This window comes from Camellia sinensis, chromosome 2, assembly GCF_055761805.1.
Source record: "Camellia sinensis isolate YWXY chromosome 2, ASM5576180v1, whole genome shotgun sequence".
NCBI lineage: Eukaryota > Viridiplantae > Streptophyta > Magnoliopsida > Ericales > Theaceae > Camellia > Camellia sinensis.
In genome coordinates, this window is record NC_138962.1 from 50,702,407 (window position 1) to 50,774,495 (window position 72,089).

At 36.3% G+C, this 72,089-nt stretch overlaps 3 protein-coding genes across 3 annotated transcripts; 2 read left to right on the forward strand and 1 right to left on the reverse strand.

Moving 5' to 3' along the window:
* Window positions 1-14,059: 14,059 nt before the first annotated feature.
* On the forward strand, window positions 14,060-55,982 carry LOC114305065 (phosphatidylserine decarboxylase proenzyme 3). Its single transcript, XM_028250190.2, is given in 22 exon segments — window positions 14,060-14,743; window positions 14,845-14,924; window positions 18,873-18,897; window positions 20,381-20,440; window positions 20,888-20,956; window positions 33,618-33,710; window positions 33,797-33,847; window positions 35,498-35,581; window positions 35,929-36,020; window positions 37,838-37,993; window positions 38,115-38,199; window positions 39,843-39,954; window positions 40,619-40,719; window positions 48,233-48,280; window positions 49,367-49,513; window positions 50,183-50,278; window positions 50,378-50,452; window positions 50,557-50,649; window positions 51,652-51,738; window positions 51,842-51,892; window positions 55,618-55,715; window positions 55,717-55,982. Coding segments are annotated over 22 exon segments (2,160 nt in total). The 5' UTR covers window positions 14,060-14,335; the 3' UTR covers window positions 55,766-55,982.
* A 218-nt stretch (window positions 55,983-56,200) lies between these two features.
* On the reverse strand, window positions 56,201-58,207 carry LOC114305087 (putative clathrin assembly protein At1g03050). The gene is made up of 2 exons (XM_082914391.1): window positions 57,400-58,207; window positions 56,201-57,318 (listed from the first exon to the last, which is right to left on the reverse strand). The coding sequence occupies exons 1-2, from the start codon at window positions 58,040-58,042 to the stop codon at window positions 56,201-56,203; spliced, it is 1,761 nt and encodes a 586-aa protein (XP_082770517.1). The 5' UTR covers window positions 58,043-58,207.
* A 4,046-nt stretch (window positions 58,208-62,253) lies between these two features.
* Window positions 62,254-68,257, forward strand: LOC114305112 (peroxidase superfamily protein). The gene is made up of 4 exons (XM_028250233.2): window positions 62,254-64,572; window positions 64,666-64,848; window positions 65,575-65,737; window positions 67,570-68,257. Exons 1-4 carry the CDS (start codon window positions 64,369-64,371, stop codon window positions 67,989-67,991), a joined length of 972 nt encoding a protein of 323 aa, XP_028106034.2. The 5' UTR covers window positions 62,254-64,368; the 3' UTR covers window positions 67,992-68,257.
* The last annotated feature ends 3,832 nt before the right edge of the window (window positions 68,258-72,089 follow it).

Sequence of the window (72,089 nt, forward strand, 5' to 3'; positions counted from 1 at the left end):
GGAGAACAACTTTATCATGCCCACAGTCAACTCCATGCCCTTCCCAGCAGTAGCTTTTACAGAGTGTGGACTTAGGTTCCTTCTCGACATCATTTTCCGAGAAGTCCTCCATTACTACAAGCTCAACCCAATGCAGTTAGCCATCAACTCCTATCGAGTTATCAATGGTATCATCGCCTTAGCACGCCGAGAAAAAGCTAAGGTAACCTTAGCCGACATTCAATACTGCTACACCATGTGTGGCCTCAAGTTAGAAAAAGACTATATCTACTACCTTAAACCGAGGTCCACTGAATACAAACTTGTTGCCGACCTCCCAAACTCCAACAAGGGAGCCGAGGATGATTACTTCATTGTCTCGAGCAACTGAGAGTTCACTCCAGATGAGGACCTTCACCTCTACCCTTTTAGCCGAACAGTTTTCATAGAGGGTAATGGTAAGAGCCAAGTGTTACATTTACTTGTCTTTCAAGTCTTCAATAATTTGTTCTTTCTTTATACTCTAACGTCTGTTTTTCTTGCAACTCTTCCACAGCCACCAAAAGACTTCCGTAAGTCCTTCTTCCCCAACAAGGACTTGAAGAAGCTATTGGATCTACCAGTTCAGAGGCGGAGAGCTGCCTTACTGCTCAACTTCATCCTGACTTACAAGTCGGTACTTCCCGACGTCACAAAGAAGTAGAAAAGCAAGTCCCCTTCTTTCGCAACAACTCCACCAATAACTTTATCATCTCGGCCAAATTAGGGGTCAACCTCTGACCCAATAGAGCAGCCATCTACCTCAGCTCCACAGCTGATCCCACCATCCCAACACCGACGCCAACGCCGAATTGCAATTGTAGCTGAGATGGGTCGCAAGAAAGCAGTTGCAGACGATCTTCTAGCCGACATCCCCGACACAGCCAACGCTCAACCTTCTCCTTCGCAATCTCAGCCGAAGTCAAAGCCAAAAAGCCTGAAGGGGGCTCAACCCAAGGCAACAGTGACTTAGATCGATTCTGAGGACATCTTGTCAATCTCAAAGTTGGCTGAGAGCGAGAAAACCTCTTCCGCTACTGAGAAGAGGCCTGTTGATGCTGAACCATCCCAATCAGCTCGGTTGAAAAGGTCGAGGTCAGAGTTCGCGAAAACCTCAGGCTCTCTGAAGTTTGATGCCCCCTAGGCTCCCACAATTACAATCAAAGACAAGCCCGTCAGAGCTAGCGACAACGCCGACGACATTGAAGTCGACATTGCCCTCTCTACCGCCTTGCTCTTACCCAATGATCTCAATCGTAACACCGAGATGAGCGAATCTAAAAATTTCGCTTTAATGGTGCAACATTCTGTACAAGTAAGCCCCTAAAGCTTGGTACTTTATTTTCTACATTTGCTTTAGAAAATTTTGCTAACTTCCGCTTTTGTCCATTTCTGCTAGGTGATCCAGCATGGCCACTCCTTCGCCATGCAAGCTTTCAACCTTAAGAAGGAGTTGGCAAATAAGGCCAAAGAGGCTGCTAGCTTGCAGAGGGCCCTGAACAAGGCTGAGGGCAAAATGAAAGCCTTGTCAGATCAGGCCGAGGCAGCCAATAAGGCTCAAGATGAGGTCGAGGAAAAGGCCGATGCTGCAGAGGCCATTGCTAAGGTCCTTACGGCCGAAAAGAAAGAGGCCGAGGAAAAGATGGTCGAGGCCCAAAAAGAGCTTCAAGATGCTCTGGCCATAAAAGAAGCCGAGATCAAAGCTGCCGATGAGAAGGCATTCGCTGAGGGGGCGGCCGACGTCAAAGAAGACTATAAAAAGCAAGTGAGGTAGGCATGCAACAAGAGTTTCACCCTTGGTTGGATGGTTACCCTCAAAAAGTTGGACGTCCCCGAGGACTCCCCCCTCAAGAATGCCGATGACCTCGTCTTGCCTTTCCCACCTATTCCAAGCCAATCCGAAGACGATTCTGAGTCCGAGGAGGAAGCTTTGGTTAGGAAGAAGAAGGACGCTGCTAGGGCCAAGTCCCTTACTCTGAATGAGCAAGTCGTAGACTTGTCTCAGGATGAGGAGGGTGAGGTCTCCAAAGATGCCACTTTTGAGAAGACAACATCGAACGTGCATGTCGCCTACAAGAGCATCGACCAAACTCTCAAAGAGATCAATGCCAAGCTCGCGGCTGAGAAAGCTGCCGGGAAGAGTTCCCAAATGTCTTCCGAGCCCCAAACCGATGCTGATGCCGAATAGTCTAGTCTTTTATGTTTTTCTTTTGTACTTTGCACTTTTTTTTATCTTTCTGAAATAATGTAAGCTTTTTATCTGGCCGATGTGCCTTCTTGTAATTTGAACAAGTAATCCTTTTATAGGCCGAAGTGCCCTTTCTTTGAATACAACTTCCTCTTTTGAATGCTTGTATGTTTGTCTTCTTTTTACTGCCTTGTATGATTCCATACTTAGAATAATTTGCATGTCTTTAATGTACACCTGAACTGTGCAATCTCCTCGGAGTGTAGCACCTCGGTTATATCTACTAATCGGTTTATCTCGGCCTTGACTTAACATTTTCACAAGTGCTATTCATAACTTGCCACTTTACTCAGGACCTCTGTCTTTTATTATTGCAACATAATCTTGGGTTAACTTCAACTTGTAAATTTTTTCAAAATTTCAACAAGTGTTAAACCATCCTCCATTTAAAATAACCTTGGATTAACTTCAACTTGTAAATTTTTCTAAAAAATTTCAACAAGTGTTAAACCATTCTTCCTTTAGTATGACCTCAGCTTATCTTCAACTTGTAAATTTTTCTTCAAAAATTTCAGCAAGTGTTAAGCATGACCTCGGCCTAACTTGAACTTGTAAATTTTTCTCAAAATTTCAACAAGTGTTAGTGTTAAAACCCATTTTCAAGTGTCATTCTCTAGCTCTCTGTCCCCTAATGTGAACCAAAGTTCCATTTGGGTTCTCATTAAGCATGTGGCTTTTGAATTTGTTGCCGAGATCAAATTCAAACAAAGACTGGCCGAGGTTACCGACCTAGGTCCCTTTGTTAATTTGACTGGCATGTATTGAGTTCCAATCTGTGTCTGATTCTGCTGATATGGCACGTTCGAGTTGATTCAATTTAGTTCAATTCTATTATATGCAAGTAGGAACTCTGCCATACAATAAGTATAAGTTATTCGTTATGTTTCAATCAGAAACATCGTCAACTTAGTTCAACTCTATTATATGCAAGTAGGAACTCTGCCATATAATAAGTCTAAGTTATTCGTCATGTTTAGAAACATCTTCAAGTATCTGGTTAGTCACAATTCAAAAGTTTAAAAATCAAGCTAAAACTTTATTGATACTTCGGCTAAGAACAAAAGAAAACTTTAACAAACAAGAAAGTCTAGTGATAGAAAAACTTCAGATTGCAAGTATTCCAAGGTCTTGACAACTCTTTGCCTTCAGTATCCTCAAGCCGATATGCCCTGTTGCCTAAGATCGAGATGATTCTATAGGGTCCCTTCCAATTTGGGCCAAGCTTGCCCTATTTAGGATTCTTCTTGTTGCTGACGACCTTTCTCAACACAAGGTCACCTACTTGACTCTTTTGGGTTGACCTTCTTATTATAGGCTCTAGCAAGCTGCTGCTGGTATGCCCCAACTGAATTGCTGCTTTCTCCCTTCTTTCTTCTATCAGATCCAAATCTCAGGCCAGGAATGCCTCATTGGTCTCATTCTCTACTCCCTAGGTTCTGATCCTTGGGATGTCGACCTCCAGTGGAATTACTGCCTTTGTGCCATAAGCCATGGCAAATGGAGATTTCCTAGTTGATCTTCTCGGCGTAGTCCGATATGCTCAGAGTACACTGGGCAACTCATCTACCCACTTTCCCTTCGCTGCTTCCAGCCTCTTGTTGATCCCATCCAATATAACTTCATTGGAGGCTTCTACCTGATCATTACTCTGGGAAAAGCTTGAGGTAGAGTAATAGTTTTTGATTTTGTACTTTGCACAGAAGCTCTTGATTAACTTACTGTCAAACGGTGTACCATTGTCAGCTATTATTGCTCTTGGGATCCCGAACTTGGTGATTATGTTCTTCCAGATGAAGTTCTTCACATCAACATCCTGAATCTTTGCAAGGGGTTCAGCTTCTACCCATTTGGTGAAGTAATCTGTTGCTACCAACAGATACTTCATTTGTCCAGTTGCTTGAGGCAGTTGCCCAACAAGGTCCATGCCCTATTGGGCAAATGGCCAAGGGCTGGACACTGGGTTTAAGTCTGCTGCTGGTTGATGTATCAAGGGTGCAAACTTCTGGCACTTCTTACACTTCTTGACATAGGCTTCAGCGTCCTTCTGCATGTAGGGCCACCAATATCCTTGAGTAATAGCCCTATGAGCAAGTGATCTGCCCCCAGCGTGGCTTCCACATACTCCTTCATGTATTTCATACAGAAAGTCTTCAACTTGTGCAGGGTGTACACACCTCAAAAGGGTTCTAGTAAACGATCTTCTGTAGAGATGTCCCTCTGCTGTTAGATTGAACCTTGCCGACTTCAGTCTGATCTTGTGCTCTTTGTGATTATCTGACAGTTTTTCATCTTTTAGGAATGCTATTATTGCATGCATCTAACTTGGTCTCATCTCCACACACATTGTTTCACACTCTGTGTTCAGTGGTTCGATGCTTGGACGTGACAAGTAGTCGACCATTATCGTCCTTGCCTCTCCGGGTTTCATTGCACTGGCCAGGTTGGCTAGAGCATCAGCATGACTGTTGTCATCTCGACTAACCTGCTGTAGTCGGCAATTCTAAAACAAGGCTACCAATCTGTCCACTTCCTTCACATAGGCCGACATTTTTTCATCTCGGGGTGCGTATTCATCTATTTCCTAGATGACTATGAGCTGGGAATCATAGAAAACTATTACCTCGTCAGCCTCTATTGCAACTACCAACTTTAACTCTGCGATCAATGCTTCATACTTTGCTTCATTATTTGAGGCCTTGAACCCCAAACGAATGGATTGCTCTAGTATTTGCCCATTTGGAGATACTAGCACTACTCCTACCCCCACTCCTTGTCGGTTTAAACTCCCATCAACAAACAGTCGAAAGAAGTCGCCGATGTAAATGCTGCAAGGCCTGAGTTTCTCTTCTTTCCTTTGCTTTGCTATCCCCAGCTGGGTTTCTACATGTTTATTTAGGCGTTGTATACCTCAGCTCAACGGAGCCTGATGTATGATGGTGCCTGGCGTGAACTCAGCCATGAAGTTGGCCAGAACTTGGCCTTTGATTGCGGTTCTGGGACTGAATTCCAGGTCGTATTGGCCCAAGGCCATTGCCCATCTGGCTATTCTGCCTGTCAGATCTTCCTGCTGCAACACAGACTTCAAAGGATGTTCAGTTCACACCACAATTTTGTGGTCTTGAAAGTAATGATTCAGCTTCCTAGAAGCCATTACTAAAGCCAGTGTTAACTTCTCCAAGGGTAGGTATCTGGTCTCTGCATCTGCTAGGGTTTTACTCACGTAGTAAACAGCCCTCTGTTCTCCCTTTTCTTCTCTGACTACTACTGCACTCATTGTATGTTCTGAAACTGCTAAGTATAAGTACAACTCCTCTCCAGGTACTGGATTTAAGAGGCCTGGAGCTGTGGTTAGATACTTCTTCAGGTCAGGTAAGGCGGCTTCGCACTCTTCTGTCCACAAGAAGTCTGTGGCTTTCTTTACTAAACTAAAGAAAGGTTTGCACTTGTCAGAGTTTCTGCTTATAAATCTATTTAGGGTTGTAGCCCTTCTAGTTAGCATCTGCACTTGTTTTGCCGACGTTGGGCTCTTTAACTCTAAGATGGCTTTAATCTGGTCCAGGCTAGCCTCAATGCCCCTTCTGGTAACCAAATATCCTAAGAACTTACCAGATCCAACTCCAAATGCACATTTCGATGCATTGAGTCGGAGCCAATATGTTCTATGGATGTCAAATACGGTCTTTAAGTCTTTGAGATGACTCTCAGGTTCCATAGTCTTCACGACCATGTCATCTATGTATACCTCCACAGTTTTGCCAATTAGATGTCTAAACATCTTTGTCACCAATCTCTGGTAAGTTGTTCCTGCATTTTTCAATCCAAAAGGCATCACCCTGTAACAGTATAGCCCTTTTGGGGTGATAAATGCAGTCTTTTCCTCGTCTGGAGGGTACATGGCTATCTGATGGTACCCCATATAAGTATCTAGGAAGCTCATCCTTCCATGCCCTGAAGTGGCATCCACTAATTGGTCAATTTTGGGTAATGGGAAACTGTTTTTGGAACAAGTCTTGTTCAGGCTGGTGAAGTCCACACAGACCTTCCACTTCCCATTTTTTCTCTTCACGACGACCGTGTTTGATAGCCATGTTGGGTAGTTTATCTCTCGAATGACTCTGGCCTCCAGAAGTCTGTTTACTTCTTCCTCTACTGCCTCAACATGCATTAACGTCGGCCTCCTTGCTCGCTGGATTACAAGTTTGGCCGACCTGTCTACATTTAGTCTGTGGCAAGTGACCTCGGGGTCAATGCCAAGCATCTCGTATGGTGTCCAGGCAAACACCTCAATGTTTGCTCTTAAGAATGCTTCTAGCTCTTTTTTTTCTTTTTCAGCCAAGCCCGAACCGAGAAGAAAGAAGCGCTCTTCGTCCCCTTCCTGGACAAGAATTTTCTTCAAGGCTTCCTCACTCTTCTCGACTGGCTCTTTGCCGACGTCTTCCAGGACTTCCATGTCCTTATCCTTAATCTCTGTTGATTCTATTTTTCGTATATTGTAGGTAGATTTCATTGCTGGCATGGGGCAATTTTTTGCCTACACTTGATCCCCTCTAACCTCCTCAATTCCATGCTCTGTAGGGAATCGCAACAGCTGGTGCAATGTTGAGGGAACAGCCCCCATTGTATGTAGCCATGGCCTTCCCAGGATGGCATTGTAAGGTAAGGGAATGTCAATTATAGTGAACTCAGTTTTAATCTTCTTGGTGCCAGCCTACACCTCCAAACTTACTGCTCCAAAAGGCCACGTCGGCGTTCCATTGAACCCGACCATAGGACCATTAGATTGCTCCAGATTGTCTTGGTGAAGGCCAAGCTCCTCGTAACATCTGACATACATGATATCACAAGAGCTGCCTTGGTCTATTAAGATGCACTTCACTTGGCATTCTCCAATCTGGAGAGATATTACCAAGGCATCGTTGTGTGGATGCTGTGCCATCTCTAGATCATCTTCAGTAAAGAATACCACTGGTCCCTGGTACTTGTCTGCCCTAGGTCTTTTCTGACGAACCTGGTATACATGCTGTAAGTGCTTTACCTTCTGAGTCTCCCCACGAATTTCGTTTTCATTGACCTTCGAGTGAATCACATTGATCACTTGAGGTCCGCCTGCCTGCAGTTGTGGTGCTGGGGGTGATGGTGCTACCGGTGCCTAAGGCAGTCTTGCTTGCTCTTCTCTTGTCCTGGTTTCGTCTACCAGGTCTCTTAGATGACTTTGTCTCACCAGGTCTTCTAGATGTGTCTTCAGGGCTTTGCACCCCTGAGTTAGATGCCCATTCTCATTGTAGTAGGCGCAGTGCTTGCCAAGGCTTCTTTCCATAAATTCGGCAGGAGCCCTTTCTGGTGCTCTGTAGTACGACTGGTTTCTGATCTTTTCCAGCACTTTGTAGATCGAAATCCGGAATACAGTAGTGACTGCCTGTGCAGCCCTTAGTTTTGTCTCTTGCTTATTGTATCCACCATCACCTCGGCCTTGCTTCGACGAGCCATTCTTCTTCTCTTGTTTTGACGCCTTTGTCCCCGGCGTGTCCTCCTCGGCCCTGGCATACTTTTCTATCCTGGCGATAAGTTCCTCCATGCTTTTTGGCAATGTCTTTGCCAATGACTTTCGAAGTAGGCAATCATCTTTCAGGCTGTTCTTAAAGGATACAACCGCCACCTCCTGGTTGCATCCTGGTATTCGGTTGAATACCTCATAATACCTTTTGGCATAGGTCCTAAGGCTTTCGTCCTCGCTAATTCTTAGAGCCATCAGGGTGTCCACCCTCAATGGTTGTAGTTTGTTTGTCACAAACCTGGCCATAAATATCTCGGCCAAGCCTTCCCAACTTTTCACAATTCTTTTCGGCAACTTGTGAAACCAATCTGATGCGATCTCCACAAAGGATGAAGGGAACGCCTTGCAGAGCAACGGTTCGTTTCCGGTGTACAATGCCATTGAGTTTAGGTACAAGCCGACGTAAAAGTTAGGGTCCGACTTACCGTCGTATATCTGTAACGTCGGCATATGGAACCTTTTCGGTGCCTTGAATTTTTTCAACTCCACCGAGAATGGCATTTTCGGCTTGACCGGAGAGGTTACCTCGGCATCTTGTTGCTTCCTCTGGAGGTAGTCCCTCAGATCCTCCTTGGTCCGTCCAAGAGTTCGGCTATCAATGGATTTCAGCCTCTTCGGTGTGCTACTCCCAGTACCATTATGAGTCCTTTTGGACCTTTCTCCATTAGTTGTATCGAAATACAGCTCCTTCCCATGAACATGCCGATGTTCTTTGGGGTCAGCTTTCTTAGTGCGATGTGTCCTCCTTGAATCTCCCCGTCTTGATTCTCCTCGTCCGACCTCCCTTGAAGGCCGGTGAGAGTGTTCCTTGATCCTATCGTGCTGAGGAGTCGTAGGAATTGTCTTCTGCCTCCCATGTCTGGGCATCTTTTTTGGTCGCTGGAATCGGCACGTTTTGCAACAGAAACTGTGGTTACATGACATTATTCTGCATCATGAAATTGACGATCGATTGTAGGTCTGCCAATTTGTTTGCCAGTTCCTTCATCTCGTCGTCCCTCCGCAGGCATCTATCTTTCCATACCTGGAGGTCGTCCTCGTTATAATACCCGCCTCGGTCTGATTTCTTTGTTACGTCGCCTTCCTTGCCGACGTCTTTTTCTCCATGATTTTCGGCACGAGTCTCTTTATTGCAGTTGTCTCCTTCAAGGTCAATAGGTTTCTCACTCCTAGTAGGAGTGTTGTTCCCAACCTTCTCTTTCTGTTCGTTGTTGGCCATCTATTCTCCTGTCTTTCCCACAGATGGCGCCAAATTGTGTGAGTTGATTTCTGACCACACTGCCAAAGTAGTACTCAGTTGGAGAACACTGGCAGAATAGATTGCACCCGAACGACCTGCAACAGAAAGAAGAGATTTCGGTGGTGGTTCGTCCACCCGGGGCACTCCGACGAGCAAGTCAGTTATCTCTCAAAGATAGCAAAAGTGCTTAACTCACTGTTCAGAATACAAAAAACGTACCTTAGACCCATGGGGGTGCCCCTCTTTTATAATCAACACAGACTTAATCCTAATAGAAGCCTAGCTTCAATGGACTTTGAATTACTGCTAATCTTGGACTCCCAGTAGGATTAGGATAAACTCTCTAAGAGTGTTATCTTTATCCAAACTAAAGCCTCTTCTTATTCTAGGACTCTTGTCCCTTATCCGCTTATCTCGGATTCTGATATTTTCGCAAATAATCTCGGCTTGGCCGAGATCATCTTGGCGTCATGACCAGGACACGTGGCACCCCGACTGACACTTCGGTACCACCTTGGCCACGTGCTGTCACTCAAAAAATATGTCCCCACATAAATATAATAAGATTTTTTTGTAGTTGGATATGATGTTTATGAAAGAAAAAGTGAAATGATTATGAGTTTAGTGTCACAGTTTATCTTATTAACTATTTTAACCTATTTTGTCTTTTTGTGAATTTTAACCTTAGACTAAAATTTTTGTTGCCAAACACCCCCATAATATACACTGCTATTAAGGAGATTCCTGTGACCCAAGCACGGTGGAAGGATTAATGGAGTCAATGTGGTCATAGAAGTAGAAGCAAAATATGGCAAGGTTAAAAGAGAGCTTGACGTTTGGTGTGGAAAGTTAATAACAACTAGGGAGTCTTTGTTTGAACTTTCATCAAACAACTGGTGATCGCCCACTCTAACAAATCATCAGCACCGTGATTTCGGAACACCACCATCGGTGAAGAGAAACAAAATAGAGAGACAAGTTTTTCGGTTGAGATAGAGTGGTGGTCGATCGACTTGAGATTCGCGACCTAGGATTCGGAAGAGGACCAAGATTCATACTTGAAATTCATGAGTGAGATAGGCAACCTATGATTTGAGTTTGACAACCAAGGGTGAATTCAGAATCGATGGTGGACTTAGGCGTGAGATTGTGATGGCGTGGATGTGGAGATTGTAAGTCACACAGAGGCGAATGTGAGATGGTGGTCGCATTGAGGTGTGACGGTGGTTGTATAAAAGTAGTGGTGAGGGGGAATGTGACTGATTGGTGGTGCCATACAGTGGGGGGTGTGAAGTAGGAAAGGATTGGAGTTATGTTTTAGGAGTTGGTCATGATGAATCATGGATTTAGGACAATAAGGCAATTTGACAAAAATTATTGAGGGTAATTTAGTACTTTCACATTTTATGTTAACATTGTTAAAAGACACATTCTAACAAAGGCATTAGTATAATTTTTTAAATACGGGGATATTTGTATTAATCATAAACCTCAAGGGTGTAAGTGTAATTTACCAAAAAATTAAATAAATAACTTATATATATGTAATTTAAATTGTTAAACAAGTTAAAAGTAAAATACAAAAACATTGATAAATATATATAATTTTCATGCCTTTTATCTTTCATTTTAAATATTTTGAACTCATGTTGTACGGAGGGCAAATATTCATCGTTTTCTGCACACTTCGTGTCCAAGCTTCGTTTCTTTTCGAGTAACTTGAGAACACAAAGACGGCAAGCTACCCAATGGTGTGTAGCCGAAAAACCTATCTGACGATCAAGTTAGCACACTTAAAGAGAAGGAGAAAGAGAGAGAAAGACGAGAGAGAAAGAGAGAGACGAGACGAGACACAAAGGGTAGGTAGCTCTGATAACTAGAAGTTCCAAGGCTATGCATAGTGGCGCAACACCGTTTTATATAGTTTATGCGTGCTCTTCTCTGTTCATCTTCTTATTGACGCGTGGATATGTTCCCTTCTTACCTTCTTCCACATGTAGGCGTAAATACTGCCAAATACTAAATGGTGAAACCGTCTAACGGTATTGATGTGTACGAACGGCGGAATCTCCTTCCTGCAATCCAATCATGCCACATAGCACTTCTTACCGAGCTATGTCCAATACGATGCCATAACCTTCCCTCGTAACGGCACTAACTGCCCGGTCCCGTCGGGCAAACCCGAGCATGGGCTCGACCAAGCTCTTCAGTTCACAGCGAGCTTTTGCTCGGTCGAACCTAGTCTTTTGAGGACAAATTCCGTCCAACTTAGCGAAATGCACATCTCCAGACCGGGCTAGTACCTTAAACTAGTTCCCAACTTGATCGAGCTAAGACCTCAGTTTAGTGCGTATCCAACATCTGACCATGCTCAAATCCCAGTTGAGCATGTGGCATCGTTTTCTTCGAGTAAAGACCTTGGCTAAGGTCCAAACTAACTCGACCCATAGCAGGTCATAAATTTCTCTCTCAAATGTTATACATTAATATTTTTATTTTTTAATATGTTAGGCCATCTCCAATCCACCACTAAATATTTCATCAAATTTAAATTTGATAAAAAAATTCACTTTTTGCTGCTCCAATCCATCACTAAGGCCTTGTTTGGGATAAACAAAAAAAAAGTCAAAAGTCAAAAGTCAAAAAGTGACTAAAAAAATTAAAAGTCTATACTAAGGGTAGCTTGCGGAGGAAGCTACTAGGGTAAAATTATTATTTTGCCATTTGAATTCAACTACCCAAAAAGTCAAAAAGTCAAAAGGATAAAATAGTCATTTTGATTTTAATACAATATTTTATTACGCATATTTCTCATAAAAGGTTAAAAAATTATTCTAAACATACATCTTTTTTTTTCCTCTATTTTTTTAACCAAAAAGTCAAAATGTGCACTTGTATAGCACATCCCAAATAACTACTAAATGTTTCATCAAATCTAAGATTTCTCAAATTATTAATCAAGTTGAGGATAAATGTGCCTTTCATCAAATCACTCTTCATAGTCGCTGGAGCTCCAAATCATTTTCACCATCGAACGATTGGTCGGATGTCCGGCTGGTTGTCCAGTCGAATGACCACCTCATTACAAAAATTTGTGAAAAAATTACATTGACTAGTTGACCGGTCGGACATTCTTTTAATCGTCCACCCAATGTTTTGATGAAAGTTCAAAATTCTCCGTTAGAGTCATAATATTGAATGAAATATATACTCAATTTTTTATTCAAATTTAATAATAATAAAAATATAACGTTGAAAATGCTCTTCTATCATCTATTTCTTAAAGTACAATAAATAAAATTTTAAATGTAATAATTTACCCGATGTTGGTCACCACCTAGATCGCACTGGTAAAACAAGAGATAACAATGAGAGATTCCAAACCCAACTCGATCTCGACCAGTTGCTATTCGAATTTACAGTTATGTGGTAAATTTCGATGACAAAATGAACCAACGTTGTATGTGGTAGGAGTGAGCAGCGGATATACCGATTCGTCAAAATCGACTGAACTAAATCGATCCGCCGCATTTTGGATGGATGCGTGATGACGAGCGGACGGTTGCGGATTGATTTTTTCTAATCTGCCAATCTGGCAGACGGATGGCGAATTTGAGATTCCTTTGGCCGCAACCGAACCGCTAAACCACGAGCACCCCTAATAATTTATAAGACTGTGTGTTTTTAGTTTGTTTAAATATTCTGTTTGTATTTTAATTAAAAAAGAATTTAAATATTCTGTTGAAAAAAAGTTTTCAACTTGAATATCTTAAAACTTTTTGGAATTGAAAAAAATAAACATATTTATTTATCTATATTTTTTGATTTTTAAATCTATCTCTAAAAATAATAAATAGAAAATATGATATATGCTAGTTGATTTTTGTTTTCAAAAATAGATATAGATGTAACAATACAGAGACATACAATCTCTACTACTGCTTTGTTCATGATTTTAGTGGTTTGAATTGTTTTTATATTTTAAAAATCACAGATTGTAATACTTTATGTGACGAGGCATGCAATGATTGTGATATTCTAAAGTTTCAAACTTTCTTACTTTGGATGAGGCATGTAATGATTTTAATATTTTTTTAAGTCATTGACTGTAATACTTTTCTTTTTTTTTTGGGAGGAAGTGCACAAGTTGAATTATGTTGAAAATTTATAAAATTTTAAACTGTCAATCCGATTTGCATTCATCGATCAAACCGTCAATTCGCTAAATCTACATCCGCTTGATTGGCTGACAGATGCGAATTGATTTTCTCCAATCTACTAATTTGACGAACGGATGATAGATTAGAAGTTTCGTGACCACAACTGATCCACGCCCACTTTTAAGGTTGGTTTGGGATGTTCTAAAAAAGTACATTTTTTGACTTATTGACTTATATGGGTTGGGTTTGAGTTGAATTTGATGTGATGTATTAAAAAAGTAATGTAATTTAAAAAAAATGATATGATTTAAATAAAATAATAATTTCTTCACTTTTTATATTATTTAGTGTACCTCAAACTAAGGGGTTGTTTGGGATGACCTAACTAAGTGCACTTTTTATCTTTTTACGAAAAGATATGTAAAAAAATAGAGAGATAATATGATAAAAAAAAGATAAAAAAATAAAAAGATAAATTATTTAGGACTTTCCAAACTTGACCTAAATCTTAATATGTGGGATGAAAAGTTGCAAAAGTGTAACTTTTAGAAGACAAAACAAAAGCGACAAATTTTCTCTGAGGGCTAAAAAAACGAACTTTAGAACACCTGGTACAGGACGCACCAGTGGACATCGTCTTTAAGCAGCCAAACAAAAGTAGCGAAAAAGCGTAATGTACCCAAGCAAAGGCCTACTTTGAGCATATTATTAAAAGTTAATTTTTTAATTTTTTAATTTTTTTTTAAAAAATATAAAAACATACGAAGTAATAAGACTTAAAATGAATTAAAAATTAACTTTCAATTTCTATTAATTAATCCAAAATCAAAAAGTAATGCTAAAAAACTTAAAATAATTATCAAAATTTTTATCGAAGATCTGTCTAACATTTTTCAAAATGAAAAGCTACAAGTCAAAAAAGTTGTCCACAATAGTTGTCCACTGTAATCTGGCGAAACGGTAGTCAACAAACTTTACGAATCCACAGTCGAATTTCCCAAATATGCTCACTATCGTTAAGAATCATCCCCATCGATTCTCTCCCAAACAGTGACTGGATTGAGATAAGACAGAGAGAGAGAGAGAGGAGAGAGAGAGAGAGAGAGAGAGAGAGAATGGGTAACGAAAGCTCGAAATCTGGAGTTACAGAGTCCTCCGATGACTCCATGGACTCTTCGTCGCGATTGTCTCGTTTCAAGCATCGTCTTCACATTCATTCGAAACCAGGCGAAGCAGAAGAGGCACACGATGAATCCAAAGACGGTTCGAAGGACTCTTCGTCGCGGTTGGCTCGATTCAAGCAGCGACTTCACATTCATTCGAAATCAGGAGATACAGAGTCCTACGATGGCTCCGAGGACGCTTCAAAACAATCTTCGTCGCGCTTGTCACGTTTCAAGCAGCGACTTCACTTTCGTCACCGTCTTCGTCGTCGTACCAGTGGTTCGAATTCGAATCATCAACATTCCAAATTGCTCGATGCCGAGGATTTCGCTGGAATCGCTCTCACCACTCTCATCAGTGTATGATCCAAATCTCTCTCTCTCTCTCTCTATATATATATATATATATATGTACATATATACAAGGCCTATGTGAATTGTACTTGTTGTCGTTGTTGAAGGCGGAGATGAAGTTCAAGGACAAGTGGCTTGCGTGTATTTCGTTCGGAGAACAGACTTTCCGTACTGATGTATCTGATCAGTTAAGCACCTCCACTGCTTTCTCTTTACATTTCCATGTCGTGTAGTCTCTGTTTGTGTTTAATTCTTGTATGTATTTTAAACACTCCGTTTGGAAAAGAAAACAAGTGATATAGTGATACAGATGAGGTTTATTTTTCTTCATTTGTATTTTAATGGGCAATCTCAATATCATAAAAAAAGTACATAACGAAATAGCTTGTTTCTCACCATATCTTATCACTTTTGGTGAGTGTGCAAGCATAAAAATTAACTCACATGGATTGAGGGAGAGATTCAACAAAGAGATGAGCTTTATCCCACTTATCTGCAAAACAATAGACTGTTAGAGCCTTCCTACCAGTGGTTTCTGACTGAAGGGAAATCCGATGATGAAGTTAGATTCAACTTTCGGAGAGACAAAGAACCAAGAGAAAAAGTGTGAATCCAGAGTTTAGGAGGCTCCCATACTTTCTAGGAGTGCTTCCTTTTTATATTAGTTGATGACTTGCCCTAATTATGTTATTTGATGGGCTTTTTTGATTGGATTGGGCCATTTTGCTAACACTTGTTGGGCTTGGACCATGGTTAATCTTGGCTGTAAATTTACCTCCCACAATTGCCCCCCAACTTTCAGTTTCTTCAATTCAAGTGAGAAGGAGTAGAAGTTTTTTTATTTCTCTCATAGATGACCATATGGTGGTACTGACTTGGTGCCAAGTACTGCTACCATGTGCCTTCCAATATTTGAAATAACTCTAGTTAATTACACGAGTGTGATGGTTGAATGATGAGAATCATGCTTAGTTGGGCTAGGGCTTTAGCTAGAAAACCCGATGCCGTTGAGGAACATTCTTGATGAAAATGATGCCCAGCTAAAATAGGTCTTATCCCTAGAGCACCTAACTAAGCCATTTGTTTTCATAAAGAATGCCTAGGAAGTGAGGGTTTATGTGTACGATGCCTAGTGGTTGTATGCCTAGCAAGTTAGGGCTTTTATGTTTGGTGACTAGTATAATCAGGGCTTACTAGTCAATGCCTAGCAAGCTAGTGCTTTAATGTTTGATGCCTAGTATAATTAGGGTTTACTTGTCAATGCCTAGCAAGGCTAGGGTTTACTTGCTAGTTGGCGCTTTATTCTTTCTTGGCTGCATTCTTTTTTTGAGCCTGGTCTCTGGTAGTGCCCAAGCTTGTCGGATAATGGATGGGGACGGAGCGTGCCATTGAGGTTATAGGCAGGCTGAAAACCTTGAGTGGGTTGGGTTCCTTGTTAGGAGTTGTTTTTGTGTGCAATACAAGTTGCCATGCAAGCTCTTCGTCTCCAAACTAGTTGCGTAAAAAGAAGGAGATGAGAGTTCCCCAAGATAACTATTGTGTTGGTCTATGCAAGGAAGGCAGTGTAAGTGGTCCGAAGAAGTTGCTCGGTTGAACTTCATGTTAGCTTGGAATGCTACGATCGAACAACGAAATAAAGATGTTGTTAAGTCTCCTTTTTGCTATAATTTCTTCCCTGTTTTAGTCTCATAATGCCTCATGCTAGGCAGGAGTGGTCCGGAAAGGTGGCCATAGTGGCTTTGCTGCGGTATATATTGTCATTGGACTAGATTGGCATGACCAACCAATACCTCATTTTGAACTTTTTGTAGTAGGAAATAATGACCAATAGACATTGTTTTGGTATAATTTAGTGTAAATAAATATCGATTAGGGAGGGGAAAAAAATGTTCCCTAATGAGCACGTGTTGCCTAGTCGTGCGTGGGCACCTGGCTACTTGAATGGGACTTCACATGACAGTGGCGAGCTTATCAATTTGGTTGTTGAAGCAGGCGCATCCTTTCAGTGACATGCTTTGATGCCTCTAAACTTACAGTGAATGTGGCTTAGAGGTTTGGAATGAAAAGATTTATGCGATGGTGGTCAAAGACTTGGTAGTTGAAGATGTGGTGACTTGCAAAGAATATGGAGAAAAATTGATATTTAAATTCGATTGATGGTGGTGTACCAACAAATACAACTACTACAAGTGGCGATCCACTTTATGTGAAGATATTAGATAACAAAAACAAACAACAAGATCATAAATTAGAATCCGTGGCGACACTATGTGGGAGTAGCCCTTTTGAGAAGGAAAAGTATTTGAATGGAAGAATGAAGTCTTATTTGATGTTTTAGTTAAACGAAGAGAAGCTACAAGTCAATTTTAGGATAATGTAGCATGGAGCGCTAAGTAAGAGAAAGTGTTATCACTATACCAAATGAAGCAGCGGCTAACATGCTAAGCTAAGATCAATCACTTGGAGAACGTCGAGCCTTTCTTTCTCGGTTGTCTTTCTTAATAAGTGGATTCCGATTAACTTAAGATGCTTCATGGTTGTCTTTCTTAATATGTTTCATGGTGTATGTTCCCTAATCATATCATCCTAGGAGATGAAACTAAGGAAGTAATTAATACTAAATTAGAAATTTGGCTTGATGCACTCAAGTTAAAGGGTTTAAAAAAAAAAAAAAAGTAGAAATAAAACTAAATATATGGAATGTAAGTAGTAGAAATAGAAATAATAGAGAAGTGAAGATTGAAAGCTAAGAGATAATAAATTGATGCACTCAAGTTAAAGGGTTTAAAAAAAAGTAGAAATAAAACTAAATGTATGGAATGTAAGTAGTAGAAGTAGAAATAATAGAGAAGTGAAGATTGAAAGTTAAGAGGAAATAAATAGTGAAATTTTTTATTAGTTAGGTTCCATTATAAATTAAGATGGTGAGGTTGTAGATGATGTGATTTTTTAGAATCAAAGTAGGTTGACTTTAGTGGAGAAGTGCACCTGTCATATTATGTGATTGACTAATACTAACAAAATTGAAAGAAAAATTAATATAGTTATAAGACCAACAATGCATTATGGGACAAAATGCTGGGTAACTAAGAAATAACATGTGCATAAAATGATTGTAGCTAAGATGAAAATGCTTAGATGGATATGTGGTAAGATTGGGCAAGATAGAATTAGAAAGGAATATATTCGTGAAACGGTGAAATGGTAGAAGTAGCACCTATTGAAAATAAGTTGAGAGAGAATATGTTAAAATGGTTTGGTCATGTACAACGAAGACCTATAGATGCACTATAAATGGAGATGTTAGGGGGAGGGGAAGACCTAAGTTGACATGGGACGTGGCAGTGAAAAAAGACATGAATTTATTTATTTTAACTAAGCATATAGCTCTTGATAGAGTAGAATGGCATGTAGCCAACCTCACTTAATTGGTACACAAGGGTTGGTTTGGTTTGGTTTGTTTTAAAACTCATTTCCCTGACTACATGAAAGCATGATTGTTAAACTTGTTTTCTTAAAATTGTGTTGAATTTGAACAGTATGTCCACTAACATTGGAAGTCTAGAGAAACATGGTTGCTAACCATGCTTTTAACAAAATGGAAATTAAAAGGCATGGTTGCCAAGCACACTTTTAGAAAATGTGTTTAGCAATGATGTTTTCACGTAGTTTGGGATGAAGTGTTAAGTTGTTATAGTTGTTTAAATAGATTAAAAAAAGGTACAAAACATAAAGAGTGCAAAGATACGAGTGAGGATGGAGTTTCATGCAGATTGACTGCTTTTTCCCTGCAATTGATTTACTTTATAATAAAAATATTTTTTTAAAGAAATAAGTACAAACGGTTAACGTTCAAATGAATTTGAGATTATTTATTCCCTTACTATTTTTATGTTCATGTCCAGCATTTTTCTCAAATTTTGTCCCTATGAGTTGGAATGCTTTTTTTTTTGTTTGGTGAATTATTATGCATAGCATACTTTTGTGAGTGGCATATGTTATATTTGAATTCTAGGTGTTAATACGTTTAACATATTAATTCTTGTAGGTTAATGATAGCTTTTTTAACTTTAGAAGAGTTTATTTATTTATTTAAAATTTTCTTATTATTAATTGTGTCTTCTTGGTGGTGCAGCACGGACAAACCCATCTGGAACTCTGTGAGTATTATGAACAATATGTTTTTTTGATTCAAGAACAATATGTTTACAACTCGCTTGAAATATCCTTTTGTGGCCTTCGTTGAAATATCTTTTGTATAGTTTTATTTTATTCAATTTTTTTGGGTGTAATATATACAACTTCTTCATAAAAGAAAATAAATTCTATAATAGGTTGGAAAGAAAGGTCAACTGAGGAGTAAAAATTACATAAATGCTATTATTGCTATTTTGATATGATATATATAGTTGATTGGCAACAAAAGAAGTGTTATTAATGAAAAGAGAAGAACAAACAAAAAGAGACAAGATGTCCTCTTCAAAGAAAAAAAGTCATCACATCAAACAAATCAAAAAAGTCTCCGAAACATCGCAAACTGCTTTCCAATCTCTAAAGATGAGAAAGAACAGGAAGTAGATGCCCAAATTGACGCTCAATGACACACTTTATCCCCCAAACTATTTTCAATATGATGTTGGTCAAGATTGATTGGGCATTAGTGTAATTTGGATGAAGAGGTCGCTTTCAAGGATAGAATACAGATAAAATTGTGATATTGCTACTATAGAAAAATATATATATATATCAATGGATGAAACTATATGCCAATGACAAAATTTTATGAAAAAAATTTAAAGACTAGCAAAATGTGGAAAATTTGAAAAAAAAAGTTTGGAAAATTTGAACTATTAATATATGTAATTTTGCATATTTTCAGAAAACTAGTAAATGTAAAACTGCATATTTTTATGAGAAAATCAATACAATACGATAAAGTAAATTATGTCAACCTTTGACAATGATCAAATATGAACAGATATAGGTTAAAAACCTTGAATATATGCTCTCCCACCCTTTTGACTATGAACAAATATATTAAATGAAGCTCCCATGTATCCTCCCAAACCCATTAAGAAAAACAAAATTTAACATTAAATAAACAATCTACTATTATGTAGACTACACAATTGACTGAAGGATGTGTATAATACACCATGGAGTGTTTATATACATAAAACTCAAAATGTAACATTAATTTCTATACTTAATAACGGCATTCTTAAGTTGCTCACAATACTTTTCCACGTGGTTCAATATTTATAGACTCTTAGCTTATAATCAATATTTGATTTGTGCACAGCTAATTCCTCAGCCTAGAGGAGTTAAAATCTTACTGTTACCTTACTAAAAATGCTTTACAATGTGATATGATACTTGTAAAGTTCTCTGTCCTGGTCCTTGTGATAGGAGATTTGATGTTAAGGGCTGTGTTTTGGTAAACTCTTCTTATTGTTTACTATGATGGAGAATATGCATTCTGTTTTCAATTTCTCTCCATCTGTACCACACTCATTAATTCATCATTATTTTCTTCAAGGTTGTAATATGTTTGTGAAAAAATACGCAGTTTATCAGTGTACCCATTTGGTTGTTTATCTCAAAATGAAGGAATCGATCATTGAGTTCATTTTTCTTATACAGGAGAAGAAATTTCTTTTGGAAAGTAATGGGCCTCATGTTGCAAGGATATCTGTATTTGAGGTGTGCAGCTAAATTTGATTGTAGAGAATACCCTGCATAGATTTTCTGTTCATCGCCTTCTGGTGAAGGATTCGATATTTGAAATTTGAAATGATTACTTCAATACTATTTAAATGTGACATAATTTTCATAATGTGAAGAGCAAGAAATGCAAACACAATGCCAAAGTCCAACAGGAATCGGTGGTCTTTCTGCTACTTAGACCTTCAATTAATGAAAATATAATTTAAGTTGCGAGCAGAAGCCTTGAAATCCTTTTGCCACAGAATTCTCATTTACAAAACTCTGTATTTTTTAATTTGCTTTATTTATTTTTTTTGGACTACAAAAGTAGCGTCATCCTTGTAAAATATCATATGCTTGTTGCATGTTATGAAAATTACTAAAATATTGCATCATAAAAAGAAAAAGCATTTGCCGAATTCATTGACTTTTCATGTGATGCAGACCAATAGATTGTCCAAGAACAACCTCGTTGGGCTTTGTGAAGTTGATCTATTTGAATTTCTCACTCAGGTGAGTTTTATTTTATTGAACAAGTTTGTAATTTGTCCAAATATCATACTTTTAAATCCATATTTTAAGTTTCATGTGTACCTTTTGTATTATTCTTTGTGACGGTGGACATGTAAAGTTTATTGAAGTTTGCATCCATTCCATTTGTATTAAAAGAATAGTAAAAAGGAAGGAGAAGGAATTATATCTTTTGCACACAATTTGAATCCTATTATTTAAAACTCAGAATTCATGCCATATTGCAGTGACATTACACCTTTACATGTTTTATTTACTTGTGTGCATGAATTTTTTTGATTTTACAATATCATATTAATGGAATTGACACTTTCATGCATAAAAAATTCTCTTCCTTTTCTTTTTTAAACTTTTATTTGTATTTCATGTAATACATTTTTGAAAATAATAAAAGGAATGTAAACTTTATCTAAATATCTTATATATTGTTAGAGAAAGACATGTGAACAGAAAATTAATATAATTGTCATGAAGTTTGAAATTTGCAGAAGTTTTAATGTATTAGGAAAACACATTTTATGCATTAAAGATCTATTGATAATACTATAGTATTATTTATTTTTGATAAGGAAAAATATTCTAGTATTTCATTTTTGTCTTATATATGGCTTGGTGCCATCTGTTGTCTAAGTAAATTAATTTGAAGCAAGTGATATGGTGACATGAAGTATTAACTACATTATAATAATTTTTGAGGTATAGATTTATCCCAAAAAAAAAAATATTAAAAAAAAATGGAGGGATAGATGGAATGGAACTGTAAGAGTAAATTATGAATGTATCCAATATATCTTGCAATTTTTAGTTATGGATAATTGTTATAATTGATTGACATTATCTCTAATTTGTGGGGTGCCAATATGGCTTGAAAGTGTGGGTACAAATGCTATAATCATTTTGGAAGGACAGATTTATTATAAATAAATAAAAAAATATGGATGGACAGAGGGAATGGAACTTGAGGAGTAAATTTTGAATGTATCCAATATATCTTGCAATTTTTAATTATGGATAATTGTTATAATCAATTACTATTTTCGCTAAACTATGGGGTGCTAGTATGGCTTGAACGTGTGGTACAAACATTCAATTCTCCTAAGTCGACGGCCATGTCATCTCCACATTGGCATCTCCTAGTTCTATGCACCACGTTTTAGTCTTGTGAGGTGGAACTTGAGTCAATAATATATCTCCAACCTCAAATTTACCCACATCTCCTTAATGTCCAAAGTGCCTAAGGTTGGGCAAACTTAGCTTACCTCACTCAGCTAGGCAAGATCTCCCAAGCAAGCGATTGCCATAAGTTGATCTCCAGTTGGTTGTCTCCGCGACTTCTCCAAGATTGTTAACAAGTGAGATCAATTGCACCTTGCAATCTGCTATTCACCCAACACTTGAGACTCGGAACAAGTTACCTAGGCTGGGATTATGGTCTAGGATCTCCACAAGGATTGTGGCTTGGAGGCTCGAGTCAATAGATTGTCAAGGGTGCATACTCATCCATTTGGGTGGTCCCCTTCATTAGCCTTAGAGAGAGAGAAGTGTTGTATGATACTTGATACTGATCCCTATGATTAGGGCTGCAAATGAAATGAGCTGTAAATGAACAAGCCCGGCTCGGCTCGTTAAGGGCTCGGCTCAGCTCAGCTCGAATATTAGGCTCGTTTAGTAAACGAGTTGAGCTCAAGCACGAATAAACTCGGCTCATCAAGCTGGGCTCGTTTATCTTTATTTACATTATATAATAAATAAATTATTTATATATTAAATAATATATAAATATATAATAGTAAAAATACATTATTTATATATTAAATAATATTAATAATATTTTTTATTTAAATAATATAAATAATACTAAAAAAAATCTTATCGAGCCGAGTTGAGTTGGGTTGAGCCGAGTTCGAGCCCGGTTACTTATCGAGCTGAGCTTGAGCTCAATAGTAAATGAGCCGAGCTCGAGCTTAGCAAAGCTCGGCTCAGCTCGGCTCGGTTCGTTTGTAGCCCTACCTATGATGCCTTGACATGCTGAGATAAGGAAACACTATGCATTGTAGGCCAAAGAAGGCACGATGGACAACATCCACATGTCAGGAGATCACTGATTAGAGTTCCCTTGGTTATGAGATCCGAACATAGAGATCTCATGAAAAATGATCCTAGTTGTCTGGCCAAGGGGATCATGCCACTTGTCTCACCTAGTTTGACTTTAATAGTTCAACCTCCCTATAAAAGGGATCCTCTCCATGCATCATCTGTTTACTCTTTTATCCGACAAAAGTTTAAGTCTCTTTCTCTGCTGTCATCTTCTCAAAGGACGAGATCCGAGGATAGAGATCCAATGAAAAAAGATCCCAGTTGTTGGGCCAAGGTAATCATGCCACTTGTCTCCCATAAGTTGACTTCAACGGTCTGACTTCCCTATAAAAGGGATCCTTTCCATGCATCGCCTGTTTTCTCTTTTATTCGGAAAAATTAGTTCTTTCTTTCTCCTCTGTCATCTTCTCTCTCTCTAGGCTTCCCTTGTCTTCTCCTCCTCCAACTTCAGTGATCTCTTTCTAGCTAAATTCCTACCATCTTTCCCGATCACCCTGTCTTGGCCATCTCGGACACCATCATCCACAAAAGAATCTTATTATTGCACTTCAACAATCATTTCCCATGACTAGCGCCACTAATATGTTTTTGCTATTTTGCTCAATATATAGTCAAGTCCTTTTACACTAAAGAGTATCTAAGCATGGTATTATGAAATATTTTTATATCAGTTGAAGTATCACGATATTTGTGTAGCTGAAATTCAGAAATTGAATCATATACCTGGCTTGGAATATTAAATCATATAAAATTTCTTAGTCACCAAGATTGTACCAAGATTGTAATGAATGATAATGCCATAAAATCCTATTTTGAAACAGAGAAAGGAAGAAAGGAAAGCAAAATGAAAAAGAACAAAGCAATTTTTAGGAGCATCAGTTGAATGATCAATTGTGATGTAGGACGAGTAAGGATTATTTTCCTACAAGTAGTGAGCCCAATTTAAGTATACTGGCAGCAACAACAATAGACTTATAGGGCTGGATTTGGTGGGTTTTGTGGCTGCAAAAGTATTTAAAAATAGGAGTTTAAGGGTTTGTAAAAAGGTAGGATTTTAGGAATGAAAACACAAGTGTTTAGGGACAGTTGGGTAGTTGTTCTAAGCACTGTGAACAGTGACTTGAACAGTAACCTTGTTGGATAGAAGAAGAAGAAGAAGACGAAGAAGAAGAGAGAGAGAGATAAGTGCTTCACCCTCACCAGGGATAGGCCAATCACACACACACAAACACAATCTCAAATTTTCATAATATTAAACTCTGCTATTGAATCATTGAGATTACACATATTTATAGGCTAAAGACTCTCCTAATTCTTTAAGGACTATTTCTCAAATTTAGAAATTAAAAATATTTAGCAACTACTAATATTCTAGACAACTATGACTTCCAATTCTACTTCAATCATAATAGGAAATTTTAATGGCTTCTAATTCTACTTCAATATCAAAATAGAAAATTTGAACTTTTGACCACTAAGATTATTTTAGAGATAATCGAACCCATATATAGTGGGTGTTTGGGAAGTGGGTTCTTATGTAGGTTTTTTTAGTTGTAGGATATTATTGAAGAATTTTTTTTTTTGTGTTTGGGAAGATGGTTGGGTTTTTATGTGGTTGGATGTGATGTTTGTGAGAGAAAAAGTGAAATGATTATGGAGTTAGATGTGATATTTTGTTTGGATTTGTTTTTTTTGGTTTTGCAAAAACTTTGTCTTTTAGTGGAAAAAATAAAAAAAAAACCCAAAAAAAAATCTTGCCAAACACAGCCATAATAACTCATTTAATAACTTGATCCAAAATTAAACCCATGGGCAACCCTACAACTCATGTTCAGCAAAACTGAAGTTACCATAATACCCTTAACTACTAAACACTACCATGGACACTTCTCTTTGGACTAAAAAGACTTCTTGACGAACATAGGACCTTTAGACTTTGTGTTGGCCTTTCACAGCCTGTCGTACTTGTTTAACCTTGTAATAGATGTTGCATCAATTCTTCCCCTCTGAAAAGAACTCGGCTCCGATGAGTTGGGAACGTGTCCAAGATTGCCATCACATGGAGAAATTCGTTGAATCCGGAAAGAACTCTTCTTTAACTTCAATTTTTGCTCATCTGTATCACAAGTAAGAGTATACTTCTTTTTTCCATCAATGAAGGAGTAGGTTTTGGCACGTCTGACATGATGCGCATCACGATTCCAGATCCATGTTCTACCCAAAAGTATGTGACAAAGCTTGAGTGGCAAAACATCACACATGATTGTCTCCTTAAGGTTCCTAATGGTGAATGTGACTGGACATTACTTGTCAACCGTTAACTTTGTGTTAGTAATCCAAGCCACATGATATGGCTCTGGATGCGGCTCAGTCATTAACCCTAACTTCTTAACGGCTTCTTCGGATACCACATTAGTATAACTCCCAGTATCAATCACCAATGAACAGATTTGCCCTTCGCAATTGACTCTTGTTTGAAATTTTTTTCCTCTATGATAAAGATCTTCTTCACTCTTGGAAACTTGTTTAATAGTTACCATAAGAGGACGGATAATGCTCATCAAGTCATCTGAATCATCAAAAATTGTCTCATAATTAGCATCAAGTGGATCACAAACCTCTTCTTCAAGTGGTGACTTATTAGACTCCTTTGCCTCTTTTGGACTTTCCTTTTCAACCATAGGCAACTGACTTTGTGGGACATTGAAAAGATAGATGACCATAACCATGACAAGTGAAACATCTTGTTTTAGAATTAGAATTACTACTTGCTTGAGATGAAGATGAAGCACTAGGACGTGGTGGCTTGTTGGAAACGTAAGAACTTCCTTGCAGCTTGTCGATAGACTTGCTTCAACTTGCATCTACAAAAGTCCTTTCACTGGGAGTAATATTTTCTGTTGAAGCTCACATAGGGGTCTTCTTTTTAAATTCTTCTTCCATCTGGTAAGCTACTTGAACCGCATCTGCCATGGTATAAAGTCGACTAGCATCTAGCCCACAAGAAATTTGTGAGTTTAACCCCTGTTGATACGTCGAAATCATCACATCTTCGTTCCTAGGAAATTCCGATCTTGTAGCCAAATTATAGAATTTTCCAGTGTATTCCTCAACAGACATATTTCCTTGTACCAATTGTGTGAATTGTAAGTGGACACGTTGTTTGTAGTTTACTGGTACAAAGTATCGAGTCATTGCAATCTTCATATCTTCCCATGATGTAATGGTAGCATAATGCATTTGTTGGTATTTTGCCCACCAAACTCTTCATGTCCCCTTCAATTTAGCCTCCGCAAAGAAGAGTTTTCTTTCATCTGTCAAACGATACCACCAAAAGAAACTCTCTAGGCTATGCAACCAATCAAGAAATAATTCCGGGCTGTCTCCATGAAAATCTCCAACTTCAAGCTTAGCACTTTTATCAACATCAACTATCCTAGGATTTTCTTGCAAGCGGGCTAGTGCTGGTTGTGGAGGAATTTGTTCAGAACTTTGTTAGTGATTAGGGGATGAAGAAACATGGATGTTTGAGGCACCAAATTGTTGACCCGTGCTTTCTCCAATAGGCTTTTTGCCCAAGACAACAGTTGACAACCTCTCCATTAATACTTTCATCTCCTCCAAAGTTGTAGTGATGGTATATACGTCACTCTTTGGCATTGCAACATCTTCCTTGGTAGCCTCTTAATCTTTTGAGAAGGCTTCGAACTTGGAATTCAATTCAGCGTTTGTCACCATGGTATTCAATAAAAAAAACCAAAAACAGTGGAGAATAAAAGTAGGATCTTGAAGCTCTGATACCAAATTGATGTAGAATGAGTAGGGATTACTTTCCTACAAGCAATGAGCCCAGTTTAAGTATATTGGCAGCAGCAACAATAGACTTATAGGGCTGGATTTGGTGGGTTTTGTGGCTGCAAAAGTATTTAAAAATAGGAGTTTAAGGGTTTGTAAAAAGGTAGGGTTTGGGAATGAAAACACAAGTGTTTAGGGACAGTTGGGCTATGAAGCATGGACACTTCAAAATTGGTGCCGTGGCGGTGTCCGACACGCGGACACGCCAGGGACACGTACGGGACACGCCAGATGGCGTGTTCCTTTAATTTAATGTATTTTTTGGAAGGGGACACGGCGGGGACACGCGTGTCCACATCTGGACACGCTATGGGACACGGCGGGGCTCTTTTTTGAATTTGTTATATGTATTTGGGGTCAAAGTATAATATTTAAAAAGTAAAAACTGAGGGTGAAGAAATATAGTGACCTGCGAAGACCTTCTGAGCAGAAGCCCTCTCTCTCTCAGTAGATGGAAGCTCTCTCTCTCAGCCGTCTCAGTTGAAGCCCTCTCTCAGTCGATTGAAGCCCTCGTCTCAGTCGAAGCCCTCTCTCAGTCGATCGAAGCCCTCTCTCAGTCGAAGCCCTCTCTCTCTCTCTCTTTGTGGTCTGTTTTCGACTTCGAAGGTAAACACTGATTTATATTTATATTTTTTTTATACGTTTATATATATATATATATATGTAAGAGTTAGACTGATTTTTATTTCTTTATATATATGTAAGATTTGTTTTTTTTTTTTTTTATTGTTTATATATCTAAAACTAAAACTGTAGTTTAAAAAAAAATAATTTAATTATAGGTTTATATATATATACAGTATGTAAATTTTTTTTTTTTTTTAAATCCTTCTAATGTTAATGTTAATTAATAGGAAAAATGTCTAGGTAAAATAAAATAAAAAAATTAATTGGAATACATTATTTAAAAAATATAATAAATAAATAAAATAATTAATGTGTATTAAAATAAAAATATTTATAAAAAAATTAAAAAATTTTCCGTGTCTCCTGCCGTGTTCGTGCTCCCATTTTTTAGAAATTGCCGTGCCCCGTGTCCGTGCCCGTGTCCGTATGCGTGTCCGTGTCCGTGCTTCATAGTAGTTGGGTAGTTGTTCTAAGCAGTGTTATTAAAAGCGATAAGCGCACCAAGGCGCCAAGGTCTCTTGAGGCCTTAGGCACAAGGCGCAAGGCGAGGCGCAGGTTTTATTGAAGTAAAGCGCACCATGACAAGTTAAAATAATATAATTTAATATGAGACATATAAGCAAATAACTAACTGGTATAACATAAACAAAATGTAATATTGAACATTTAAAAAAATAAATACCAACAAATATCGCTATTTTAACATAGACAAAATGAGTGTGAGCATGCATTTCAAAACATAAAACGCGAATATCCATGATCTAAAAGTCAACTAATAACAATATTTCAAGTTTAAGCATGCATTTCAAAACATCAACAAATTAAACCAACAAAACATAAAGTCTTTGCTTCCATTTATCCAATGAGGATCTAACAATCATCATCATCCTCAATATCAACAACACGCAATTCATAATCTTCTTCTTCATCATTGGATTTGTATCCTTCTACATCTTCCTCTTCTGTCTCCTCTGAATCTGCCTCTTCCTCATCTATCAATTGACATGCATTTGATGATCTAGAACTCCTTAGCCTTGCCCTCGACGATGATGGTGTCTTTGAAGTTGTTGATCTAGTTCGTTTATTTCTTTCCCGAACACCAGAAGCTCTAGCAACATCACCCTACGTCAAACTTTCATCATCAAACACATTATCGTTGTCTTCATCCTCTTCTCCATCCATCCTTCCAACCAACCACTCATTGCTTTCATCAATATTTGTTAAAGTGATGGGATCAAGCGTGTCACGCATATCATATCGACGTCTCAATTGTCTATTGTACTTAATAAATACCAAATCATTGAGACGTTGTTGTTCCAACCTATTTCTTTTTTTGTTGTGGAGCTATAAGAAAAAGAGAATGTATTAAAATTTACCATATGAGAAGGGAAAAAAAAAAAGGAATTCACCAAACTTGAGGTAGATGCTCACATGCTCAAATACACTCCAATTTCTTTCACAACCAGATGCACTACAGGTTAAGCTAAGAACTTTTATGGCAAACTTTTGCAAATTTGGGGCTAAAGAACCATATGCAGGCCACCAATCAGCTGTGAATTGCAACTAATTTTAGCACAACTAGAAACTTTTGATTTAATCTAGAGGCATGAAAAAGTTAATGGTGTAAAATGGATTACCTGGTGCCCTTGTCATTCTCTGCCTAATTGCTAGTGGCATCGCAAAGAGACCTTTAGATTTTGTATAAATACTCATTTCTTGAGTGATTTTATCTTGAATGTCAGTGCCTCGAACCAACCTTGACACACACTTATACAACCCTATCATGATTTCAGGATCATGCTCAATACTTGGATTAGAATAGAAGAACTCCGGATTCAAAAAATGGCGAGCTGCATGAAGAGGTTGATGCAATTGGATATTCCACCTATTGTCAATGATTTCAAAGATGTTCTTGTATTTTTCTTCTTTTTCATTAAATGACTTTGCAATACTTTCTTTAGCCCTATCCATAGCTTCATAAATGTATCCCATGGCAGGTTTTTTTTCAGAATCAACCAACCTAAGCACATGCACAAGTGGACCTGAGACCTTAAGAGCATAGACAGCCAAATTCCAAAATGATGGCATCAACATAATCTGTGTTGCTTGTTTACCCTTTGGCTCCTTTGCCCATTTGGAGCTTGTCCATTCCTCCGAAGTAAACATCTTTCTCAAGTTGTTTTTTTGTTGATGAATCCTAGATAGAGTGAGAAAGGCTATTGCAAATCTTGTCTTTGCAGGCTTGACCAAATTCTTTAACTGTGTAAACATCCTCATCATATTCAACACACCTGGACGGTTATAAATATAACCGTGTACCTGAATAGCCCTGTCAAATGTCTTCTTCATATGTGGCAATTTGAAAATATCTTCCAGTATCAAATCCAAGCAGTGAGCCGCACATGGTGTCCAAAAAAGGTGTGGTTTCTTTGCCTCCAAAAACTTACCTATTAAAATTATAGAAGCAAAACACAGAAGATTATTTAATAACAACTAAACTAACTAACTAGCTAGCTAGTAAGTACATATAGAATCAAGAAGACAAAAGATTATTACTAGCCAACACATTAGCTGAGGCACTATCTGTGATAATTTGGACTACATTAACTTCTCCAACATCATCCACAAACTTATCAAGTAGTTCGAAGAGTTTTTGCCCATCCTTTGAATAGCTTGAAGCATTGATGGACTCAACAAACATAGTTCCTCTAGGACAATTGACTAAAAAATTAATCAAAGTCCTTCCATTCTGCGAAGTCCATCCATCTGACATCAAGGAACACCCATATTTCACCCATTCCTCTTTATGAATCCTCATCAACTCATTTGTATGATTCAACTCTTTCTTCAGATATGGAACCCGCACTTAATGGAAACTGGGAGGTTTCATACCAGGACCATACTGCCCAATTGCTTCAACCATTGGTCCAAAGCTATCATAACTAACTGCATTAAAAGCTATACCTGCATCATACATCCACCGTGTGATTCTTATCATTGCTCGGTCTCTTAATTCTTTCTTATAAGGATCATTATGATCAATTGTTGTCTGTTTTCCTTTTCTATTTTGCACCACAAAATCAGGATTGGGTGTGTCGAATACATCCATGGGCCCCTTCTTCTTCAACCTTTTTGATCCAGCAAAAGAACTATTTTGATTGCTTGGCAATGCTTTACCACTTGATCCACGAGGCCGCTGAATCTCATAAGCAATGTCATCTTCATCCTCTTCAAAATCATTGTTCATCTCATCAAAATGAGGCAACAAGTTCATTTGATCTTTCTGTGTTTTCTTGTTTCCCATATACTCTTTTATCTCTTCCCTTACATCAAGTGGACATTTTTGACAAACTGTGACATTCCTTGAACCTCCAACAAGATGTTGTTTGACTCTATAAACCCCTCCATTAGATACTTTACCAAAAAAATTACACTTAAATTGATTTGGGTTCTTAGGATCTAACTAATGTGCATATTTCCATGCAGGATCTTTTCTTGTACTTTCAAATGCCATCTAAATCATAGAAGTAGAGAATTCAAAATTAAAAAAATTAATTTTAGTATATTTTAGTTGAACCATAAACAGAGCACAACTAGAAATTAAATTAAATTCTGAACCATAAACAGAGCACAACCACAAACAGAATTAAAAAAAATAATTTTAGTATATTTTAGTTGAACCATTAATTTTAGTATATTTTAGTTGAACCATAAAAAATTAATCATAGAAGTAAAGAAATTAAATAAATTAAATCATTGAACCATAAACAGAGCACAACTAGAAATTAATTTTAGTTGTGCTAAAATTAAATCTAAACAGAGCAATTCCGAATTAAAAAAAAAAAATTAAATAAAAAAAAAGAAAAAGGTTCAAACAGACGAGGAGAAGGCAAAAAAAAAAAAAAAAACAGACGAAGAGACGAGACGAAGAGACGACCAAGAAGACAGAAGAAGACGAACAAGGCAGACGAGACGAAGCAGAAGAAGACGAAGAACAAGCAGACGAAGAGACGACCAAGAAGACGAAGAGACGAACAAGACGAAGAGAACAGACGAACAGACGAAGAGAAAAGACGGAGAGAAGGAGAAGAAGAGACGAAGAAACAAAGAGAAGAACATACCTGGGCATCCTGAACTGGAAGACGACTGCGTTGGAAGATGATTGGAAGAGAAGAACTTCTTTGGAGATTTGGATTAGGGCTCGATGTTTCTTTCGTCATCGCTGATTTGGGCTAAATCTTCAAGTATATTTGAAGGAAATAATCTGCTGTAGCTGACCCTGAAATCTTGGTGGTCCAATCTGTATGAAAAAAAAAAAAAAAAGCCCTCAAGGCCTGCGCCTTGGGCTTAACTGCGCCTAGCTCCAAGCGTGCGCTTTAATCGCGCCTTAGTGACATCACCTCGCCTTGACCACTGCAAGGCGCAAGGGGTGGGCATGGCTGGGCTTTGCGCCTAGGCGCGCTTTTAATAACACTGGTTCTAAGCACTGTGAACAGTAACCTTGCTAGATAGAAGAAGAAGAAGAAGAAGAAGAGAGAGAGAGAGAGAGAGAGAGAGAGATAAGTGCTTCACCCTAGCAAGGGATAGGCCAATCACACAAAAACAATCTCAAATTTTCATAGTATTAATTTTGCTATTGAATCATTGAGATTACACATATATTTATAGGCTAAAGACTCTCCTAATTCTACAAGGACTATTTCTCAAATTTAGAAACTAAAAATATTTAGCAACTACTAATATTCTAGACTAGCTATGACTTCCAATTCTACTTCAATCATAATAGGAAATTTTAATGACTTCTAATTCTACTTCAATATGAAAATAGGAAACTTAGACTTTTGATTACTAAGATTATTTTAGACATAATCAAACCCATATCTTGATCCAAGATAAAACCCATGGGCAACCCTACAACCCATGTCCAGCAAAATTAAAGTTACCATAATACCCTTAACTACTAAACACTACCATGGATACTTCTCTTCGGACCAAAAAGGCTTCTTGACGAATATAGGACCTTTAGACTTTATGTTGGGCTTCCACAGCCTATCGTACTTGTTTAACCATGTAATAGATGTTGCATCAAATTGTCTACTAACATGTTAATATATTCCTAATATGTCCGATTTCCATGTATGCCTCTCAACATGTTTCTTTTCATGATAATCTTGCATGCTAGTTTTCTTGATATAAGTTTACCATGCACAGTAACCTGGGAACCAATCCAAACCTACTGATTCATCCTACTCGTCAATTGGTCTTTGCGTTAAGCTTTTAAGAGCTTATGTAGCTCTGTTTAAGTTTGGATATGGCATTATACTACCCACTTCAACCCAACTTGTCCAAAATACAATCTCATCCTTGTTATGAGTACCTAATAAAGTAGTGTAGACTGTGCAAGAAGGCTGATGCGTGGCTACGGAGGTTTTGTTATTTTGAGGTGCTTCAAGCTAGAGGAAGCCAATATTCAAGTTATTATTGAGGAAAGACTTGTGTTCTTTTGTTTCTATGATGGACATGCTATTGTGGGAGGCAGGTTAGGAATTTTGGAATGTACTATTTGAACAATTATTGGTAGAATATTCAGAATGCCACTTATATACTCCCTGTATTCACATGTCGCATGATGGAACATGAAATAGAGCATTTTCTTTCTTTCATCACCCTTTTTTTTTTAACAAATAATTTTCCTTAGAAATATTATAAACTGTGAAAGTAGGTTTTTTGTTGAGAGAAGGCATTAGATGGCCTATAGGAGCTTCTTGTGTTGGTGATTTCATTACTTATTTACTATCAATATCAGCACTGATTGTTGGCATCATGTTTTGATACTTGCATAAATGTACATCACATTAAATAGTATCACACATTAAGTTGGTATACTTTCTTATTTTCCAAATCTACTTAAATCTAGGCATCATTTATTTCATTATTTTGGAGTTTTTTCATTTGAATATGAAGTCACTGTGAACAGCTTGTATTTAAGGTTTCACTTGTTTTCCATTATTTCTGCTGGCAGTCTTATTTGTTTCTCTTGGGCTAAGAGGAAATTATTTTGCAGGATTCAGATTCTGACATTGACCGATTTGACTTGCTAGATCCATCATCACCTGATATGGTCGTTGGCAGTATTTCTCTTTCGTGTTCTGTTGAGGTGTGCAGTACCAGGCTACCTTTTCTATTGGTACCATTACCAGTATTTTTTATGGGTAGTATAACGATTAGTTCAAACATTGGCAGGATCCAATTGAAACAGAAAAAGGTTTTGCAAGACGCATCTTGTCTGTAGTGGTATGGATAATTCATCTCCCTTCGTCTGCCTGTTTGATATGCTCTCAATATATGTATTGTGTTGTCTGTGGTCGTATGTTGTAAATCATGTTCTTCCTTCCCTGTATGATACCCACCCAATTGTCTGTCATGCTGGATTACTTTGGGTTGAACTTGTTATATGATCTAACGACATATGTTTTGCAAACACCATGGATTAATTTTAGGCTAGATTTGAACATAAGAGGATTGTCTTTTAATGATATTATAGGCATCAGTAATCGATTGGCTAAATTATGGGGCTAGTTGATTCCAGCATCTAGATGAATCATAGATGTGCAAAAATGAGACCAAAGATGTTGATAATTAACTGGTGACTTTGTTCTTTCTTTCTAATTATTATGTGACACCCTTCAATAGGTTTGGAATGTCTTGGGTGATGTTAAATGCAAAATTTATCAATAAAGTTTTTGTTGTTGATTATCAAAAAGAAAAAAATTGTAATCTGGTCAGGCATTGGTATTATGCATCCTGGGTTTGAAGAGTCATATTCCACAGCATATTTCTCTCTTTTGCTATTTCATAGAAAATTTGACAAGACAAAAATGCGAGATTATTCAGGGGCCTTCACTTCATAATTGTGAAGGTAATGTAGCTGAGAGTGAAAGAATAGCTCGATAAATAGTGATAAAAGCTGAGAGCGAAAGAATAGCTCAATACACAACGATAAAAGCTGAGAACGGAAACTCTGCCATTTTTTCTCTTTCTTGTCCTGTCTGCCTTACTTTTCACCCAACAACTAATTTCTTCATCTCAGCTGATCGTCTATAATTTCATCTCTCCAGTATTACACACTCATTGTATTGTTCCAAATCATTTTGGACCCTCTACATAGGGTAGTACGGGTCTATCAGAGGAAGGAAAACTTCTGTGGGAATGCAAGGAGTTTGGGAAGATAGCAAGTATGGAGGCTTTATCGAATTTTGGTTGATAAACAACCTTATGTGGTGTGGCTGATTACTTCAGGATCAAGGGGAATTAGGTGTTTAATGATGGTCTAACGAGATTTGGAGGTTGATGAGATGATTTTTGATTTTGTGAAGTGGGAGAAGATATTTATTGGTGAATGGGAGTCAAGTTTGGAGAACTTTGTTGTGAAATTTTGAGAAAACTAAATATTAAAATTAGTGGCTAAAATACGTACTACGTAGTAACATGTTATAGTTATTGAATTCAGTAACACGATTCAATTTGTGTAACTACATGTTCTTTTTCTTTTCTGTTCCTTTATGGTGAAAAATTGAGGTATTTATAAAACATTGAGTTCTGTTTGCATTCCATTAATCCATGGAATGGGTTAAAATGTCATATTCTAAACTTAAATCTCAGCCATACTATTATGTTATCATGTTGGATGAACAAATTTATACATACCTTGTCAAGTAAAAGAAAATACTCCTGCGTACATAGTTTCTAATTGTCAAGATCTTTTTTTCCATATTTGTTTCTACTTCAATCATTTCAGCTTGAAAACATATTTTATGAAGCAGGATTATAAACAATACATGATGGGAGAAATTCAAAATTAATATTTGATAATATACAAGATTTTGGGAGCTATGCTTTTTAATGGATTTAATTGAATTGAATTGAACCCTATGGTTTATACAGGACTATGATGGAGATGGGAAGCTCTCATTCTCTGAGTTCTCTGACTTAATCAATGCTTTTGGCAATCAACTGGCAGCTGATAAGGTTCATTAATTTATTTTTTTGTTGTGTTTCTAGTTCCTAGCGCTTCTTTTGGAACTTCTTTTTGTATTAGGCCACTGTTTCTTGAATGTCTTGGGTGCATTTGGATACTTGGATTTGGATTTGACTGGCACGTCTTTCATCAGAGGCGATGCAAATATTTCAGATATCCTTATTGGGCTTTAAAATTTGTCTACTGGTTTGTCCAAAATACAATTGCATGTTGAGTGTATTTTGGAATTGTGGATTCAAATCGAAATCTAGACCATCCAAAATTTCATATCCAAACTATCCTGTATAAATTTTTTTCAAGTTTTTGTCTTAGAAATTCTTTTTTACTTGTTTACTAGAAAGAAGAGCTTTTTAAAGCAGCTGATCAGAACGGGGATGGTGTTGTTAGCATGGATGAGTTGGCTATCCTTCTTGCTATTCAACAAGAAAAGTAAGGCCATGTAAAATTAAGAAGCTTGGGGTTTGATCTGAATGTTGCCCTATTTGTTCTTTTCCGTATACTTTTATAGATTTTTTTCACCAACATGAGATGCCTATTATATAAGGTCTTGTGAGGTCGATTTAATTATTTTCTTACCATGATTATGTAATCTGCATCCATCTGTCACTGGTGGTCCTCAGTTCAGGTAGTAAACTATGTTATTCATCTAGGCATGTTTTCTGGGTGGAAAGTTTTTCCAATTTTATGCTCTGCATGTTTGGGCAAAAGCATTTTTTGACGTTTGGTAAAATGGAAAACGTAAGTCAACAAAAAACATTTTTCATGGCCAACGCAAAACATGCTTAATTGGGCGGAAAATGTTTTTTACTTTTGAAAGATGGAAAACATTTTCCAAACTAAAGTCTTACTAATGCCACCACACTACTACCACCACCATCTTTACACCACCACACTACACCGCTACCACCTTTGTCGACACCACCACCTCCACCCACTACCACCACCGCCCCACCATTATGTCGTCGCCGCCGCCGCCGCCGCCACCACCACCGCCACTACCACCATCTCCTCCATCACAACTACACTACCACTCCCATCAACCCACCACCTCCACCCTGCCCCAACCACCACTACTACATTAATTTCAAGGATGCAACCAATCATAGGAAAATGTTTAAAAAAAGTTTTTTGTCGAAAATGTTTTTCATTGGATAATGTTTTCTGCAGAAACAAACAGAGACACGTGAGCCTTTCTTCTCAATCTTCATGTATAGACCTGTTTGATGCAGCTTATTGAGGCTGCTTATAGTTTACTTTTATATATATATAGAAATTCATGCCAGAGTATTTGGTGTAATTTCTGTTTACAAATTAGGCAAAAATAGCTGAAATATAAGATGAAAAAATTAATTATTAAGAAGCTGGGGAAGAGATGTTTTTAGCTTCTACTTTCTGATTATTAACTTTTAGCTTACGAAAAAACTGTACCAAACAGGCCTTGTATATTAATAGGCTACATGGTAATAGTTTGGAAAAAGTCGTAAAATAATGTAATAGTAGTGCAATATATTTTGCTATATTGTACAATATATTGCAATGTTTTATTGATATAATGTTAATTTCATGCAAAATGTAAATGAAATATCTAGATTTAAAACACGTGAACATATTGCATCACATTTCCTCAAAATGCAACATATTGGCAAAGATATCATGATATATTCCATGTTTGTAATGTTGGTTAATACCAAAATTTCAAGCTGATGAACTATAAAGCAATGAAATAGCAACTCCATCAACTCTAACAGAAGAACTTCTAACACCAACCGAATTTGTGTTACACTAGTTGTACACGCAAGAATACCCAGTTCTGTTTAATCTTGTAAATTTTATGTCAGCTGGAGTTCAAATTTAAGCTTGGTAAAGCTCTTTGTCATTCTTAGCATTGCATGCTATTTTTTGGAAGCTCATTCATGTTGTTTTGAAATGTGGATGAGCTCTATGATTGTGAATAAGGTAAATTCTGGAAAAGCAAGTAGTGAATGGCAGCATTGTACTCAGATCTTTGTTCTTTCACCCCTCGTGGTTGACGAAGAATTAGAAGATTATGTCTAAATCTTATGTGGCAGGTCTCTTTCACGATATTTCATACCTTCTGTTGGATATTAGATCTCCCTTAGGAGGATAATGAATTTGCAGTTTGACTTGACAACTCTTTTTTTGGTTGGCGATGCTTAATCCTGGTAGTATTCAGACTGATAGAGTTTGTAGAAATCTCATTTTTATTCTGTGTTTCTTCGTTGCAGGGAACCACTATTCAATTGCTGCCCTGTATGTGGTGAAAATCTTGAAGATTCAGATACGCTGAACAATATGATTCATTTAACCCTGTGTTTTGATGAAGGGACTGGAAACCAGGTTATGACCGGGGGTTTCTTGACCGATAAACAAGCTTCATATGGGTGGGTACTCTATGAAAGTTGAACTTTTGGATCATTTATGATAATGAAACTCTTCCTTCCTTTTTTATGAATAATTTTCTATTCTAAGATTTGAATTCTAGTGTGAATTATTTGACTTTAGGTGGATGTTTAAACTAAGTGAATGGGCCCATTTTTCCTCCTATGACGTTGGTTTAAATTCTGGGTCTAGTGCCTCACATATTGTGGTACTCTCTCTCTCTCTCTCTCTGCATTTCTCGAAGTTCCACTAAAGCATTATACTGCAAAAGTTGCTTCTAGTCATCTTTTGTTCTATTACTATGATCACACGCTGCCAGGATATTGCTTACTTGTGGAGGAAATTGGGTGCTACCTTTCTCATCTACTCTTTTTAATTTGTTTTTGTTTGTTTGACGTGGCATTACATTTTTATTTAAAGTTCCATAAAGTTGTGCTCTGGCATTCGGTTAATCTCGAGTGCTGGCAATTGGTAGTTTATGGAGTTAATAGATTTCTAGTTATAAAAGACATATATTTATGAATATATATTTGTGGGGAGCAGAGTTGGAAGATTATAAGTAAATGTTTCATGTTTGGTTCATTCATCCTTCAGGTGAGTTTACATGTAAATTTTCTTTTGACAAAATCATTGACAAAGAGTGTGCCTTCTTTCTCCCTTCACCAAAAAAAAATAAAGTGTGCAGCTTAAGGTGAAGTTTTTTATGTGGTTGTTAGCTCATGGAAGCATTTTGACCAATGATTCCTTTCAAAAGAGAGAGCTTAATCGCTGCCTTTGTCCTCAGTATTGCGTAATGTGTAAGAAAGGTGAGTAATCTTTGAATCACCTTTTCTTGCATTGCCTCATGGCATCAAGCTTGTGGCATCAACTTTTTCTTTTGGTGGAATTATTGTGGGTGGCTCCAATAGCAAGTATTCATATGCTTTTAATTGATTTTCGGGGATTTGGTGGCAAGAAAAGCGCAACAGCATTGTGGCTTTGTGTGGTACATGCATTTTTTGGGTCATTTGGCTGGAAAAAAATGCAAGAATTTTTGAAGACTACTTTGGGGACTTGGATTCTATGTGGCATAATAATATGGCATATTTTTGGGTCTTTGTGTCACCTTGGTTTAAAGGGTCCTACTCTTTTTGATCTCTGGAGATTGGAAGGCTGTGTGCAATACATAGTTCTCGCTTTTGCTTTGTTTTGGGTTGTTTTTTTATCACTGTTTTTCAGGTTTAATCTTAGAGGACTCCTTATTCTCTCGTGTACTTCATTTCTTTTTATTCAATAACATTCCTTTTGTTGCCAATAAAAAATAGAAGCAGCTATGTGGTGTATGCATGGTAGTGTATGATTTGATCTTTTGATTAGGGTGACTTGGATTAGATTCTGAGTAGTTAAATTTATTTAATGCAAAACCTATTACGTAATGTGGTGAAGGCTGTAACCTTCTTACTAGATAATCATTTTTGCTGTTGGACGACAGAAATTACCCTGTGTGTTTCTTCTGACTTATCATATTCATCCTTCAAATAAAATAGCATTCTCTCTGTTTTCTTCATCTCCTTCCATCCAAAATAATCCGCATATAAGCAAATTAGCCATGGACACCTTTGTGAACAAACGAGGAAAAAGAAAAATGGAATTAGTAGTTCTGCTGCATATAAATTGACTATTGTCCTTGTCTATTGCAGCTTTGGTTAGAAACTGACACATTAGTAGGGAACTCAACTGACGTGTGCTATGATTATTTTTATTTTTTGTGTTTGTTCTACAGGCTTGTTGATGTTCAGTCAAATATCATTAATTTCAAAGCAATGCTTTGGTGATATTCTTATATTTTAATTTCTGGTTGTAATGCTTTAGGTTTTTGATCGGAGGACAAAGAGGCTAGTGGAGGAATTACTCGATGGAAAGATTGTTCTATCAATGAGAGCCATTTATCAATCTAAATTAGGGCTTGGCCTTATGGACAAAGGTACAGCATTAATTTTTATTAAGCTTTAGCAATGCCATATATAGAAAAGTTAGCAATTCGTGTGAGGAAAGCGCACTCAATTTTTGGTGCACTTTCATTTTAAAACTACATTTAGTGATTCTAAAACTTGTACTTAATTTTTCCTGTATTTCTCTTTTACAAGATGAAACAATAGAATCTATAAAAATCTAATAGAATGGAAGGGCTTTAGAGGAAATGAAAACTTGAGTGCCATGGTGAGAAGAGAATCACTCTTGTATTTACAACTCCCTAACACATTGCCACATGTGATCTATATAAGCCGACCCTTGTCAATTAGTCACTTGCCATGTTCTTATTTCCATTCCGTGTGCCAAAATAATCTGAGTTCCAAGTAAAATTGGTTGAAGTTAGCTGTAAACTTAAAAGGATTTTTATCATTTGGCTTAACGTCGGACATATTTTCCACAAATCAGACACTATTGTCTTTTTTTTACCAGTTCAAATTCTCTACCCAGGCCTCATTTTGCCTCCACCTCAGTCTTTGTTTGCTCATTGCTGCACTTAGTGATCTTCCACTGCAAATTAAAAAATTATCTCACGTGAATTTTTCACTTCTTGTTTGTTCGTAGTTTTATGCAAGTTATGATCTTTTTGGTTACTTTGGTACTGCAATTGGGTGCAGGGGCGAAAGAAATCTTGCAAAGCATCTCAGAAAAGCAGGGGAAGAAAATGAATTCGGTTGAATCTGCTAGAGATATACCAAAGTTCATTGAATTTTTCAAGGCATGCTAATCTTCACAAGTACATATAAAACTGTAATATTATTTTGATGTTATAAGGCATAACAAAATGTTTATGATTCCTTGGTTTTGAGCATGTAATGCAGTAAAAAATATTGTAAATTCTTCTGTACTCGTGTCTTTGAGTGACAGATAACTCTGCTTTGTAATGAATTCATGGACCTGCCCTTTTATGAAGTCTTGTTGGATGGATCATTATATATTCAGTGTTTGCGGATGCAGAACAGCTGGGTGGTGATTAATTGTTTAACATATTGAGGTTTAGATCACCCTTGTTACTAAAAACAGGCTGATTATCATATCTATGAACAGTCATACACCTAGTATTTAGTGCACAAGGCTTCCACTTATCGCTAGGTTTGAAAAAGATGGTATGTAGGCAGCCTTACTATCTCATTTTAGTGGAGAGGCTGATTATCAGGACCTACAGTGCTAAGCTGGATGAGCACTTGACTTCGTGTCTGGTCATGACCTTTAATTGATGTTTTTCTTTTCCATTTGGAGCAATTTTCTATTAACAAAAAGAAGTGCTCTATGTTATGAGTTCAATCATCTTATCTTGCATCTAAAGCGTCTTTGTAATTATATTTGATGATGTGGTGTATGCTTGTGGCCTGACATTGATGCATTCATGTGTGGAACCTGTCTGCATAAATGTTATTAAACCTGTCTGCTTCATGCTTTATAATATAGAGTAATATCTAAACTTGTTATTTCATTGACATTATGCTGTAGCTGCAACTCCGTTTCTTCCAAAGACTTGGGGTTGGCTACTTGAGCTCATTGCTTATTTGGGGTCTTCTCCTCTATTAATCATAAGCTTCCATTTCTTGTCTTACTTTTTTGCTTTCCTCTTTCCTTTCTGTCACGTTTAACTTAATCAAATTATTCCTCTTCAATCAAAGTATTCATTTGTTCACTTGTTGTCATTGTGTCTTGTCAAATCATAATCTTATTCTGAACTGGTGCCACTTCTAGCTCGAGACGTATGCATTTATTTCTTGTATTTGCCTTTGCTTTTCAACAGCATTCTTTTTTCTTGTAATGGCTTTGGCTATTACATATTAATATCATGGTTCTTGGCATTCTGTTTGACTTTTACTAAAGTTGTGTTCCGTATATTTGTAGTGTTGGTCATACTTATCTTAAAACCATTTAATTCTGAAGCATCTTTCCTAGTTGTAGCTTAAAATTAACCCCTACTCCCTTTTCATGAATTGAAACTATACCCTTGGGGGATAAATTACAAAGACTCTTATTGGGTATATCTATAGGCTAAACCCAAAGTGTAATCATATGAACTAAGTGCTAACCCTTTTAAGATTATTTGGGATTGGAAGTACTTAGAAAATATGAAGAAGAAGAACTCCGAAAAATATGAGGAAGAAGGAATATATTTCAGTTATATTCAAAACTTCTTATCTTACAAGACCAAATGACACTCCTTATATAGGAGATATTACAAACATCATCATAACCCATTATATGCCACTTACATATTATATATTACCACTATCTACCACTATCATATTATATACATGCCACTATCTACCACCAACACCACTATCATATTCTATACATGCCACTATCTACAACCAACACCACTATCATATTCTATACATGCCACTATCTACCACCAACACCACTATCATATTCTATACATGCCACTATCTACCACCAACACCACTATCATATTATATGCATGAACACAATTTCCAGCACTCCCCCTCAAGCTGGTTTGAAGATATCTTCCATAGCCAGCTTGCTAGTCAGCTTATCAAATTGCTTCTTGTGTAGTCCCTTCGTTAGCACATCAGCTAATTGTTCACCTGTTGGAAGGTAGGTCATACAGATTATGCCAGCATTGATTTTCTCCTTGATGAAATGTTTATCCACTTCTATATGTTTGGTGCGATCATGTAGAACTGGATTATGAGCTATAGATATAGCTGCTTTGTTGTCACAATAGACCTTCATAGGTGTCGGGTGAGAAAGCTTTAATTCTTCAAGAATTCTTTTAATCCACATTACTTCACAGATTCCATGGGCAACAACTCTGAACTCTGCTTCTGCACTACTTCTAGCTACCACATTCTGTTTTTTACTCCGCCAAGTAACTAGGTTCCCACCTACAAAGGAGCAGTATCCGGATGTTGATCTCCTGTCTGTAACACTTCCTGCCCAGTCTGCATCTGTGTATACTTCAACTTGAAGATGTCCATGTTTCTTGAACAGTAAGCCTCTCCCTGGAGTTCCTTTCAAATATCTTAAGATCTTATAAACGGCCTCAAAGTGCTCTGCCCCTGGTGAGTGCATGAACTGACTTACCATGCTGACTGCAAAGGCAATATCAGGCCGCGTATGAGACAAGTAAATCAATTTCCCGACAAGTCGCTGATATTGTTCCCTCTCTTTGACTTCTTCAGCCTTAGCAGCTTGTAACTTCAAGTTAGGCTCGATCGGAGTCTCCACCATCTTACAACCAAGCATACCTGTTTCTCCAAGAAGATCAAGAACATATTTTCTCTGATTAACGAATATACCTTCCTTGGATCTTGCAAATTCCATTCCGAGGAAATACTTGAGGGCTCCCAGATCCTTAATGTGAAATTCTTTTGCGAGTTTCTCTTTGAGGGCTGCTAACTCTGCTTCATCATTACCAGTTAAAATGATGTCATCAACATAAACAATCAAAATTGCAATTTTACTGTTTTTTGAATGTTTATAAAATATTGTGTGATCTGCTTGACTCTGCGAGAAGCCACAACTGATAACTGCCTTCCCAAAGCGTTCAAACCACGCTCTTGGTGATTGTTTGAGTCCGTATAATGACTTGTTCAATCTGCATACTCTGTCACTTCCAAGTCTCTGCTCAAATCCCGGCGGTAGGCTCATGAACACCTCCTCTTCAAGATCACCATTGAGAAATGCATTTTTAATGTCAAGTTGATGTAGAGGCCAATCTGAATTTACTGCAAGAGATAACAGTATTCTGATGGAATTTATTTTAGCAACAGGAGCAAACGTCTCCTGATAGTCGATTCCATAAGTTTGAGTGAAGCCTTTAGCTACCAGTCTCGCCTTGTATCTCTCAACGCTTCCATCTGCGTTACATTTTATCGTAAACACCCATTTACACCCAACTGTTTTCTTGTCTTTGGGTAGATCAACTATCTCCCAAGTACCACTTCTCCTTAAAGCATTCATCTCCTCCATGACTGCTAATTTCCAATTCGGATCATCCAATGCTTCCTGTATATTCCTTGGAACAAACAAGTGTGAAATCCTAGATGTGAAAGCTCTATGGTTTTTAGACAGTCTTTGATAGGAGAGGTAATTTGCAATAGGATGTTTAATGCAATTTCGGACACCTTTCCTAATTGCTATAGGTACATCAAGGTCGGAAATAGAAGGAATAGGATTACCTAAAATTTCGATGCCAGAACTCGGGTGGACATTCGGGTCATTAGGATGGACATTCGGGTCATTATTCCTCAGATGAAATCGCTTCCTAGTATAAACCTGAAGCTCAGGATTTAGATCATTTTGTAGTACTTCTCCCCCTAAACAAGAATCTTCTTGACTAGGCACCATAGAACTTGGTTCTCCTAAGTGATCATTATCAGACAGATGTGATTTTTGTGTAGGATAAATGACATTGGGGAGCGGGATAGAAATATCCCAAAAACGGTCTTCTACTCCACTTGTCTCCCCCTGAAGAGAAGTGTTGGGGAAATAGGATTTTGTTTCCACAAATGACACATCCATACTCACATGAAATTTCTTGTTTTGAGGATCGAAGCACTTATACCCCTTTTTGTTTGAGGAATAACCCAAAAAAACACATTTTATAGCACGGGGGTCAAGTTTTGAACGAAATTGACTGGGAACATGAACATAGGCAGTACATCCAAAAACTTTGGCGGGTAAATCAGAAAACAACCTCGTGTCAGGAAAAAAAGTTTTGAGACAATCAAAAGGTGTTTTGTATGTTAACACCTTTGTAGGCATCCTGTTTATCAAATAAGAGGCTGTTAAAATTGCTTCACCCCATAAATATTTAGGAACATGCATGTAAAACATTATAGCACGTGCTACTTCAAGTAGATGTTTATTTTTTCGTTCTGCAATGCCATTTTGTTGAGGGGTATCCCGACATGTAGATTGATGAAAAATCCCATTTTTTTTCCAAAAACTCACCCAACTGCTCATTGAAATATTCTGTTCCATTATCAGAATGTAAAATACCAATTTTGGTGTGAAATTGGTTTTCAATCATATTGTAAAAATTTGTGAATAAATTTTTCACGTCAGATTTTTTATTCATCAAATAAATCCAACATAAGCGGGTATGGTCATCAATAAATGTAACAAACCATCTTTTACCAGAAAGAGTAGTGATTTTAGAAGGGCCCCAAACATCACTATGAATCAAATAAAAAGGTTTTGAAGCCTGGTAAGGTTTTGGCAAATAAGTAGAGCGATGAAATTTTGCAAAAATGCAACTTTCACAATGAAAAGAAGAACAATCAATCCCTTTAAATAATTCTGGAAATAAATGTTTCAGATAAAGAAAACTAGGATGTCCTAGCCTATAGTGCCATAGCATTATTTTTTCTCGAACAGAGATTGAACTGGTACTATTAAAGCTCTGAGCTTTTTTATTACTAACAGGTACTTCATCAAAGTAGTAAAGACCTTCAAGCATCCTAGCATGCCCAATCATCATCCCCGAGTTCTGGTCCTGAAATTCACAATGGGATTCAAAAAATGTAACACGACAATTAGAATCCTTAGATAGTTTACTGACAGACAAAAGGTTACAGGCTAAGTTGGGGACGTGAAGAACAGCATTGAGATTAATTTTCTCAGTTAGTTTAATAAATCCTTTTCCTGCAATAGGTGAAAAACTACCATCGGCTATTCTGATTTTGTTATGACCAGAACAAGGGAAATAGGTACTAAATAAATGGGAAAAACTAGTCATGTGATCGGAGGCACCGGAATCTATGATCCACGGAGAGAAGTTTAGGCAAGAGAAGGCTTTAGGATTTCTACCTGTTTGTGCCAACAAAACACTAGGAGTACCGGTTGAGGAGTTGGATTTTATCAGCTTTAAGAGTTGATCAATCTGCTCTTTGTTGAAGGGACCTGAATCGGCTTCATTAGCGGTAGGAAAGCCACGATTCTTCTCTCCTTGTTTGCTGCTTTTCCAGTTGACAGGTTTGCCATGAATCTTCCAACACGTTTCGCGTGTATGGCGAGGCTTGTTGCAAAAATCACACCAGACCCGTGGCTTATTATCAAACCTGCGCTGGTAATTTGCAGCCTTGTTGGCCGCAGCATCGCTAATTAAAGCAGAAATTTCAATTGATTCACCATTACCTTTTTTCTTAAGCATGACGCTCCTTCGGCTCTCTTCCCTTCTGACTTCAGCAAATACTTCGCCAATGGATGGGAGAGGAGGTCTGCCAATAATTCTTCCTCGCACTTCATCGAACTCAATGTTGAGGCCGGCAAGAAACTTGTAAATACGGCTGTCTTCCACAGTTTTCTTGTGGTGGTTGCAGTCGTCAACCGATTTCCATTCGTATGTGTTGAAGATGTCAAGATCCTGCCACAACCTTTTCAACGAATTGAAATATTTGGTGACGGAATCATCTCCTTGACGAATCTCTCCCAACTTCAAAGTTAATTCGAAAACTTGAGATTGATTTCCTAGGTCAGAATACATCTGACTAACATTATCCCACAATTCTTGTGCAGTAGTATAGCACATGTAATTAGAGCTTATATCCTCCTCCATGGAATTGACCAACCATGTCATAACCATGGAGTTTTCAGCGTCCCAATTGTCGAACAACGGATCATTAACAGCAGGAGCCTTCTTGTCACCAGTGATGTAACTGATCTTTCCTTGCCCACGGATATACATCCGGACAGATTGTGACCAGCGGAGAAAATTATCACCATTTAGGCGGATGGTGGTGATTTGGACAGAGTGAGAGTTGGACGTTTTCACCGGAATGGCAGCGGCAGGGGTTGAAGTGGTTCCGGACGTGACTTCCGACATGGCTATGACGGTTTTAGGGCTGCTGTGTTTTTTGTTGCTCTGATACCAACTTAGAAAATATGAAGAAGAAGAACTCCGAAAAATATGAGGAAGAAGGAATATATTTCAGTTATATTCAAAACTTCTTATCTTACAAGACCAAATGACACTCCTTATATAGGAGATATTACAAACATCATCATAACCCATTATATGCCACTTACATATTATATATTACCACTATCTACCACTATCATATTATATACATGCCACTATCTACCACCAACACCACTATCATATTCTATACATGCCACTATCTACAACCAACACCACTATCATATTCTATACATGCCACTATCTACCACCAACACCACTATCATATTCTATACATGCCACTATCTACCACCAACACCACTATCATATTATATGCATGAACACAATTTCCAGCAGAAGTCAACTTGTCTGCAACCCTTTTGAGTCAAGTGTGGTTTTGAATGGTAGGAGAAACAGACTTATGTCTCTGCTCTGCTCATTAATGTTCTTCTTACCTTTAAGTGGAGAAGAACTAGAATGATATTTTTTTTCTTTGATGATAATATTATAATGGACGCTTGATGTTTTCAAGTAAATAAACTTATTTATGTGCACATGTTTGTAAGTCTGACTATGTTATCCTTTGTTATATTTACCGTTTTGTCTCTTGAACAATTAATCCAATGCCTATAATGCAAAATCATGATTTATAGACCATTCATGAAACATTCAGTAAAACCTCTTCAACACGGCTTATAATGTTATTAGAGGATTCACATAACCAACTTCCAGTAGATGTGATTTAAAGTGATATTGAGTGGATTTTCATATGGGCTGTGCTTGTATGTTTGTTAGGTAGACTGCTAATGTAAATGCTGTCCCTGTATCTCATGAACATGCATTCTGAAATTTATGGCAAAGAAGGGTTCATTGATTTGTGTAGTTATGCAATTGGGGTTTAAGGCTTGTGTTGGATGCCCACTACATGCATTAGTTTCTGAAACAATTAATGGGTCAGGTCATTTTTAAATCCTGCCCCTAGTGTGTGCCTCTAGTCTTCGAATAAATTACTAAGTGATGATTTGAAAGTGGTCTCTGATAATCAGTTTAATTAAGCTATCTTAATAAAATTTGAAGCTTAAACAGACTGACCAAAAACATACATTGGATTTGCCCCCCTTTTCATTTTTGGTTCATGAATAATACTCATGATGTTGGCTATGCTTTCATGTATTATATCTATTCATGTATCTCCTTTTGATGGCTATATTTAAAATTTGTTAATTGCTCTTTGGTCGCCTTCGATTGTACAATCATAATTTACCCAAATTCATACAGCTTTTTATGCTAAAATTACTTGTATGAAGTGTACTATTCTTTGGTCTAATTTTTCTCCACCATTGTGTTGTAGGATCAAATCAACTTGGCTGACGTCAAGTACCCACTGGAGCATTTTAAGGTAGGTTAAAACCTGTTCATTTATTTGATACACAAATAGAATTTTAACAGAATGACATTTGGTTTCTTTTTGGGTATCGGGGAGCCCTTTGTTTAAAGGAGTTCCTCTTTTTTTAATTGCAGCAGATTGGGGGGCAGATTGTGATATGTAGTGCTTTGTTTTGGTTTTGAATTTTTTTCGTTTTGTTTTTTCACTTGTACCCTTTTTCTGAGGATGCCTCATCCTCCTATCTTTGGCTCTGTGCCTTAATAAAATTCTTGTTTGTTGCTGATCAAAAAAAAAAAAAATTAAAAAAAAAAGAAGAGATTTTTCATTCTTGGGCCTTTGTTAAGAGTGAACTTTATTACTTTGACACATTGCCGTCACTTGAATTTGTAAAAGACATGTTTGTCAATATGTAGAGTGAATTATAGTTTTTATGTCATAATATTTGGTTACATCTCATTTTTCAACTAGTTAAAGCTTTGGACTGCTGGAAACATATTTTTCAGAGAGATCTGTGTTCTCAAGCCCTTTGCGTATACATAAGTCAACTTCACTTATTGGTTACAGTTAGAATGTAAAATGAAGGAATTTAGGGTTGGGATTTAGGAGGAAGAAGAAGAAGAATAAGAAGAAAGAGAAATTTTATATATATTGAATAATCATAGTGCCTCAACTTTACATCAGTCAAATATATATACAAACCCTAACATAACAATATGACCATTGTATCCTCAACTTAAGTAAATATTAACAAAAGAGCAAAATAACAAAATAAGTATTCTAACAGTTACTAATTATAAAGCGAGTGGTTTCCCTAATTTGCTTGCTCGATGGCTTCACTATATCGGCATCTGGTAATATCAGTGAGGATTATAGAATTTAAACCAAATCAGAAAGGCAAATATTTGTTTTCTCTAGTTGCAGCCTTGGCTGCCGTTGACCAAGAATCAGGAAGCCATGACATGCTATTGTTATGATTCAGATCTTACCTGATCTTGGTGCTATATCATTATCCTTGCTGGTGCTTTATTAAGTTATTGCAATGCTACAGTTACCATCATGGTTTTGAATAAATTGAACTCATAGTTTCTACGCGTGCAGACATTTAACGAATTTTTTATAAGAGAGTTGAAACCTGGTGCAAAACCAATTGCTTGCATGGAACGTGATGATGTTGCTGTATGTGCTGCTGATAGCCGCCTAATGGCATTCACAAATGTTGAAGATAGTCTAAGATTTTGGATTAAGGTATCATCTTCTTTCTTTGTTCTTTATTTATTTATTTATTTGTTTTGTTTATTTTTTCAGACATTGCTTGGTTACTTTTATGCTTTCACTAATTTGAAAATAGGTATGACAGCAGATGTTGGGAGGAGCAACATATGGAGCCAATTAAACAATCTTACCCATATTATAATTTTATCTGCTTGTTCCATTGCAAACCATTCAACATGAGCACCTTTTTGGTGAATCTCTTATTTTCTCATGAACATGTTGTGCATGCATGCATGTCTTCCATGTTGGACTTAGCTACCTGATCCTGATTATCTCCCTAGCAAAAATTATTCTGTTTTATATTTACTCATTAAATAATAGAATCTAACAAGCAGTGAGAAAATGCAACCTGCAATCTGGTTGAAGTCCAAAAATTTGTAAAGAACCAATAAAATGCATAAGACTAGCAATCTTGAACAACAAACCTGGCATGTTGGAACATAGCTGTGGGTGGTTTCTTCAATGAATACTAATGCTAGAAAAACTGAAACTGTCAATCTCCTTTATTAGATAGATGGAAGAATGCAGCAAAGAAGAATCACATGTTAAAAATAAACAACCTGATTCTATGAGCTATTTAAATTTGAGAAAAGCCTTCATGTTATTTTATTTCTTAAATGGAATCTTTCTTCTTACTCTTAGGGTCGAAAGTTTTCTATTCAAGGTCTTCTGGGGACAGAAATATACTCCACTGCTTTCATGGATGGATCCTTGGTGATATTTCGATTGGCACCACAGGTATTTGGTGCAATTTTCTATTATGTTTTGTCCAACAAAGGTTCTTACGACATTATAATTTCCAGTTTCCATATTCAAGGCTTGACATTTCCAATGCAGGATTATCATCGTTTCCATTTCCCAGTATCTGGAACCATTGAAAATTTTGTTGATATACCTGGATGCTTATATACGGTATGTGAGGATTTAATATTAATTTTGTGTTTGGTTGCTCATCGGCATCTTTCTTGTTTTTCTTGTATTCCCTCCTGATTGCTGCTGTATTTCGTATATTCAAGGTTAACCCTATTGCTGTAAATAGCAAGTACTGCAATGTATTCACTGAGAATAAGCGGGTGGTATCTGTTATTTCAACAAGAGATTTTGGAAAGGTTTGTTGTTTCAGATATTTGGCAATAATTTTGTAGTTTCAGCTTTTTCTACATTAATGACAAATGATGTCACTGCCTTGGTACGTCACATTTCCTTAGGCAAGCTAATTGCATGAGACTTATTATTGCACAATTAGTGTTAATCATTGGTTTGTTTTATGCTACACAATTGAATGTGGCAGCATTGCCCTGTAACAATGTAATCCTCCATTTGAATCTGTAGGATATTGTTCTTTTTCTTTTCTTCGATTATAGTGCATGGGCCTCATCCTCCCATCTTTGTTATAACTGTATCCTTGTTTTGTAAGATGATTTTTTTTTTAAGTGTAAGTACCTTGATTTTCCACCATTATCGTGGCAGCTTCCTTTTATAGGTACTAATCTCAGCATGTTTCCTAATCCCTTTTTTTTTTTTGGATGAGGATATTTCCTTTTCAATCAGCAAGAAACCTTGGCTCTGTTTGGTTAAGTTCTTAAAATCTGTTTCTGAAAATTTTCAAAAACTAGTTTGGTTAAAAAAAAATAAAAAAATAAAAAACTCAATATTTTCATATGGTTCTCTCTTTTTCTCTCTCTCTCTCTCTCTCTCTCTCTCTCACTCTCTTTTTTTTTTTTTTTTTTGGGACGAAATAATTTCTGTTAAGCCATTATTGTTTTTGGATAAATAATAGATAATTTTATTGAAAGAGCATCAAGCCAGTGCTAACAAATGCAAGAATAAAGGGCAAACAACCAGCACCACCTAACCATGAAGAGAGTCATTTCTGTTAACTATCATTCTGGGGTTCTGGGAGGGTTTTTGGTGTGTCAAGTCTAACCGTCATTTTTTATTCACATGAAGTGGCTGCCCTTAGACTTGAACCAGCATTGTCACACTTGATGGTAAAAGTCATTACTATTATAGCAACCAATAGGCCCATGAACCAACTGTTTTTATGTACTGACAGAAAATATAATAAAAAATGCCTTTCCGAAGGGTAAACCTTTAAAATTTGGGTGCAGGTAGCATTTGTAGCAATTGGAGCTACAATGGTTGGCAGCATCACCTTTACGAAGAAGAAGGGGGATCATGTCCAGAAAGGAGATGAGGTTCATATTTTATGATACAGTACCTTGTACTTTTCTTCTTTTCCATTCATTGCTACTGCTTAATTTCTTACAAGAATTCTACCTTCATTAATCGAATTTACAGTTTGGATATTTCTCATTTGGTGGAAGTACCGTCATCTGCATGTTTGAAAAGGTTAGTGCCTAAGTACTTTTATCTTGAATAGAGTGATAACTGGTCAAACTTTGTTTATCTCATCCTTTTATTTATGTTGTGTAATGGAAGAAAACAACATTTGGCACTTCACGTGTATGGTACCCACCATGTTCATATCTTTCTTTTGCTTTGATACATCTTGTACATGGAGACCAATAGGCACGGGGGAATGAAGAATATCATTTTGTTTTGCATAAACTTGGGACCAGTCTTTTGTTTCCATTTGCATTCAAGTGAATGATTTCTAATAAGTACAGGTTTTTTTTTTTTCTTTGGTTCATTAAATTACAAGAATGATGTAGTTTTTTACTATTTTATTGCCAACTTTTTCCAGAGGATAGTCAATGGATGGGTTTTTTCCCTTTGTGGAACAATGGTATGGATTTTGTTGTATTTTGCACTTGAATGTGCCTTGGTGATTTTGTCCTTGAATGTGCCTTGGTGATATTGTCTGTAGTCAATTAGAACTCTGCATATAATATAAGTAGCACTGCACTTCTGAAAGGACCCGTTCAGACAGTTCGACACACTTCTTGGATGCTCTCAACATGATCAATATTGTGAATTTATAATGAGAGCGTTGTTTAACATTATTGGGAAAGCAATTCACTCACCCAATGACCCAAAATTGTATATCTTAAAATATTTTCGAAGAAGGAAAACATTTTATGCATTACTAAAGAAAGTAAGTATATAATGGACAATACTAATATGAAAAAAGAACATTGTAATAAAAAAATCGTACAGAGAAAGCAAGCAGTGGTTTGATACATTATAGAATTATATTTGTGGAGTTTCATTTTCTACATTTTGTAGTTGTAAGTATTAGATAATAAAATAAATTATATAATTTTTCTTTTATATATATATATATAAAGATGGGTGAATATGTTAACAAATTGTTGTATTCTTGTTGTGTTGGTATCATACTTTTTAAAACAATTCTCTGTCAGTGCTTCTGCATCATGTATAGTCCCTATTCTCTGTTGTCTGTGCACAGTTGCAAGTGATAATATGCTGACGTATTGTTTTTTTGATAAATAAAATCAGATATTATTAAAAAGCATTAAGGAGATGCAAAGAATACAAAACTAAAGCCCACAAGAGGCCACAAACTAAGAGATTAAATCATCCACAAAATCTACAAAAGCCAACACATCTGGATCCACTGACGTCGTACCTTATTCTCTAACCAAGACACCGAATGAGAAATCCCCTAAAAATTTCGTATATTACGCTCCAACCAAACTAGCTACATTAAGCACTGAGCAAGCAACCATGCCTTGCATCTTCGCCTCCCAACTCTCACCCCCGGCTGAACCCAAACCATCCCAAACAAACCCCTACAATAAGCACCCATAGCCTAGCCACTACAGAACAATGGATAAGTAAATGATCCACTGATTTTGTAGCTCCACAGCACATACAACACCAATTGACCAAAATGCGCTGATGTTTAATTCAAATTGTCAATAGTCAAAATATGCCCCAAAAGCTGTCTATGCAAAGAAAGCAACCTTGGAAGCAGATCCTGTAACCCAAACACTTTTCCAAGGAAACAACACCCCTGCCCCTCCCACAAGCTAACGATAATATGAGGCCACCGAAAAAACACCTTTGGCCTTCGGACAAGCCCACACCACAGAATCTCCCCCAACTTCCCCACACCGCACCCTATGCAGTCTGCAGAAAACCCAAATGATCAACCAATTGGTCCACCTCTCAATCTTGCACCTCACGCAACAAAAGAATGTTCCATACAGTCATCTGCCCTTGACCAATCCCATAAGAAGCCACCATTGCATCCGGATCAATAGCAATATGGAAAATCAAAGGGAACAACTGTGATCGCAGTTAAGTATGAGCAGGCTGTTGGGTGTCTCGTTTGAGGGTCATGAAGCGGAGGCAATGAAACTATTTTCCACAATTGAGGCGTCTTGGAGAGGGTCTGCCCCGACTAGACGAGGGACAAATTGTTCAGCATAAGGAGAAGAGTGTGAAGGAATTGTGCAACTTGTAGTGTTCCATTAATTATGATCGGCGACCGGGAGGCAGTGTTCGGGTTCAAGGAAGGGGCATGGTGATCAACTATTGTTGCCATGTGGTTTTCGGACAGGCCCGTATTGTTATGCTGTCATACTTAACTGCGATCTGTATTCTGTCTCATTTTCCAAACTCATATATATATTAAGAGGCATGGACAGATATAGACACGGACATGGGACATGGCAAGTTTCAAAAATCAGGATGCGAAAACGGTGGGAATATGAGGAAAAATATATATTTCTATTTGCTATGTATATGGATATTAAATCTGTGAACAACTAGCAATAATTAAAACTAATGCTGATTCAGTAAGCAAAAGGCTAAGGCTTATTCAATATGAAAAACAACTCAAGCTAGGAGTTAAAATTTATTCAACGTCGAAGTATTTTTATCAATCATAAGCCATCATCACATCAAAGTAGTTTGACTTAATCAACTCGAAAATTGTGGGTATGCTACTAGTTCAAGTAGAAAAATACCAGTTTTTTTCTTATAACCATTGCAAGTTAAAAAAAAACAGCATTTTCAATAATTAAACACTAATTTAGAATGACAATTCAATAGTTTCAACAATCAAACACTTCAAAAATTTGAGGGAGAGAATATGACATAGTGATGATTATGAACTCATGAGAACTCTTTTTACAGCTCATGGCAAAATAACTGTGGCTTGTGGTGTGTCCAGAGGCAAGACATACATGTCCGTGACATGTCACCAACATGTCTGGAAAAATAATTAAAAAGTGGGGCATGCCACATGGAGTTTCTAATACATATCCTGCCATATTTGAGGCGTGTCAGACAGGTCTATAGCAACTAAGTTAAAACGTTTGTGCTTCATAGTGTGAATATATATGCTCTCTTTTTGTGTTCAACTATGTATAAATAATTTCATTCTTGGATATTTTCATGTTCATTGCCTTAATGTTGGTACTTTCATTTTCACTATATATAAGTTATTTATCCTGCAACGTGCTTAAGGTTTTATGGTTTCAATTTTTGAGAAATTCAAAATGAAACTCTTATGAGACAAGTTTTCAACATTTTCTCAAGTATTCCTATGTAATCACTTAGCTAGCAGTCATACCAAAACCTTTTGTAGACCATCTATTGTTTGTGAAAGACAAAACTTGGCTCGTAGCTGGCATTCTTTCCTTGTTTCTTGCATCATTGTCATTGAAGAGCATGATTTTTCCATAGCATGTTGAAGGTTATGTGGATATAAATAAGAACTAACCAAAGATAACTCTTTCAAACATAATAGGTTTGTAAAGAATTTAAGGTAGTGTCTGGTTCATTAGAATGAGGTGGAATGGAATGATCATTCCAACAAAATGTTCATTCTCATGTTTGGTTCACTAAGTCTATGTTTGGTTTAGGGATTTGGGAAGAGATTTGGAAAGGGAAAGTATGTGAAATGTAGTTATATTTTATTCACATTGCACCTATCTTTTCCCATTCCCTTTCCAAATTCCTACGCAAATCTATGAACCAAACACAACGTAAAGGAGGCTGAGGAATGACCATGCCATTCCATTACACTTTTATTTTAATGAACCAAACACACCATAAGGTTATATGTATCAATTCAGAGAATATATATGTGATTATGCCGATTATTTATTTGCTACTGGCCCAATTTCTGGGAAATTCTACAGGATACAATAAAGATAGACAAGGACCTCTTGGCAAATAGTGCAAGATCACTTGAGACCTTAGTTTCTGTTGGAATGACTTTGGGTGTCTCCACAAAGAAATCCTGAAATTGGGTTGCCAAACTTGGAGAAATGTGTTTTACAGGCTTGAGATGAATACCGCCATTTCAGACTCATCGTTAGCCCTGGACTTTGTAAATACTAAATGTTAGATATTAGTCTTGCTGATGCTTAGCTATTCATTGTTGTCAATTATGGAAACAGTTGTTAATCTCCACCTTCGTTTGTAGATATATGCACAGAAAATAATCCTATTTTGTACCACGTGATATTTTGGATTCAATTTGATTTTCTGGTGATTAGTTGCAGTCATCTTGCAAAGGATGGAAACAGATGCTGATGATAACTGTTTCTTCGCTTTTAAATTTATTACATCTGTACATGTGAATGATCTTCTACTGGTGATATGTATTTAATTGTTTCTTTTCTTTTAAATTTATTTCATCTGTACATGTTACCGATCTTCTTCTGATGATATAGGACAGTGACAGTTGCAACAAAAAGAATGCTGAACGATAACAAAGCTTCAGTAAGTATGTGTGTAACCTCCCATGTTGTAAGGATATGTGTTTGGTTGCATATTTGTCAATCCGACCTGGCCGTGCATCCCATCCCTCGCATATTGCTGCCACATCAGTTGCTCCTCCACTAACATCCTCTGCTTCTTCTCCATCTCCGACATCTGCACGAAAGCCGGTGGTGGCACCGGAAGCGACGCCGCAAATGGGTCGGCACCTGTTATAGCTGCCACACTTCCGTCTGCCGCCGGAGGTGCTGGCAGCGCCAACATTGCTGGCCTTCCAGCTGATCCAAACGCTACGCTGCTAGCACTTCCGGTGGTCACAAAACCCGACGAAGCCATTGCATGTGTTGTTGCTCCTTGTTGATACATGCCGTTGAGTAGCATCATATCGAAACCGCCTGGAAGCGATGGATTCTGGTTCGACAAATGGCTTGTGGATTGAACGAGTGTCGTCTCCCAGTTTTCCATATCTTTGAAGGCTTCCCACGCTGGAGTTGTCCCCGGACCCATTACTGGTGCACCACCGTCAAATAAGGCTAAAGCCAATTTATCCCCGTGTTCTTTGCTCGTTACCGCGTCTTCGCGCAAGTTCAACAAATCGGCTTCTATCTGGACGATGGTATTATTATCCTTTTCTTTCGGCTCCTCCGCCACCTCTTCCTTCTCTTCTTTCTCTGGCTCAGGCAATTCTTCAGGCGGTGGTAATGCCTTGATCATGCTTGTGTCCTCTTCAACAACTTCAGACTTCTTGTCTTCTTCCTCGGTTTCACTCTTCTGTTCCAAATACTCAGCCCTCCTGTTATGCATAGATTCGGACTTGTCCCGTATATATTCATCCATAACATCGAGTTTATTCTGTGTAACTTTTTCAACCTCTGGGTATTCAGAAGAGCGTGCAATCCCAGTTTTCTTACACCATCCATAGAATTCATCGAGCTCATCAAACTGCTTTGATATGCGGCAGAAGATCTCATGGACCTTCACACTGTCAGAGACTTCTAGTCCCATGAACCGTTCGATTAAGATCCCCAGTATTTCTGTTATATCATAGTAGATCTGGAAGCTTTCTTTCACCAGTGGATAGAGAGCCACGTGCACAACCCTGTTATGCTTTGCTGTACCTGTTTCATAGATTGAAACAAAAACTTTAGAAGTAAGATCGGTACGCCTAGAATGAATCTGGGTCACACATTGATTTTTACCTGTAGGGCGGCACGCTAAAACCCGCTCCAAGAGTTGCATCAGATGATGAACTCTTGAAAACACATGTTCGTTCTTCATGTCACGCACAGGCGTGTCTCTTGCGGAGGACGGACTAGCCACCTCGTCATCTTCCTCATCGTATGCAGTTATGCCACGCTTGCTTTTCTTCCTGCTTTGCGTCCTAAACTCAAGCTGTTCATCAAGATACAATGCGTAGGTGCGCACAAACGCGGAGTAGTCCCAGGAATCGGACTGGGATGTGTCGCGGAAATCAGACATGTTGAGAAGGCGGGTCCCGCGTCTCGTGGCAAAGAAAATCTCCTGTTCGAATGCCGGGTCGCCGTCAGTGAGGAGGCGTTGAATTAGCACGAGGGTCTTGATTGCCACGATCCAGTTCTTGGTCTTGTTGAGACGCTTAGCAATGGTGGCGATTGATGCACCGATGTAGGCACGGGAGTAACAGGTTAGATTCAGTACTTCTCGAATGTGCCGCTCATCGGTGGGGTATTCTTGGTGACGGGTGGCCTTAACGATGGCGACATCGAGGTCGGCGAGGGAGGCACTGCTACCAACTTTGGCCAGGCCTATGCTTGTCTTGTCCTTGACTGCCCCAATGGCTTTTCTGAGCTTGCTCGGAGCCATTGATTTGGGGGTTCTTGTGGACTATACGTTTATTGTGTTGTGTGTAGTGTTTTGTTTTTGGTGTTGTTTGTTGTATATTCCCAATAGGATGGAGTGTCAACCTGAAATGATTAAAGTCAAACTTGTTAAGAACCTTATGATATATTTGTAATTTGCATGCATTCATATCAATTTTGTGCATATATATATATATACATGTATTTGGATATGTGCATGCATTTCCTACAACTCAGCCCATTTGCATTCTAAAACATTGATCTCACCACCAGCGGTAGCTGCTGCCACTTTAAAACCCTTTGCACCATCTATTCTTTTGACTTCCATTGATTTCAGTTGCTTCGCCGCCATTCTGCCACCACTACTTGTTCTTCCTTCTTTATTTGTATATATTCATGTTGTCTATGCATTAAAATAAATTGTCCTAACCAACTAGGTTAGTTTGATTGGTTAGAATTGTAGCACCTCAGAAGGGTTTGAGTTCTAATATTGAAAAAGATGCTCTATTCTAATAATAATAATAATAATAATGTCATCTTCAAAACTTTAATGTAGAAAATGAAAATTTCACCTTCTATTTTGCATGCTGATATATGTTCTAGAATTGATTTCGAAATCTCTCGTCCTTAAATCCTCTCTTACCTTGTTCCAAAAAATTGCTAATTATATGATTATGTCTTAAAATTTTCACATAATTGAATAGCTTTTAGTATTTTGAGATAAAAGACGCAGGATCATTGGCCATGAAAGCTATGCATATACTCTCTGCTCTGAATATGTTTAAATTTCCTACGTAGCATCCAACATATATAATAATAATAAAAATCTTTCTAATATAAAATTTGTTAGACATCGAAGGGATTCTTATACGTGACAGCTATTATTATGAGATAAAGAGTGCAAAATAATAAGAAGATACTTGAAAATACCTTAGGCACAGAAAAATCCTGAAAAGGAATGTCCAAGGGGAAGTGTTTTCCTGTTTGGTTCAAAGGAATGTCCAAAGGGAAAATCCTTAAGAAGTTTTTTGCTGTTTGGTTATATTGCACACAAAGGGAAGTTTCAAAAGAAAGTTTTGAATAGTAACTGTTTATATGAATTTGTTGTTTTCCCTCCTAGAATTTTCAAAGGAAAGAAAAAGATAAAGAAAAAAATTGAGAAAAAAAGGGGGAAGAAAGATGGCTTTGTCTACGCTACGCTCTCTTTCCTCTATTTCTGTGTTTCCCTTTTGAATGGACATTCTAGTCCCTTTCAACAACCTTACATTATCATTATAATTTTAGCAATGATAAAATTAGTAATTGAATGAAATTTTGATGATCAAATTGGCATGTTTGTCACATAAGAGGGTCTATTAACGAAGGTTATATGGTTGTCTGGTGTCAAACCTTTGACCATTTCAATGGTGTAATATAGACTAGTTAGTCAAAGGTTGGAGACTATAGTGATTTTGTATTGCATACATATTAGTCAACCTTGATCCTTTCCCCGTAATTTTAGTTTGGTCTATTCATTATTAATTGTGATAGTTAATTTCTTTTATTTTGACTTTCTGTTTATTTAACGTTAATGAAGTTGACAAAACTTAAAAGCTACTAAAGTCATATTTTGATGAAGTGGATAGAGGCAAATGAGATATAAAAAAATTGTCACATTTTGTTCACATAATTTTATTAACGGTAAATTGATTGAAAGGTAACATTATAACTTAATTTAGGTCTCTTTTAGGAAGTAAAAAAAAGTTGACTTATTGGTTTATTTAGGTCAGACTCTCTCTCTAATTTTTACATGTCTTTTCGTAACAAATTAAAAAGTTAATTTATAAGTCACTTTTCAAAATAATCCTAAATAATCCTAAGTATAAGAAGTTGATAGCCATGATTAAAATGAAATTATAGTGAAAAGTATAAAACTACCTAGTGCAATTAACTCATCAAATCAATCAACGTGTTTGGTTTCGGTTTTTCAAATTTATTTTTTTGAAATTTTTTCAGTTTTTGTTCGGTTAAGTTCAAAAATCAAAACAAGTTTTTAAATTTTTTTCCCGCATGCACACGTGGAAATAGAAATGTGAATGGATGTGAATTTGTTTTTTTTTTGTTTTCTTTCTACTTTTTAATGTGACTTGTTCTCTTTTATTTTGTTTTGTTTTGTTTTTTTGGTTTTGCTGAATGGTTTCAGCAAGTTGACCGATAGTTCAATGTGACAGGATTTTAAATTTTACGTTGACACAATATTCAATGTGGAGGGATTTTAAAATTAAAAGCAAAACAAAATTCAAAAATACTTTTGTATTTGATGTTACAAAAGTTTGTAAGTTGGTTACTTTACAAAATTATGAGACTAGTTTGTAAGTTGGTTACAAAGTTTGTAAAGTTAGTTACTTTACAAGTTTGTAAGTTGTATTTGATGTTATAAAATTATGATTTGATAATAGAGTTGTATTTTCAATTTGTGAGTTTTGGAGTTATGATTTGAGTGTGAAAAATTTGTTTGGTTATGAATTTTGAATTGAGTGATGTGACATATGATATTTGATTCAAAAATTTACAATTCATAACTAAACGTACAACTCAAAATTCTATTCAAAACTCATAAAATTTTTTTAAAAAATTCTCAAAATATTTTTTATTTAAAATATAAAAATAACAAGTGCTAAAAAAAAAAACACGAACACTGTTTCGGTCAACTTGCTGGATGTTTGGGGGGATGTCCGGGGGATGATCGAGTTTAAGTGTTTTGAAAAGTGAGTGTGAAATCAATTTTTAAAAATTGTAAACAAACAGAACACTCAAATCATGTTGTAGAATTATGTTTGGAAAGTTCCACCAAACACAGCCTTAATTTTTTTCTGCCAATTTGTGATTAAATTACGTATTTTGTGGTTGATATCATGAAATTTTATGATAAAGTCACAAATTTAATTGTAAGGTATGCACTCATAAAAAGGTACATATTAAATTATTTTTTGATACATATACAATATACATATATATATATATATATATAAAACAAATATGCTTGTACTTTTGATGTGATAATAATTTTTTTTTTCAATTTGTTATTAAATACATTATTTAGGTTGCCTTTCTCTATGTGTGTGGAGGGATATTTGAATTTCTTTACGATAGTAAAATTTTTAAAAACCAAACATATATCTATTTTCAAAGTATAATTTTAAAATCACTTTTAAAAGAGAACTCAAAAAACTAAAACCAAACATGGTGAACACCATCCAGCTACACGGTCAAACTAAATTCTTGTCAAATTAATGCAAATCAGACAACTAAATTATTTTATTTGAGCTTGATTTGTTTATTAAATGAGTTTGAATTTTAAACTCAAGCCTTGAGAATAAGGTTATTTTAGTAACTTTTTGACTAAAATATAAGGTGAAAACAATTAATATGTAATGATTTTTTTTTGACTTTTTACTAAAAAAAAGTGTGTAAAAAAAGAAAAAAAAAATCTTTGATTTTTTTGTATAATTCTTTGACTTTTTTTTTTGGTTGTGATTTTTAATTTTTTTTTAATTTTTTAAAAACTCGTTTAGGATGTTCCCAAACCAATGACTTGGTTTGAATGAATTATGTATGAATTGGGCTAGAAATATTTTACAAATATGCTTGGCTTGTTCAAAAGAAGAAAAAAAAAAAAAGAATACTTTTATCATTACAATTTATATATAAAAAAAATGCTAAATCACATAATTTTAATAAGAATTTGATTTAAAAATAATATGACAATAATATATATTTTTAAACAAAAGAATCACGATAAAACACATGATTTTGTATAACAATATCGGTATTTTTTTCCCCATCTATGTATAATATTAAATGCTAAAATAGTTCTTTTCTAAGACATCAAATTACTAGGAAGATAATTTTAAAGAAAGGAATAAAATTAAAAGGAGATAACAACAACTAGAACCATTTGAATCAAAGACAAATCAACAGTTGAAATATAAACCAACCACCTCAACCAACTAAACGATTAATCATTAAATTTAAGGGATTAGCCATAAATGAATGATGAGGACGGATTTATATTACTTTGTTTTCTTCATTGTTTTAAATTATTGAATTATGACGCAGGATATTACTTATTTTTATTAATTCTTTAATAATTATTTCTATACATAAAGCCAATCAATGATAATAAGTGTGATTCAGATCTAATTTTTCAAATCACCTCTATAAGAAAATCGATAGTTTTTTTTTTTTTCAAATTATTACTAATTTTTTGGCCATTTTATTTTTGTTGTTTGTAGTTTATTATTTAGTTGTTTGTTTGGTCCTCTAAGATTTTATTTTTATTTTCATTTGTGTATTATTTATTTTATTTTAATATAATTATCTTTCTTGTTCCTCGAAAAAAAAAAATATTATAAAGTTTGCTCTTTGCATGTTGAACTTGATTTGACATTTATCAGTTTTTCTATTTCTCTGGATCATATGATTAGGAGGTATTGATTTTCGAATTTATGTGCTTGGATAGGTATAAAGAATCCTACCTATAATATCGGTTATGAAGAAATTTTTTTTTTTCTTCAAGGTTTGTGTTTTATAATAAAATAAACCTTTAATTTTTAATTTTATCAATTTAAACTCTAAAATTTTGATTTGTTTTTAATTTAAATTATTTATCTATATTTGATAAGTAAAATGGTAGAAAATAATATATTTTAACTATTAAACGGATGAATCACTAATCACCATGCTTGGTTAGAGTTTTCCGAAAACTCTTTTCAAAAATTCTACTTTCTTATTTTTCTTATTCTTTTGTTTTTATTGAATTTTTTTAATATTTTAAGCATTTTTTTTTACTTTTTAGACATACCTAACATAAATATACCTAAAAAGTAAAAAATTTGTGAAAGAAATCTTTTACTTTTCTTTTAAAAATATAAAAAAAAAATACGAGAATTCCGTACATATTTTGTATTTTTATGTATTTATTAATTTTTTAAAATATTTTTTTACAATTTTTTTACTTTTTAGATACATTTAAGTAAGATGCATCTAGAAAAGTAAAAAAAATATTTAAAATTTTAAAAATATTCACTAAAAATAAAAAAACACGAAAACTAAAAAACTCAGTTTTCAAAAAACTTAATCCAAAAAACTCAAACCAAACACACTGAATAAATCTCAAATAGTGATCTTATAATTTTTTTTTTTTGAACCCAAAGGTCTCATTCTAATGTAAATTACATAAAAGGGCCAAACATAAACATACGTGTGTTATGAATTGAAGGACAACTGCGAGTTTTCTCATAATATTAAAATTACTAGACATAACACTTTCAAAAAACTCCTTAGTTTATTTTTTTCAAACAAAACACTTCAATATAATATTCCAAAGACATAACACTCTAACATAACGCAATAAAAAATTCCTTAGCGCAGGACATAACATTCCACAAAAATTTCATAGCGTATTTTTTTCCAAGCATAACACTTTAATATAACATACTAAAAAACTTCTTAATATAATTTTCTCAAACGTAACTAACAACGTAACATTCCCAAAAACTTTCTAATGTACTCTTTCCAAACGTAATAATTTAAATCAATATAACATATAAAAATTTTTTAGTATACTTTTTTCAAACGTAATATTCTAAAAAAATTCTTAATGTATTTTTTCCAAACGTAACACTCTAATGTAACAGCACAAAACCACACTAACACCACGCTCGACAATCAACACTTTAGCCACCAATCTCCCAAAAAGAATCGTAACACTCTAATGTAACAGTACAAAACTACACTAACAGAAATATAGATTTCCACGCTCGACAATCAATACTTTAGCCACCAATCTTCCTGAAAGAATCTTTCGTATTTCACCTTTCATTCTCATCCTAAAAACAAATTAAAAAATTAAAAAATAAATCACAAAAAAGCATTTATTTAAACTCAAATAACACTTAATCAAATAAATATAATTTTTCAAAACAAGAAAAACTAATTGATTCATAAAAAAAAACTCTTAAAATTAGATTGATCAATATTTCTCCACATGTAAGATTTATGATAAATTTTCCTTTTTATTTAGAAACGAAAGAAAAAAAACAAAAAATAAATAAAATTTAAAAAATTGACTACAAAACAAAACAAAACAAATCACATGCAATTCACTTGACACCTTGCCATCTCTCCCTTTAAATGCTTGACACCTTGAAGTTCAAAGAGCTGCAATACAGATTTCATCTCTCTCTCTCTCTCTCTCTCTCTCCACAAACACACAACATATATACATAACCTTCTTCTTTTGAAAATATACATACACATCCAAATATACAGTTAATAATAGCATTCAAAATGGTACTAGTACTAGTGAATTTGATTCTCATTTTGAGTTGTATAGTTGGAATCTCACAATCCCAACTCCAAGTCGGCTTCTATGCCGATACTTGCCCTGACGTCGAGTCCATTGTCAACGGCGTCGTTCGGGACGCTTTTCTCTCCAACTCCAACACTGCCCCTGTCTTGCTTCGCCTCCACTTCCATGACTGCTTCGTTCAGGTCCCTCTCTCTCTCTCTCTCTCCCCCTCCTCTCTGTGTGTGTGTGTGTGTGTGTGGTTTGTAGCTAAGGTGTTTGTTGATTTGATTGATCAGGGGTGTGATGGGTCGATACTAATAGATAATGGGCCAAATGCGGAGAGACATGCGTTTGCGCATCAAGGTGTTGGTGGGTTTGAAGTGATAGAGAGAGCCAAAGCTCAGTTGGAAGCTGTGTGCCCAGGCGTGGTTTCTTGCTCAGACATTGTCGCCTTGGCTGCTAGAGATGCCATAGCCTTGGTATTACTCTACACCACTCTCATCCTATATATATATATATATATATTGTTATATTACATGTTAGTAATCCGTAACACCTACATAGAATCAGTGAAACATCTAATCAAGAGTGAAACCCGAATACAAAAATAAAGATTTACGTAATTCATTCCAAACTAAGACTACGTCAAAAAGGTTAATAAAGAATCATGAGATAGTCCTTCCCTCAATATAGAGTTATATAACACGCTGCAAGTGCAAAAGTACTGAAAATACCCAATAATATAATGCAAATAACTCATTACACTTTTTTGTCAAAAAATAATTTTTCAAAATTGCCCATATTGTTACTAGTTTTTAAATTCAACTCTCTTCATTTATTAAATTGTCAAAAAAAAAAAAAAAATTATGTGAAATTACAAACACAACGCGTTTACTCCCGCTGTTATTGTTATGTATGTGTACATATTGATTGTTGGTTCATGCATTGATGTGAATATATAAGATTTTGTTGTGGTTGATGATATAAGATTATATGTTTTTGCTCCAAACTCCTTTTTATTGATATAATCTATCATCCCTTGTATGTTTTCATCAATAAAGATTTTCTTTGCCGATCAAAAAAAATATAAGATTTTGTTGTGGTTGATGATAACTGTTAGTATTATATATTTGTATATATTGATTGTTGGTTTATGTATTGATGTGAATATATGGTTTTTGTTGTGATGGATGATCATGGGACAGGCCAATGGACCAGCATACCAGGTTCCAACTGGCCGGAGAGATGGGTCAGTTTCCGATGTTTCGATGGCCAACAACATGCCGGGTGTTAGCGACTCGATTGAGCAACTCAAAGCCAAGTTTTCGCAGAAGGGACTCTCAGACCAAGACCTTGTGGTTCTTACTGGTACTGTGAGCTTCTCTCTCTCTCTCTCTCATGCAGATTCCATTGTGTGATAGTAGGTAGCAATTTAAGTAATGTGAACAAGTTGCTAATAACTATTGAAATGATGACAAATGAAAATGAGGGAAAAAAGGTCAGAAATATTTTGTTTTATTAATTGATAAGAAAAATGATATATAAATCTTATTATTTTTGTCACTTCATATGTGGATCTGCATAATAACGGCATGTGTAAATAAATGATCAATCATTTCTAAAAAATACTATATAAATTAAGGTGTTATGTAACAATAAAAGATTTAAACATGATTCATTTCAATAATATAATAGACTAATAAAGAAACGTTTGTAATTATTAATTTGTATATCATTACTTTGTTGTTTTTTTTTGTTTTTATTTATAAATATAATACGTAGCATGGATAAATGCTTGTTCTATAGATATGCATAGGTGTACACTTGTTCTGTAGATACCATAGGAGGCAAAAGACCGATGAAATTAAATTTATTCGGTGATAAATAGCTTCCCTCAATTGATAATAGGTCCCTAAGATGAATAAGATGGCGACAAAGTTATTAAATATTGTTTTAATTAGTGGGCAGCCAAATTATTGTACCAGCATACATAAAAAGGATTGCTTTTTATGATTTTAATTACTATATATTCTTGTTTTAATTAGTGGGGCACCTTAATTATGGTTACTTAATATGATCTCAAACCTTAAGACCAGTGGCTGCTCAAACCATCTTATCTAGAAATTAAGTTGAAAGTCACAATGCATTAAATTTGCCTAACAAACACGGTCCATGATCATCACACAGTAGATGATATATTAGACCAGTTTTTGCTTAAAGTGAATTGTCTATTTTCAATAAATGTGCTTGATTTTCTTAGTTGTCAGAAATTAAAAGCTGATCTTATTGTTAGTTCGCACAAACTCATCATCATGTGCTTCATGACCAATAGAAACTGTAAATTAATCAAGGGATGGATGGAGCTGACATAATCCATCTTGATTAATTGATTGGAAGATTTGAGTGGTCCATCTATCCATCCATCATCTTTTAAATTAGCAATAATTCTATGTTAGACATTGACGTACCACATGATGTATCAAAATTTTTAATTATTATTTTTTTGCAAGACATTTTAAGAACACTTCACAAACACATACATCTTGTGTTTGGACACGCCTTATGACACCTTTATGAGTTTCATTTTTTTTTTGTTTTTGTTTTTGTTTGTTTTTTTTTAATTTATAAAGTTGATTTAGGGTCAAAAATAAAAAATAAAAAATGAAAACAAAGAGGGAGAAAAGTGAATTTCTTTAAAAATACACACACATACATTAATTCCTTTTATATCTTTATGTCCTAGCTTTATATTTATATACATAGTAAACAAAAAAATATATATATAAAAAAAAAATAATAATAATTTGTCGTATTTCCACCGTATTCGTGTCCAATTTTTTTTTTTTCAAAGCCACCATGTCCTCCATTGCTTAGAGTCGATTTGATCCATGTCACCCATCTTGGTCAATTGAATGAGAGATTGGATCGGTCCATCCATCCTCATTTACATGGCCTCAATAAGTCATTAGCACTACATACACATGATAGTGTTTTAAGATTATTGAATAATTTTTCTTATTTAAATACATTTGAGGGTTTTAATTTTTAGTGTAAAACACATTATTCATTTCTCAACCACAATCATTTTTTAGTACACTATTGTCCCTACATCTCATAACTAAAGTTCTTTCTTTGGTTAATAAACCATAGCCTTCTCTTAATTTGTTGAATTTAACAAGACTTCTTTACAAAATTTTCAGCTGCACACACCATTGGCACCACGGCATGCTTCTTCATGACCGACAGGCTGTACAATTTCTTCCCCAGTGGGGGCTCGGATCCTTCAATAAACTCTGAGTTTCTACCGGAGCTCAAATCAATGTGCCCACAAAATGGAGACGTTAATGTCCGAATACCCATCGACCGTGGCAGCGGGCAGACATTCGACAACCAGATTCTGCAGAATATTCGCAGCGGCGCCGCAGTGCTAGAGTCAGATGCAAGGCTCTATGATGATGAGGCAACAAGAAGTGTGGTAGACTCATACTTTGATGCCCTAAGCCCCCTATTTGGACCATTATTTGAGACAGATTTTGTGAACTCAATCGTGAAAATGGGCCAAATTGATGTCAAGACTGGTACTCAGGGGGAGGTTAGGCGTGTTTGTGGATCTTTCAATTGAATTGTACAATATGTTTTTTTATGTGCTTGTTCGTTCTTCAATTGGGGTTTGGTTATTGTAGTTTAAATGAGTTGATTGGAGTTTATTTTACTTTTGGAGTCTGTGTGTGAGATTGTTCAATTTAGTTGTATGAAATGTTTATATGCTCGTATGAGCATTTATTTGAAGGGCTTGCAATGGGTGTAAATCGCTGGTCAATTAAGGTCAATAACAATTACAGTGTGTTAAAAAGACCAAAATTAAGGGTGATTCTACTTATATCACTACTTTACCTCTTTACACCTTTTATATGAATTTTTTTTTCCTTCCAATTTTATCCATGTGTGAAATTACTTTTAAGTACAAAACATTAAAATTAAATATATTTGATTATCTCCTTACACCCCTTGGTCTTCCATATTTACTCATCTTTTTCTTTTCTCAACTTTTTTTTTTCTCTTGCACATCTTTTTTGAAAAAGTGAGAATCATAGTGTTTTGATCATCAAAGAAAGCAATAGATGAATAAACGGTGGTGAAGAACCATAAAAAAAGTGAAATGATGAGTTTTTTTTATTTGTTTGGTAGGTTTTTGTTTTGATTTTCTAGGCTGGTCTTCGACTTTTGTTTGATATTTCGAAATTGAACAAAATAACATAGTCCGGTATTAAACTGCCGAACAAAAAATATAAGTCTGGTATCCAGCTGCCGAATAAAAGATACATTTTCGGTAATATAAAGCCGGACTTTTTAAATTTGTTCGGCTACTCATTGCCATGTATGTTCAGTTTCTCTTTTTTTTTTTTTTTTTTTTTTTTTTTTTTGTTGTTGCTTGGAATGATTATACTTATACTCATTGCAACAACGCAAGTACTGCATTATTAGTGGACTCCAGCCATGAATTCATTACAGACGAGATTTGTTAAGTTTTTTTATGAATACAATTTTTTCTTATTTTTAATTGGTATTGAGTTTTATTATAATTTGATGTATAAATGTATTTATTATGTTTAGATTTTTAGTAGTCGTCAAGTATTAATTAAATAGGCTTCTGACGTTGGGAGGAAGACTGGATTTGCCATTGTTATAAAGATATCAGATGCAGGAGGTAATGACAGAAAATCAAAACTTACCCTTACTTGTGAAAAAAAGTGGTTACTATAGATATAACAGGAAGATCAAGGGGAAACGATTGAGGTTGACAGATTCTAAAAAGTGTGGATGCCCATTTCTATTAAGGGGGAAAAATTACCTACAAATGATGAATGGATGTTGCATGTCTTATGCGGAGTGCACAATCATCCGTCAGCTGAACATTTTGAAGGGCACTCATTTGCTGGCAGATTTTTTAAGGAGGAAACATCCTTATTAGTTGACATGTCAAAGAGTATGGTGCGACCAAAAGAGATATTGGTTACATTGAAACAAAGGGATGCCTTTAATGCGACAACAATGAAGATAATCTACAATGTACGTCATCGATATCAAGTAGTACAGAGGGCGGGAAGATCACAGATGCAACAACTATTGGGGCAATTGTCGATTCAAAATTATGTTGAGTGGCAATGATGTGATGATAGAGAGATGGTGACTGACTTGTTCTGGGCACACCCGGTTAGTTTGGAGATGTGATGTGCATTTCCACATATGTTGATTATGGATTGCACACACAAGACTAATAGGTATCAACTCTCTTTCTTAGAGATTGTTGGGGTAACATCATCAAACTTGATATTCTTAGTTCTTTTTGCTTATCTTGGTCATGAACGGGAGGACAACTATACATGTAACAACCCTCATTACTGTTTACCGAATAACCGCCGATTACCGTTAAACTGGACTGATTATGACTGATGATTGAACTGATTAAAAGTACTGAACCGACTGACTGAAATTGAAACTGAATTAGCCAAGTATATCTATTGTGTTGCATATTCTATCTGTTTGATTGATTGATTATCTGTTCATGTCTTTGTGTTTAAACCGCTAATTGAAGGCCTTATCGACGGCCGAATTAGAAACCGATTGGTGTCCTATGATCGTCATAATTAATGTGATTTTATGGTATAATTATTTGAAAACTGATTAGGTATGATTAAATTAGATTAAATATTGATAAAATACAGAGTTGGCCTTAATTACAACCTTGCCCTTGAGTGGGCCACTACCTATACACTTTTGAGTTCATTACACTTGAGCCAAAAACGTTTACCTCAGCCTTCTTCCTTGCCTTGCCGACTAGAGAGAGACTAGAGGAGAGAATTGAGTTCATTTTGTTGAATTGGCTTGAATTGCTTGGTGTATTGCTTGCTAATTGAAGTGTGGATTGCTAAATTGAACCCCTAGACTTGCATTCAAGGAACTTAGGTATGAATTTCACCTTCTCATTCTTGTGTTTGAACTAATTCTTGCATGGTCCATGTTAAATTGTAGAGCTAAGTCATGTTTTAGTTCATACATGTTGATATAGAGCATAATTCATGCTTGCATGTGTTCTTGGTTGAATTTGGAGTTGAGTTCATGGCAAAATGGTGCATGCATGTCCATAATTTTGTAAGGGTCCATGCTTTCAACTTGTTTTTGGATCAATTGGCTCCTTTGAGCATCAAATTGGAGCTTCAAAATGGTTTGAATTCATGCATGTTTGCATGTTCATCTTGTGCTTGAAAAATGGTTTAAATTGAGTTTGAATTAAACACCCTTGGGCTTTGATTTCTTAAAATTGAGCCTTGAAACATGTTATTCTATGTGTTTATAAATGTTTTCCAGAAAATAGGCCTAAGAGGATCGGTTTTGATGCTTTTGAACTTGGTTTTTGGCTTGGAGGTGCAATCTGGAATCTCCAGCTCGAGCGGGGGAAGAGCCGCTCGAGCGTGGAATCCGAGCATCCAGTATCTCTGCACTGTTTTACAGTCCGCTCGAGCGGAGGATTGGGCGCTCGAGCGGAGTCATGTGTCTCAAGCTCGAGCGGGCGTCGAGCGGAGATTTCACCCATCCAGTACTTTTACAGTACGCTCGAGCGGGAAAGTTTACGCTCGAGCGTGTACCTTTGTTGCATGACCGCTCGAGCGGGGAAACCTGCGCTCGAGCGGGACTCTGTTTTTCTGAAAATTCTGAAACTGTTTTCTGATCACATCCTTGCATCCTCATCCTATTCTAGGCATTCTTAGACCTAGTTTAGGGTATCTTGTTGAGGATATAGATGTAGAGCACACCGAGGCATTAGGGATTAAATTATGATCTTTCCCAGCTGTGTAGCTTAGTGTGTTCAATCTGTTAACTGTGTAGGGTTGGCGACTGGGGAGGCACGCTCTAGCATACTGTAACCCAAACTCTGTGAGTAACGATTGTGTAAAGATATGTTCATAAATGAATATCTTCTGAACAACTGAACTGTACTGTTTTCTGAATTGATTACTGTTAACTGAATGAATGTATGTCCTATATTCTAAACTGTATTGTGGCATCCTTAGCACCTACTGTTTACTGTTACTGTTATACTGTTACAGAGATCTCTGTCGGTTCCCTCGTTGGAACCACTACTGTTACTGACTGATGGCCATCATTTACTGTTCGGTCTTTTAAGACCTACTATTTACTGTACTGTTATGCTAATGGATGTACCACATATGACTGTACTGACTGAAATACTGATTTAATGGACTGTTTTCATTACTGTAAGGACATTCATTCTTAAACCCTTTACGCATCATGTTATTCACTGGGCTTTAGCTCACTGTTTATATATATATATGTAGGTGCTCAGCCACCAGATCGGGGCTAGGAGCGTGGGTTAAACTCCAGTTTTGTCAAGCCAGCCTATGTGCCTCACTGCGAGGTTCCGAGCCTATCGTGTTAAGGCTTAGGGGTGTTTTATAATTCCCCCTTCTGTACCGTCTACTGTTCTGTATAGACTGAATGTTTACTGTACTGTTATCAAGGGATTAGGTCCCTGTACTGTGTGACTGTAAATTATTGTATAGACTGTACTGTTTGTATGTATGAATGCATGAAAAATCTTTTTGGCATGCAGACTGTCACAGCTCAATGGACATTATTTATTTACTGTATTGGCTTCCGCCAGGCCCTGTACTCTGTTTTATTATTCTACTGTTCTGCA

Bases quoted from the DNA above. Each gene is read 5' to 3' on its own strand.
- LOC114305087 (XM_082914391.1), bottom strand. From the start codon at position 58,042: ATGGCTCCGAGCAAGCTCAGAAAAGCCATTGGGGCAGTCAAGGACAAG. The intron at 57,319-57,399 runs GTAAAAATCAAT...TCTATGAAACAG, and splicing joins TTTAGCGTGCCGCCCTACAG to GTACAGCAAAGCATAACAGG.
- LOC114305112 (XM_028250233.2), top strand. From the start codon at position 64,369: ATGGTACTAGTACTAGTGAATTTGATTCTCATTTTGAGTTGTATAGTT. The intron at 64,573-64,665 runs GTCCCTCTCTCT...TTGATTGATCAG, and splicing joins TCCATGACTGCTTCGTTCAG to GGGTGTGATGGGTCGATACT. The intron at 64,849-65,574 runs GTATTACTCTAC...ATCATGGGACAG, and splicing joins CTAGAGATGCCATAGCCTTG to GCCAATGGACCAGCATACCA.